The sequence below is a fragment of the Lytechinus pictus genome, chromosome 10, assembly GCF_037042905.1.
Source record: "Lytechinus pictus isolate F3 Inbred chromosome 10, Lp3.0, whole genome shotgun sequence".
NCBI classification, from domain to species: domain Eukaryota; kingdom Metazoa; phylum Echinodermata; class Echinoidea; order Temnopleuroida; family Toxopneustidae; genus Lytechinus; species Lytechinus pictus.
The window spans coordinates 33,088,429-33,160,517 of NC_087254.1; the positions used below are offsets into that span (position 1 = coordinate 33,088,429).

The 72,089-nt window shown below is 36.3% G+C and overlaps 5 protein-coding genes across 7 annotated transcripts in view; all 5 read right to left on the bottom strand.

Moving 5' to 3' along the window:
• The window catches only part of LOC135155748 (uncharacterized), a 7,129-nt gene extending 6,593 nt beyond the window's left edge, over positions 1-536 (bottom strand). The window contains exon 1 of the mRNA XM_064105877.1: positions 1-536. This exon is cut by the window's left edge and continues 119 nt beyond it. The gene's annotated coding sequence lies outside the window, so the exon portion shown is untranslated.
• A 2,775-nt stretch (positions 537-3,311) lies between these two features.
• LOC135155749 (uncharacterized) lies at positions 3,312-9,077 on the bottom strand. The gene is made up of 2 exons (XM_064105878.1): positions 8,008-9,077; positions 3,312-5,881 (listed from the first exon to the last, which is right to left on the bottom strand). The coding sequence occupies exons 1-2, from the start codon at positions 8,330-8,332 to the stop codon at positions 4,704-4,706; spliced, it is 1,503 nt and encodes a 500-aa protein (XP_063961948.1). The 5' UTR covers positions 8,333-9,077; the 3' UTR covers positions 3,312-4,703.
• Positions 9,078-10,979: 1,902 nt separating this feature from the next.
• LOC135155751 (uncharacterized) lies at positions 10,980-18,457 on the bottom strand. Its single transcript, XM_064105881.1, has 2 exons — positions 17,977-18,457; positions 10,980-14,222 (listed from the first exon to the last, which is right to left on the bottom strand). Exon 2 carries the CDS (start codon positions 14,131-14,133, stop codon positions 12,487-12,489), a length of 1,647 nt encoding a protein of 548 aa, XP_063961951.1. The 5' UTR covers positions 14,134-14,222; positions 17,977-18,457; the 3' UTR covers positions 10,980-12,486.
• Positions 18,458-25,952: 7,495 nt separating this feature from the next.
• LOC135155750 (acyl-coenzyme A synthetase ACSM3, mitochondrial-like) lies at positions 25,953-55,345 on the bottom strand. Of its 2 annotated transcripts, none has more exons than XM_064105879.1 (16): positions 54,755-55,345; positions 51,260-52,043; positions 50,603-50,703; positions 50,137-50,249; positions 49,119-49,237; positions 48,033-48,106; positions 39,581-39,635; positions 36,950-37,071; positions 35,902-36,058; positions 35,034-35,162; positions 34,289-34,363; positions 32,795-32,977; positions 30,467-30,594; positions 29,689-29,788; positions 29,162-29,281; positions 25,953-27,877 (listed from the first exon to the last, which is right to left on the bottom strand). In XM_064105879.1, the coding sequence occupies exons 2-16, from the start codon at positions 51,710-51,712 to the stop codon at positions 27,782-27,784; spliced, it is 2,025 nt and encodes a 674-aa protein (XP_063961949.1). In that variant the 5' UTR covers positions 51,713-52,043; positions 54,755-55,345; the 3' UTR covers positions 25,953-27,781. The 2 variants fall into 2 exon arrangements, with proteins under 2 accessions (XP_063961949.1, XP_063961950.1); XM_064105880.1 differs by having other exon boundaries at positions 54,761-54,926.
• Positions 55,346-65,436: 10,091 nt separating this feature from the next.
• The window catches only part of LOC135155752 (large ribosomal subunit protein bL27m-like), a 9,457-nt gene continuing 2,804 nt past the window's right edge, over positions 65,437-72,089 (bottom strand). The window contains exons 2-5 of one of the 2 annotated variants that reach the window (XR_010294925.1): positions 71,770-71,907; positions 71,292-71,362; positions 66,700-68,415; positions 65,437-66,630 (exon numbers count right to left, since the gene is read on the bottom strand). Coding sequence is in view for 1 of the 2 variants with exons in the window: in XM_064105882.1 (XP_063961952.1) it covers positions 68,212-68,415; positions 71,292-71,362; positions 71,770-71,907 (413 nt within the window). In the remaining variant the exon portion in view is untranslated. Of the gene's footprint in view, positions 68,416-71,291; positions 71,363-71,769; positions 71,908-72,089 lie in introns of both variants that reach the window. The other variant, XM_064105882.1, reaches the window with a different exon arrangement.

Below are 72,089 nucleotides of genomic sequence, written 5' to 3' on the forward strand. Positions count from 1 at the left end.
TTTGTAAAGCTTTAAGTGTTACAATTTCATGACAAAGTCGCTGGGATCCCAAGGCAAGACTCGCTGAAATTCACAATCATCTGAATATCGATATGTAATAATCATTCTATGTATTAATAGAATCCAATCCACAACATTTTAAGTCTGTTAGATCATAATCCTGTAATTGCAGTTACCGTTGTACGCGTTGTTAATGCAGTCATTACTAACTACATAAACACCAATCATATTTGATGAACTCAAATCCTTGACACCCGTTGAAATCGATTCAATTCAAGGTGTCGCAAAACCATAATATATGCAAATGGGGAAAGGTTACTTGGAGTTGAAAATGAACAGTTCTTCCGATGTAATTGATTTTGTTGCCCAGTTCGAGTTAGTTAGTTAATGTTGAAGGGAAGATAAAAATGTTTCTATTATCCAGCGACCTTACAACTTCTTAACTCTCGCTCTTGCTCTGCAAACACCATCCTTTGTTGAGATGGAGAAAGATAATGAGAGAGTCGGAGGTGTGTTGGTACAACGATCGAATGGATGTTATTTGCTCATATGCCTTAGTTTTATTCCAGGTGTGTGTGGAGAGGAGATTGCGCACTTCGGTGTGGGTCATAGTGCGGCGTACGAGGAATATAAGAGGAATATATTTCATCTAGGAGATGTCCGATTGTTGATTTCGACGACGGTGTGCATTTAGGGGAGGAGGGGTGAGAGGAGGAATGAGGAGGAGGGTGAGAGGTGAAGGAATGAGGAGGAAGAGAGGGGGTCATGGGTGTCTTGATGATAGAGCGACGATTATTTAGATTTAGGGGTTGAAGATCAGGTTGACGATAATGATGATGATAACGATGACAATGGTGGTGGTGATAATGACGATGCTGTCGAAAATGATGGTGATGATGATGATCATCATCGTGACTATATTGATGGTAGTGATGATGAGGATGGTGACGATGATGGCATTGATGAGGAAGAATAGGATTTTGGTGGTCATGGTGTCCAATAATTATATGTTTTGCAAAAATAAACATGATTACTACAATCATAATTATTGACTATTGCGACTGTGTTTGCCATGATGATTGTAAGTCTGTATAGTAACCATGAATGATTGAAGAAAATAATGCCTAAGGTAATGACACAAGAAGAATAAAAAAAATTATGATAAAGAAAGGGAATAACTAGGCCTACCAATGATTGCGAAGGTGGGGGTCATGGTTACAATAATGTCGATGGTTATGCTGGTGATAGTGATGGTGGTAGTGATAATGAAGATGATGATAATGGTAACGAATTGGGATTGTGATGATAATCACAATCATCATAATATTTCTATGATTTTAGGCAACTATTTCCCCAGCCTTTTAAATTTCTCCATCTTCATCTCGCCATCAATTGTGTATCATCATACGTTGCAAAAAAAAAACCTAGTCTATCTAAAACATGATATCGATTTCATCCAAGTCATGGAATAAAACCACAATTGTATGCACGCTTGCTTGTTAAGATGGTGACCCACACACACTGCGACCTACAATATGTACATAACATTGTATCCCTTACAATAGATCGATTAACTGGCAAACAATACAAGAACAAAGAGATCTTGATCAAACAGATCCTGTGCCGTCAAGTACACTACTTCTCTTTCATCCAAACTAACACACCCGATAGCTCCAGTCACCGATACGGGCGGGCGAGCGTCCCGTCGTCATGGAAACCAAGAACCCGACCCGATCGGCCATTGTCGTTTTGATATAAAGTATACGAAGTTTGTGTTGTGTTCTTTCTTCTCGCGTTGCAGACTCATATTTCTTTGTCGATCCTGGCTGGGGTCTCGGTTTTGATTAATTTTTGAATAATTTGTTCCCGACCAACCATCACCATCGTTTAATTAATGAGGTAAAAGACAAAGAAAAGTAACTGAACGTGACATTTATCGAGAAAGGGAGTGCAAGCAGCGTCTGGTGGTGGCGCCGGAGTTAGGGGAGGGTAGTGATTTTGCTTTATTTTGCTGTTGCTCTAAGTTTTTCCAAGAGCTATCCACAGACTTCTCTTCTATTTTGTGCGCCCCATGGAATATCCATGTAGCCCCTGCCATTTTTTAGTATCCACCTGAGAAAGTCGAATGTGGGTGAAATTTCAGGACCGTAAGATTAGCGTTTGATTATTCCAGAAAAAAAATAATTATCTCGTTAAAACCAAATAAAAGAAGAACATCTTCACATTCGTCATTATCATCACCATAACCACCACCACTACCATCATCATCTTCATCTTCATCACCATCATCATCATCAACAACATCATCATCATCATTCTATCATCATCGTCACAATAATCGCCATGATTAACGCAATAACCACTGCCACTTTCATTATTAATTATCATTATATCATCATCATCGTTTATCATCCTCCTCCTCCTCATTATCATCATTGTCATCAGTTTTATCATCATCGTCGTCGTCATTACTATCATCATCATCTTCATCATCATTATTCTCATCGTCGTCATTATCAAGTTTCAAAGAGTTTATTGGACAGGTCTTTTTCTCAAAAAATGAAAATATCATTTTTGTTTCATTTTTCGTCTTCAAATAAATTAAGACCGATTACAGACCAGAAACAAGCAAATAATTGAAGATAATTGATGCATGATGGCCAAGAATGTTTTTTTTTAATGGAATGGACTGAAAAAATTGTGCATAATTTTCTCCTGTAACTTTTTCTCACTCGCTCGCTCGTCTCCCCTCGATTTCTCCCCCTCCCCAGCCCCCTCTCTCTTTTCATCCTGGCCTTCCCCATGCGACTTCGTTTTATGCCTATCCTAATATCCCCTCTTTTCTCCTTGATCTCTTTTACTCTCTCAATAATTCTACTCCATTTCGTATAGACATTGCAAGAATGCAAATAAATAGCCAAATCCCTTCCCCATTCCTCCCTGAAAGTCCGTATTATCGTGTTTTTTTGGATAGGGGGTGGGATTGGAAATTCTCTGACAAGTTTGTTGATATCAGCCCTATTCCCCCTCCCCCCAAAAAAGTTGTGGTTGTCAAACTGGAATCAAATGCCAACAAAAGGTGACAACTAAAAATAACCACAATATCCTTCACAAAAAAAAAGAAAATAATATCTAGTTTTAAAAAGAGGTTGGGGTGGGGCGGGCGACCCCTTAATTGTACAGGCATATTATAAGCATCCATAATTACCTTTTGTCATTTCACTTCTGTTTTAGACTTGCACGTGTTAGCGAACATTTATGATGCATGCGTATGTCACATAGATAGATTTACAATAATCAAATAAAAAATATAAATTGCAACGTTATTTTATTTTTCACGGTTTGCAAAACTGCATATTTTCTTATTCCAATGTGAGACAGACGAGCAATAAGTCACTCCAAAAGAATCGTGGAAAACGCTCAAAATAAATGCTTGTGAGTGTGTTAATGAATTAATGAATGATGAATTAATTGAAATATAAAATCGCACACCACTTAGGTAACCGAAAACAATTATTGTGCATATTTACAATTCAATTATGAGAGAAACGGGTATACAGAGGGAGATGAATATTAGGAGGATAACAAGGGAGAGAGTGGGTGAAGAAAGGAAGAGGGAGAAAGAGAGAGAGAGGGGAGGGGGAGGGGAGGGAGGAGAGAGAGATAGAGAAAGAAAGATAGGGTGAGGGGTGGGGAGGGAAAACGAGGGGCGAAGCTGATGATATGAAAATATATACATCGAAATACTGAATAAATATCGTTCGTTCACAAAGCATGCCGGTTAATGGATTAGACAAAAAAATATTGAGGATGAATGTTGAATGGCACGGGACTTATAATCATGATAATGGATTAGTTATTTGTTGGTATTGCTCGTGCTTATAATATTCCATTCTTAATTATGAGACGTCAATGAATGTTTGTTTTATTGAGGGAAAAACTCATATTGTCTCCAAACAAGTATATCTCTAGAGCATTCTTTTATTTTCTCTTTTGAAAATGGGCAGTTTTCCATCCACGATGCACGACAGATTCAACAATATAGAAAATGTATAATTAATGTCTTCATGACGATCGACAACCAAGAAGTCTATGTCGAAAATTGGTAAATCAAAACAGCAGTTTCCATTTTTGTCAGCTCCAAAGCTTAGGACGAAACTGCTGTTCCGGTTCACCAATCCAATTATCGACAAAGACCTCTCAGCCATTCATGATCATTAATTTGAAAAGACGACCAGTCAAATACTTAGACATGACATATATTGTTTCTTTATGAGAATCGTTTTATCAATCTATCCCCATTTAAGTGTGTGTGTGTATTTGAGTTTTGTCAGACGTGTATCAATCAGATTAGATTATTTACGTCTGGGACCGATCTTAAACGTCACCATCCAAAATACGTGACCAGGGCTCGAACCTCGAACCCCTGCATCAATTTGTAACTTCCCCACAGCTTGGATTACAGGCGCACGCCAGTAATTGATTGAATATTTATACAGTCTGATGACATAGAAAATTTGGCTTTAATTCATCAATAAATTTATAAATATGATGAAAACTACATTTGTTTACCTATCTAATGCAAACGGGTGAAAAGCGTATTAAGTGGTAATATATATTAAAAAAAAAACTTTGGTGTGCTCTTCCAGCTCTAACCTTGAATAATGAATGTTCTGAGATTCAAAACTTCATAAAGCCAGTTTTTAGCATGAAACACCTGCTACGCAAGCCGCACAACCCGATGGACCTTCCGCAGATCTTTGGCTGTAGCTCAAAATAGGGGGTAATCGAATCGATCGCATATCGATACTAATATTGAGTCGTCTGCCCCGACTCCACACGTAGGATGAGGGACATCCGCTTGTAACATTGTCTTCAACAGTTTTAGGGATTTCAGGACATTTTTTACCATGTTTCAAGCATTTCGCTGGAGACGTCGAGTCTGCGTATATGCATCCCATTGATCGTCGGCGCAGCGAAACTGATTTACTGCGGAGAATGTCTTTCAAGGCTGGGCGCCACGAAAATATCGGAATCTCGGAACTCGTCTTCGGCCGTTCGTCAACATTCGGGTAGTGTTCGATCGTGTCCTGTGCTTTCGCAACTGCTTCGATTTGCTTGTTGAGATAGTCTCCACTTCCGGAAATGACCGAGTCGTTATCATCTTCGACAGCCTTCGTGCTGAGAGAGGAGGTGACCTCGTATCGTATCCTCGGACCAGTGATCGAGCGAGATGATACGACTGGCAAGCTATCTGAGTCAATCTTTAGTGTTGGAGGAGAGTAAACTTGGGCTCTTGCGCTTTTGGACCTCGGGATGGGTCTCTCACTGTTCTTATCCTTGTGGGCTTGAGCTGGCACAACATCTTTGCTATAGCTTCTTCTATTATGTTGAGTATTAGAGCTCGGTCTCTTGACTGGGGAGGTAACACCGAGTGACTTTGATACTACCATTAACATAGACTCGTCACTTTTTAAATGTGTATCATCAAGTTCTTGATCGGGTAGTTCTTGTGTCGCTTTCTTATCGCGGCAATTAGGGCATTCGCAAATATCTTCAGACGGGATACTGCATTCAGAAAGGACGAACTCATCTTTCTGCATCAAATCCATATTAATCTTTATTGGTACTCCTGTGACCTTTAACCCATCGTGGTACTGTGAACCAATCCGAACAACCGTCACGCCGGCGCACTTGCTGGTTTGTAACTTCTTCGATGCTTGGACGATAGAGGGCGATATACCACCACGGAGCGATTCGTGCTCGTAATTATTATGTGTCTTGAGTTTCCTGACTTCCTGGTAGACGTCAGACTCGGTCATGCGATCAGGGTCTTCGTCTTCTATCCTCCGGTAGTCGATTTCCAGTTCATCATCGGTAACTGAAAAAAAAAACGATAATAAAAGTGCAGATCAATACTCAAAGTGGCCATGAGAATAGGTTTGTGGAGAAAAGGCAGAGAAGATGTCACGTATTTTGATATGGGGTGAGGGAAAAGATGACCCCAAAGTTAGTTTAAATAAAGCATTGTTCTCTTTCTAATTTCCATACATTTTGTTCTTCTATTTTCATTCCGTAGTTGCTTTCTTCCTTTAGAGCACTAGCGTACCTAAGGGGCGGCAGGGGGCAGACTGCCCCCCCCTGACGAGTCACAACTGATACAGGGGAAGTGCCCCCCTTTTGAGAAACCAAATTGATAATTTGTAATGTAAAAATGCAATAAAAACAGACGTGAAGACCTTTTTTTTTTGCTTGTCAATTTTTTTTCTGGTAAGGAATCCTTTTTTTTGGTTGAAGACCTTTTTTTTTTGCTTGTCATATATTTTTGTTGTAAGAAATCCTTTTTTGTGGTTGAAGACCTTTTTTTTTTTTTTTTGCTTGTCAAATTTTTTCGCGGACGAAATATCCTCCAAAAAATTTGCCCCCTTCTGGAATATCCTAGGTACGCCAGTGCTTTAGAGCAATAATATTTCTATCTTAGATAAATGTTTGGTATAAAAAAATCGTAAAATAGCCTTAAAAAACGAACATCGGAGTAAAATCGCATGAATGAACAGAACAACATTATGGAACCGTAAGACAATGGACGCTAAACGACAATCTGTGATTGGCTGTCGAGGCGTCTTATTTATGTATCCAGAAATCATCGCACCATGGCTTGTTTTACACAGTGGCGTAATGAGCCAAAACTTTTAAGGGGGCCAAACTCTGGGACAAAATTACGAAAAAGGCGTGAGTGAGCACACTGTTGACCTTTTTTTATATCAAAAGCTAATTTTGTGATAGATTTTGGCAATGGATTTAGAAATATTCTTCCTTCTTTTTCCTTACTCACATCGTTGCATAAACATGTATCCGAAATTCATGACGAAGGAATGGAAGATATAAAGAGATGCCGTGGGTCTTAGCTGTTTTCTATCGACAGTCTATTCATTCTAATTGTTTATTAGTTTATTATATTGTTTGCACTTTATGGGTCTTCATTACAAGTGACAGTCAAAATGAATATATGTTTTACTCAACTATGGCTAAATCATTTATTATAAACCTTTGTAAACAAACCATTTGGCTCAATACCATCATGCTTAATTGATACAGGCCTCAATCTGTCAAGTTTTAAATCTATGAATCCAACAATATTATGAGGTTACACAATTAATGAACTTAAATGTATTTCGTTTTTTGTTTGTTTAATTATTCATATACTTTGATACAACATTAGTATTCATTTTATTAGCGTTAAGAGCCAAACATTTTGAGGGGCCAGACATGGTGTATGGGGCAAAATCTATCAAAGTTTCGAGTGAGCAAAAATGTTACTATTTCTTATACCGAAACCGAATTTTTCGATAGATTTTGACAGAATATCAAAGAAGAGATATCCCACCTCACAATTTTTTCATTTTCTTTCTTATCCTCATATTTTTCTTGGTTGTGAAATGTTAGCCCCCAAGCCCCCCACCCCCTCCATCTGTACGCCAATTATTTTTTTTTTTATCGATTCTAGCATGTTCAGGAGAAAGAGATATTGATTTTACATGACTTGTTATTCTAGAAATGAATCTGATGAAAAATGAGGGAGGTAGATCGACTAATAATGTCTTCCACTTAATAAACCGCTTCTGCATTAATAAAATATTCTACTTTATTACTAGGAAGCAGGGCGACGCCAAAGCTAACATTTTGTTTTCATTATTGAATAATAGTGGAAATATAGAGTTACACAACAAAAAACCCTTTCTTATTGATTTGTCTTTTTTCTTCCCATTTCCATATTTTTCATCTTTCTCTTAACCTTTTGTATTCACTACTCGAAAATATCATGGGGGGGGGGGTCGCCCATCGCTCTTCTGTAGCACTGTCCCTTACAGGAATAAATGCATTGCATGGTCTTGCACAATCTGTGGAGGACTGATTTTACAAAAACTATGCATGTTTTCGTAATAAGAGAATATTTAAAGAAACGGGTACTTAATAATTTTAGTAATTATCAGGGCATATACTTACAGACATTGCTCTTACAGTCGGCACTTCTCACACGGGCCTTCATGTGAGAAACACGAAGTGAAGCTGCCGCAGAAGCTGCACGATAATTTCCCGCCAATGGTCTCATCCCTCCGTTCACCGCGGTCGTTCTTCTAACCGCCGTCCGGCTTCGTGGGATGACCGCGTCGCGATCATGTCTTCGAAGCGACGCTTGAATGTGACTGCTACTGTAAGGGCGTATAAGGTGTTTCTTGGTAGTGAGTAGCATGAAAGGTTGGTCTGAGTCATCAGCATGCGTATGACCTGGGGACGATGTTCCTTGGATACCCCAATCAATGGATGGCATCTTGGAGGAGTTGTCAAGGTGTGCCGAAATGGGTCGGATTCTTCCGAGATTTGCCTCTCTTTTGTTGACAAGAAGCGGGATGAGACGATTCAATCTGCCGTGAAGGAGTTCATCATTTCAATCACAAAGAAGCATCCGCATCAATTAAGGAGAAATGATGTTGAAGATTTAATCAGGAGAAATATAGGCAGGGCGAGTTCAATCTTCATTCCTTAACAAAGTATTTGCCCAATTATATATGGAATCATTCGATGACGTAGGGATGATTCTTGACACAAACCTTTGCTATTTATATAAACGATGAAGTTGAATGTCACAACCTATTTCATTTATGATAGTTCCCTGATTCTCAGCACAGAATCAGTCTAAACTTTTCCCGGTGCTACCGAAGAATCTGAATAGAAATACTCATTCTTGACGAGCAGAGGATTTCTTAAAAGAATTATGTTAAAATGCTGAACGATATCTACTAAAACAATCGTAGGAGTTAAGACCAATTCAATAATATTTGGAATCCACCAACCTAACATATTTCGAAACAGTCGTTCGTAAAGATTTAGCTCATTTAACAAAATGGTGGAAAGAGTCTGGTGAACTCTAAAACCTTTCTTCCATATCGAATGACGTCGAAGATGAAAATGACTTGTCACCTTTCCTTTCACCTTCTCCATAGCCATTCTTTCAATAACAAAAACATTTCGGCCAATCCTGTTGTTCCCTTTGCTACAAAATCCAGGATTCGAAGAAAGGAACACCTCGATTCTCATTTAAATACAAAGTAGTTGTCAAGTTTGGATTATCTCATAAGATTTCACACTTTTATTGTTCTGGTCAATGACTGACAAGGGACGTACAACAGGTTTTGGTTAAACCGAGGTCCTGAAAACAATAGCCCGAATCTTGATGGATCTAATTGTCAGAGTCCTGGAACAAAGCGAACAAGGTCATGATTAAATTGGTTCTTATTCATTTTATAGGACGTTTGACAGATGAAAGAATCGTTCTTGTTCCAAGGAATAAATCGATGAATGATTTTTGAGGCGGACGACATATCGCAAAGTTAATTAAATTCAAGTATGGACTCCCAAAGTCGGCGCGCATATGAAAACCTAAAGACAACAGAACTTGTCATCTGTGTTGTCAACTAATATCACGGATTTTACAACTTAAATTCAAGCATAAAATCATGTAATGGATTTGAAATGGACTATGAGAGCTTCACATTATGGTGAAGAAATTTTAATGGAATGTGACGAGAAAAACAACTTATTTTGAATGAAGGTTACAATGTCTGCACCAGGTTTGAGAGTTTGAATAAAAGGATATAAGAGTGACGTCATTTTTAATCAATTACAAAGAAGCGATACACCGTAAAACCTGATTTAGACATTCTAGGGGCTTTGACGAAGAAGAGAGAACAAAATCAATTTGGTTTCGAAATACGGTTTAGTTTTGAATGAAGGTCAATTTCATAAAACTTGCTGGTCCACGATCAAGTTCTCCCCCTTTTCACTTTCATTCTGAGAAATCTCTTTATTACTCGTTTTCTAATTCTAATTACTCTAATTCTTTTTCTCTTTTTACTCTTTCTCTTTGTCTTTTTCTCTCTTTAAGTCTTTCATATTTTTTTTCTCATTTTGTTGTTGTTCTTTCTTCTCCTTTCATATTAAGTGTTGCTGTCTTTATTTCTTTCTTTCTTTATTTTCTTTCTCTCATTCATTCATTCATTCTTTCTTTTATCGTTCTTTCATTCATTCTTTCTTTTTATTTCTTTCTTTCTTTATTTTTCTTACTATTTCTTTCTTTATTTTCTATATCTTTCTCCATTCCTTTCTATATTCCTTCATTTCCTTTGATATTTTAAACATGTTCTAAGCATGTGATCATTAATTGCTGATTCTTTACACAATCACAGAATCCTCCAAGAGTCCCGTTTCAAAAACAAATTTATCATCGAAGAGCTTCGAAATTCCCACAGGGTGTTCAAACATTATCCCTTCCCAAAGTGATTTCTAATACATCATTCGCATCTATGAAGCCGACTCCAGACCTTTCAAAGCTATTTACGTTATCTGAACGGTGGCATATCATTGGTCGACTTGGAGACGGTTTCACAGATGTTATACTGCATTGAGGCAACTCCATTCGTTTGCTTCTTGAATTCATACCCAATCCAAAGTCTAGATTTCTATTTCATTATATTTGACTTATGCCGTTCGAACGTATCATGTATAATCTTTACAAATATAAAAAAAAAAGTTTTATTCTAGGATAGAATTCAAACACGGAGAGTTGAATTTAATAATATTTGTATCAACACGTCTTTAAATCCATCAAAACATACAGACTATGCAATTGTGATAGATAATGACTTTTGATGAAAAAACAACTTTTGTGTCAGCCCAATTATCCAAATAAAATACATTTTCAGAGACGCACTTTATTAGAATGACTATTGAACTGAAAATGTATGTGTCTAAAAGAATATTTAAACGAATAGAATTTATTCATTTAAAATGAATCTTGATTTGTTTCACTAGAAATTCTATTAACTTACCCCTCGGATAAGGCACACTGTTGAACATTGAATATATTGTTTTAGGATGAGAAATAAAGCTAAATAAAACAATCAAGGAATCAACATTCATAAGTGATAAAATAGTTTCTTTATTACTGCACTTGATAAAATTAACACAATATATATATTATAGGCAATCATGGTCAATTTTTATTTGTTGCGAAGTGTACAGAAGAAAAATACATGTATATATATCAATCTATACCAATATGCACTTTGACTTCAAATATTAGCCCTACTTTTTATAACCCTGATTTATTGTTAAAAAAAAACATCCGCAATTATGATACAGTGCATAAGAATGAAAATTCTCCATGACAAAATTTTCAACAATGATAATACTTCAAAGCTGAAATTTTGCTGGATAAGTCGACCGGAGCCCCGTTTCATGAAGATTTGTTATATTAACAAATGCACAATTTATATTAGAAATTTACTATTAGCCAATCAAATTGAATGATTTCAGTAGCTTTAAACTTTTATTGCAAATTTGTTACAATAACAAGTTTATGAAACGCCCCGCTACATGTGACGCAAATCTAGTCCACAACATGGGCCCAATTATGCGACCAAGGTTCCTCATGTTTAATAATTATTTCTTTCCTTATTTTCCCTTCCTTTCCGACACTTTTCTTTCTCCTTTTGTCCCATTTTCACTAGACTTGACAAATCATATATAGGGGGGGGGGGGGGTGGAGGGCGCCCCACATTCCAGGCCAATTCCACACTTAAACAAATTAATATGAAATAAGGATAGAATTATCAATCAATCTTCGGTAGTTTCGTCGAATTCGGATGTGAACTTTGCAGGTAAAGGAGTAATTTGTGTTTTACTAAATTTTATCATAATTTTCGTGATAAAATGATTATCACTTGTGGTGTTAGTGACGTCGCATTTTTTTTCCTTTAGGAAAATGAAATCCGAAATATAAACTTTTTTAAACATGATTTGACTCCGTATGGAATGATTATTGCGATTTTGTTTTGATATAAGGGAAAGAATCTTCCTCCTCACATACTTTTCATTATATTTTAGAAAGATAAATAGTTTTTATATACCACATACCATGAAATACAAATCATGAAATTAGTTTTGTTTTTTGTTCAAAGCATTAATTTTTGCTATCATATGAATCTAACAGAAAATACACTTTAAAATTATATTCATAATCAGCCCCAAAATCCTTAAGTCTTGAGTCACGTATTCCTATTCTCAAAAAGTCACTCAGAACAAACACAGGCTATATTTATATGAACTGTTTTTCCCTGCTTGTACATTGATTGCATTCCTCTTTTGATATACTTGCTAGTCATGAATTTAGTACATGGCTTTAAAAATTATGCATCAAGTTGATGTGCAGAGTCGATTTTAATTCAAGATTATAGTCGTACATGTCAATGGGATCGATATAAATCGGAAGCTATTATGCAGATATTATTTCTGCTAAATAATTGATCAATAAAATATCAAATTATAAATCATTTACACAAATTTGAATAACATAAACAAATTTAAATAATGGAAAAATATAATAACTTCTGATAGAGTCAAGGATTACTACTATGTGTTAGAGTGTTAGAAGTCTGAATAAAACCGTTCAACCGGATAAAATCCGTAATCCTTTTTCATAAACGATGTGGGGCTGTTAGGAGGGCAGATACCGCCTCCCGGTGTACTTTTGAAGAAATTACAGAGCGGGCAATCGAGACTATGCGACGGTACGATCACGGGGGCGAGTTGAGATGGACTACCGTACACGAAGACAGTATTAGACGTCATGAACCGGTTTTCCGGCCAGATGACGTGGGGGTGAGCGGGTTGCAACTTTTTCATGACGGACTCGGCGATGTCGTCACCATGTGTATGGTCTTTATTGGAAAGATTTCCGTTCATGTCTTTCAGCATGGCGCTGCTGTGTTTCATTGTCTTGCGTCTGTTTTTGGCAGCGCTGACGCATCTGTCTCCCTCATCGTTGCTTAAAGCTCCTTCGGAGAGTTCGGGCGTGGCGATTTCACTTCGCATCGGCATCTTTCTCTCGTCAGTTTCGGAACTCGTCGGCCGCGTCGTGCAAGCGATCGTGTCCGAGTTATAACCACATTCGTTTCCCTCCCAACGAACTCGATGTTCTTTTGAGTTGCAGCTGTCACTGTCTTTGTCACCGCTATAATTGTCATCATCTTCGAGTCGTGCGAGGATGACATCTTCCAAGGTTGCAGTACTTAAATCAACATCGACGTCGATCGGTTTATTTTCGACACGTGGTAATCGAAAAAACGCTGACCTAGTTGGTCGCTCCGTTTCTTCAATTTCCTTCGTTGGTTTTCTTTCATTTGCTGGTGGCAGCTTATCCTGATTTCTTACTTTCTTTCTTTTTGCATTGTCATCACTGTCGTTTGACGACACCGACGATGTCGCTACCTTGACACTGGCCTTACCTCTTATCATTCCCTCGCTATCACCCCAACTGACTGAGTCTACTTTCGATGTCGAACATCGCTGTCTCCGCTCACTTTTCGTCGCTGGTTTGTTCGATTTCGCCCGATCAGCAACTGGTGCCGACAATGACTTCCTATGTTTCTGCAAGTTTTTCACCATATCTACCCTGCTGTAGCTTTTCCCTCTAACTCCTTGAATCCCATCCATTGCATCTTGCTGTTTGGCCGACTCCTCTTCGTTCCCCGAATCTTTCCGACTGCCCGACGGAGATGACCGAGACGATTTCGTCGATGACGTATCACTCTGCTTCGGTTCGGTAATTTTCGGCAGCTGTAGATCCTCCTGATTCCCCGCTGGTGCGGTCGAATGCTTGGGTGGGTTAACTATTCCAGCATCCTTCCACATCTCTTCCATCACTTCATTCGCCGTTTTCGTCAGCATCTCCAGTTGCTTGTCACTCACCCTCCCTAGAGGCCGAAAATCGACCCTCCGCTCAAGCGACGATAAACGCCTGCAATGTTGATACTGATCGGACCGCGTTTGGCTGACATTCCGACTCTGCTGCCGCGACTGTCTCTCCGATGCGTTCGAATGTTTTTGATTGACGGCACTGCGACGTTTAATCGACGTCGACGCTCGCCACTCCTTCTTATATCTGATACTGGTGACCGTTCTTTCGACTGCTGAGAGGGCGATTCGAGCAGGGGGGTGTGAGAACGGGGTGGTAGCGAGCAAGGTCGCTGGCATCACCTCCATCATTGAGTCTAATCTATAATCTTGCTTCATCCAAAGTTTGCTTTCAGTCAAGTCTGAAGACGGTTTTCATTCTGAGTTGATGAGATCTTCCTCCCTAGGGTCAATTCATTTACATCCATCTGCGAAAAAGTGAAAAGAGGAATTTTGTATTTAATACGAATCAAAATCAGAATAAATCAACAAAAAAACCAAATCACCCAAACTTAGGAGCTCGAGTAACTCGAATTTGGTTCATAAATCTTCAAGTCATTGCGATTTTTTAAAAGATACTATTGCAGGCTGTTAAAATGGTGTAATCTGATTTATCAACATAAAATTTGTCATAAAATTTGAGCATTTATTTTTATCCGTAATAATAAGTCAATGGCTTTCACAATGAAATACTATGCATTGCTATAACGTGTATTATTTAGTCTACGTCATAAATTATGTGAAAGAATTCCAAACTAATATTCACAGGAGATAAAAATCCGGAAAAATGAAAAACAATCAATAGCAAAATTGTATGAATTATGGTACCAATTATCGATATCAAGAGAAGTCTGTTCATTTATCATTAGTTTCAACGTCAATGTATGAATGACTTTGAATATAATGTTTCCCCGTAACCCCACCAACAGTGGTTCAATCAATAATGAACGAAATATTTTGAACTCATTGTCTACTGAAATCAATATCTGTTAAGATATCAAAATCATACTAACAGTAATCCATTTTTAAATGCAATTATAATGCGTAAATTCCCGTGCATACAAATATAGCCTGATTCAGATTTTGTCAGCAAACAATTTCTATCACCTCGTATCAATTTGTATCAACAGGTATACTACATGCATGATTGGCACTGAAAGTTTGTATTGATGTATTTATTTATTCCTCCATTCTGAATGAAATCTCTCCTAGGGCGTGGATATAATGACCAACAATATTTACCCCCTTGGAGTGACGAACGATATACTTTGGACAAAAGATTGTTAGGATTAGTTTCAAATTGGCTTGTAAATGAGAAACCGTTGTACGTCGAATAAAAAAAAGCAAAATAAAAAAGTGTATTTTTTCTTGTGTGATCATGGAGTGTCAATGTTTAACTGAATTTTACGTTCGAAGTTACCCATGCACTAACATGAACATCGCTCTAGACTCGGACCAAAATAATAAATTTCTAAAGATGTCATTCTTTTATAGCTATTCCTGGTATTCGTGTCATCATTATCATAAATATTGTGTTAGATATTTTTCAGGTTAAACAGAACAGTACAGGCATTGTCAGTAACTTGCTTTCAGTGCTCATCAGCTTTATGATGATCCATAATTTTATGTAGGAACAGTTTTGCCATTTTTTTTATTTGATTCATTGTTAAGGAAAATATTGTTTAAGGAGATTAAGAACCCCTTTCGGTGTCATATTCGGTGTCATTCAGTGTCAGTATTGCAAATATCGTCATCATCGTCACCACCACCATCATCATCGTCGTCGTCGTCAGTGTTATCATCATTATTACTACCATAATAATTGTAATAATGTTAACTTGATCATCATCATTGTTATCATTAACTTTAACTATATTACAATTATCACCTTCATTGCTATCATCATTACTTGACTATTGTAATTTTCATTATCGTCACTATCGTTATCATGCTAATTAAACTGTGGAAACTATTATATTCTTAATTGGATATCAAAACGCTTAGGTTATTCAGTGGTCCTTTACCGAATCAGAGAATGATTTTCTTTTGCTTTAGACACTATAACAAGTGGAATGCCTCTGGCCGTCTCACCTGCATCACGCGATTCAATATAGCAGCAGTGCTGATTTTGAAAACTACTATAACTCGCACAAGATGTTCAGTGATACTTGGTTACTCTTATTTCCACGTTTTATGAACTAGACCAATACACTTATAGAGATATAATGGCAATTCAACAAATACCCCCAACGTGGCCAAAGTTCTTTGACCTTACATGACCTTTGACCTTGATCATGTGACCTGAAACTCGCACAGGATGTTCAGTGATACTTGATTACTATTATGTCCAAGTTTTATGAACTAGACCAACACACTTTCAAATTTATGGCTGTAATTCAACAAATACCCCAATTTGGCCAAAGTTCATTGACCCTAAATGACCTTTGACCTTGATCATGTGACCTGAAACTTGCACAGGATGTTCAGTAATACTTGATTACTATTATGTCCAAGTTTCATGAATCAGATCCATAAACTTTCAAAGTTATGATGGTAATTCAATAGATACCCCCAATTCGGCCAAAGTTCATTGACCCTAAATGACCTTTGACCTTGGTCATGTGATGTGAAACTCATGCAGGATGTTCAGTGATACTTGATTAACCTTATGTATAAGTTTCATGAACTAGGTCCATATATTTTCTAAGTTATGATGACATTTCAAAAACTTAACCTTCGGTTAAGATTTTGATGTTGATTCCCCCAACATGGTCTAAGTTCATTGACCCTAAATGACCTTTGACCTTGGTCATGTGACATGAAACTCAGGCAGGATGTTCAGTAATACTTGATTAACCTTATGGCCAAGTTTCATGAACTAGGTCAATATACTTTCTAAGTTATGCTGTCATTTCAAAAACTTAACCTCAGGTTAAGATTTGGTGTTGACGCCGCCGCCGCCGCCGTCGCCGTCGGAAAAGCGGCGCCTATAGTCTCACTCTGCTTTGCAGGTGAGACAAAAATGGCGTAAAAGATAACAAATTCCCAATCTAAAAAATTTGAGATTTCAATAACAAACTACAAAAGTACAATAAATGCTGCACTTTATTCAAAATCCATGTCATTTTCACCAAAATTTGCAGAGTTGTAGAGGAAGGTATACCTAAGAGGTACAAACATTAAACTAGACCAATACACTTATAGAGATATGATGGCAATTCAACAAATACCCCCAACGTGGCCAAAGTTCTTTGACCTTACATGACCTTTGACCTTGATCATGTGACCTGAAACTCGCACAGGATGTTCAGTGATACTTGATCACTATTATGTCCAAGTTTTATGAACTAGACCAACACACTTTCAAATTTATGGCTGTAATTCAACAAATACCCCAATTTGGCCAAAGTTCATTGACCCTAAATGACCTTTGACCTTGATCATGTGACCTGAAACTTGCACAGGATGTTCAGTAATACTTGATTACTATTATGTCCAAGTTTCATGAATCAGATCCATAAACTTTCAAAGTTATGATGGTAATTCAACAGATACCCCCAATTCGGCCAAAGTTCATTGACCCTAAATGACCTTTGACCTTGGTCATGTGACGTGAAACTCATGCAGGATGTTCAGTGATACTTGATTAACCTTATGTATAAGTTTCATGAACTAGGTCCATATATTTTCTAAGTTATGATGACATTTCAAAAACTTAACCTTAGGTTAAGATTTTGATGTTGATTCCCCCAACATGGTCTAAGTTCATTGACCCTAAATGACCTTTGACCTTGGTCATGTGACATGAAACTCAGGCAGGATGTTCAGTAATACTTGATTAACCTTATGGCCAAGTTTCATGAACTAGGTCCATATACTTTCTAAGTTATGCTGTCATTTCAAAAACTTAACCTCAGGTTAAGATTTGGTGTTGACGCCGCCGCCGCCGTCGCCGTCGCCGCCGCCGCCGCCGTCGCCGCCGCCGTCGGAAAAGCGGCGCCTATAGTCTCACTCTGCTATGCAGGTGAGACAAAAACGAACCTTAACAAAAATATATATAAATATATATTGCATGCATTTCTAACAAAACAAGCGTTTTCTGGTATAATCTTTCACTTTTTCTGAAGTTGAGTTATAACTTTTGAGTTATCACAATTAAACACAGATTTTCAATTTACTTACCTATTCAAGTATTGAACATGGAGGATATCCTTGCTATGTTTTCAAAAGAGACCGTCATCTCCATCACATTATTGTCGGAAGTAAGACAATGATCATGTCTCTCTCACTTGTAACAGTCGAAACAATGATGTAGCTGCAGAGATACAGCTCGCATTCCTGCACTGACCTCTCCAAACGTTAACTCCTGCAGAATACACAGTCTTCGAATTACACCTGAAACTTAGACTTGTCATCAGCTACCTTTAACTGAGATCACGAGGTCATGTCAATGAGATCAACAAATTAAGAAAATATAACCCTAAACAGATCAAAATAAAGATTCGAGAAGATCATATCGCTGTATATGATTCGAATTGAGGGAAGCATATACACGCGAGTATATAAATCGTCCCGTTACCAAAGCAAGTTTTACAGCACCGCGATGTTGATGAATAAAGCGAATCGTGTTCTGAGCGAACAGGATGAAAGGAAATCAAAATGTAAATCGATTTAACTCGAAGTCTCGTGTACTACAAAACCATTTGGAATATAATTCCTTTGTCATAGAGAATTCAGAAATCAATATTAGGACCTTTCAATACAATGGTGCTTCATGTTTTTCGGGGGAGATAGAGCGAGTAATCCCTAAAGTCTATCAATGCATCGCTACCCCCTAATTTAACTACTCTTTTGCTAATAATGTAATAATTACACAAATTTATTGATTTCTATGATGTAAATGTACAAGGTATAGCAATCACAGTGGAAAGCGAACCCGATTGTTATATAATCAAAACTGCCAACATTTCTTTTATAATCATATAGACGTATGCTATGACTTAATTATGTTTTCCCCTCGAAGTTATTGATTTAATAAAAGGTTATAAGTTTATGTCAGAGCCGATTCAAGTCTATCACTTCCGAAATGATTTTGTGTCACTCATCGTCAGAAAACATCAGGCGGGCTGCTTAATGAATAAATAAAATGATAATAACTAAATAAATGTAAACATCATAAATCAGAGTTTTGAAAACGTGATTCCGATATATATTAATATGTTATGATTATTATTATTGTCACATGTGTATAAGCATGAAAAGAAAATATAATGTCTTGTCTTATCAAGATGTTTACAGGGAACTTATTTGCATAAGGGTGACACTGAATACATCCGTTGGTCCTGGCCGACAGGTGTTTATACCACCAGATGAAACAACAAGGCTAGGTTTACCAACAAGGAGTGCTTGTTGAAAACGGCGACAAACGTTTCTATTTACCTTTAACTTGAAAAACCCATCCTTGTCAAGCGAATATCGACAATCTAACCACTTGAAGAAAAAAAATCGACCGTGTTCCTCAAGCACCTCGCCCAAAGAAAGTCGGTACCAATTAGAGTTCACTCTGTAGAACAAAGGCTTTAAAACAAAGGGTCCGTGAATGAGATCAGTGTCCGAAAAGGCCAAAGATCTATTCAGATCAATGACCCTTATTGACATCACTGAGAACTTCATGGATGAACTCTCGTTTTCAATTTCGAAAATTATAATGCGTGCAATAGATGTCGACTGGTGTCGTTCACCCAGTTATTGAGTCAACTCAGGTCATTTTCGATATTGATAGAATGGAAAACTATAGTTCTTTTCATCTTGGCTTACGATGGTAGCGGATAGCATTTTACATCATATCCGCAACGCGGCGTTATCTCTGTTGGGTTGGTGACAGACTGAAGTCGCGTCCAAAATTGGACGTCAATCGTTCTCCGCTAAAAATGTAAGCTCGCCTCAGTGTAAAAATATCTGCAATTATACCAAATTCTAAAACTCAAACGCAACTGGGCTTTGACGGAGACTTTCAACCAATCGGAAGCACGCCTGATTTTGCGAGTCTCGATTAAAAATAAACTCTTTTTGCAACTGGCTCCAGATGACTAGAATTTGTTCCCTTATCAATTTTACACATCGGTAAAACAATTGCTGATTATCTTTTGGTTGACCTATATTGACATTTTGACGCTCTAGGGCGTTTTATCAACGTTTGTTGATGAAACGCTCAGATCCGGCAACTTCCCTTGATTATGATTGACTGAGAAGCACCGTTACTATGGTAAATGTCGGATAAAACATGACTTGTCGGATAAAACTTCCGACAAGTCCTTTCATGAAACGCTGCCTAGATCTTCTTCAATCACACACTGGGGTGCTTGAATGAAAACCCGGGTTCAATTTTCGCAAGGATCGAGGACGTGTCACTTGCTCGATCAGTTTCTAGTGTCTGAAATAATAAGAGGAAAATATACTTCAGATAATGCGCTTATAGATTGTTAGTCATAAAGGGGCATAATAAAAATTCATGACTATGATACATTGTAATTGATATCTCCCCACTCCCAATATCCTGTAATTTTAAAGGCTATTTTTCATCACTTTATTGGCAAATCTGCACATTCACGGAAATTATTCAATATGCCGAGGGCACTTCTCTTAAATGAGAAAATGCAGGGCAATAAAGTTCGAAAAAAAAAACTTTGAACAAAACTAAACATTTTTGGACACTTTCTAATTCGTAGTTATGTCGATCAAGTTCATTGGCACATTTTTAAAATGTATACAGCGATTATTTTAAGCATGAAGGCAGGCCTATACCTTCATATTTAAAACAAAGCTGATGAAAATACCCCAAGTATGTGAGGCTCTGCTAGGTACAAAAAAAGGGCAATGCACTTTGCAATTCTTCCTTCGGAGGAGGGAGGGGGTATCCAAAGGTTTCATCTTTGCTTTGTCCGTTTGTGATGAGGTCGTATATATATCCTTGTTAGGCAACAGTCAAAACGTTAATAGAGACCGACTGGTTCTGAGAAAGGCATAACAGTTTGAAACACATCTACGCATGGGCATGCGCATGATCAGATGAGTGCCTCTTTTCAGCGTTTGTAGCAGAGTTGTAAAACTTTTGAAGGGGCTTCTACTTGAACATGAATGGAGCCAGATCTGCATGCACGATGCAGTCACACCCCTAGAGTAAAAACAAGTTTTTTCTTATGTTTTTACACATCTCGCTTTACTTATATGAATGACAAAGGGTCAAATCTGTCTACATAATTATGAACTGTTCTTGAAAAAGCATTTTGTCGAAATTTGTTTTACTTTGTGCTTTCATCTATCGTAGCATTTGAATAACTTTGTTCGTTGTTTTTTTCTTCAGATTTTGAATTTTATTATTGTAGTTAGTTTTTACCAAGAATTTATTTGTTTATCGCTGTTTTTTGTAATATGATCAATAGAATCGGGTAAAAAGCAATACAACTGCTGATTTTGTTTTAATCATGGTATTGATTAACATACTATTTATAGGTCCTACATTCTTATATCAAAGATTTTATTAGGAATAATGGACCTTTTACATTTGGTTAACATAATAATAATGATATAATAATAGTAATAAACAACAATAACAGTAATAATGATATCAATATTACTACTACTACTAAGTACTAATACTAATAATAACAATAATAATAATTAGTTCTTGTATTAGGCATATCATGTACCATTTAAAATGAGCGTGACAAAGAGAAATTCAAATGAGGAGAATATGGGAAGAGAAAATGATAGATAAACCGGGAAACAAATTTCATGTTTCAATAAGTGTCGAAAGAATATTTATCTATCTTTGAAGATTTTTCAGCATTTCCTTTTATTTTGTATTATAAATGTCCTATGTTTCTGTACCTCCCTATTTATTTTTCTCCCCTCCTCTCTCTGGGGCCAGTCGTGGCCGGGGACACATGCCTTTGTGTGTCTCGTATACTAATGTCACTCATTACGATGGCTACAAAAAAATGAATGAAAATATAATAATGTTTTCAGTACATCAACAAGATCTGTTGCATCGATTAAAACATTTCAAAGGCTGGAATCGAATAAGAAGAAATTAACAAAGAAAAAAAATCTAATAATCAAGGACGACATTCGAGGAAAACATATCGTTCTGGGTGTCAATTAAGGTTATTACCATTGTTTCCATTATATGACTCAACAATGACATGGACAATGTCTCAATGAGATGAGGAAGGGATAACTTTGAACAAAACAAGATTACAATGATAATTTCTTCCGATGCATGTCAGAAAAGAAAGGAGGGTGTGTGATCGACAAGAGATGACAATAGAAAGTTCACATTCAGCATTGATAAAAGTATCGATAACTATTAGAAGACATACGTCACTCAAGTCTGGGGATAAAGACAATGGTGAGATTACCCGGAAGCGTGAAGGACATACCCGTCAGCGATGGTTTCAATAGATTTAGCCACTCAATTAGGTTAATTGGGAGAAAAGGTGTCATCTATTAGGGTGTGATCCATTTCAGGCCTTTGTAGCATCAAGTGGTCATGTGCTAGGCAAAGAATCGGTCTCATAAAGGATTTCAGGATAACAGGGATAGATCGGGTCATTGAAAAGACGGGAGTGGATTAGAAAGTAGGACACAGTTACGATCAGAAATGATGGACATTTGACGATTTCATAACGGCATTTGCAAGATATCTTAGATTCACTTTCTTGTTCGCAGTCGAAACGAGAGGACATGACCAGCCAATTCGTCCATCATGCAGTGTAAAAAATATTATATTAACTCTGTTAAATGACACTCGCCTTCCGAAGTTTCAACTATTTTGAAGTGACAATTACATTCATTCGAGAAAGACAATTTCCAGATTGGAAATAATCTATTTCGTTGTTCATCGAGAAAGTCTTTCCTGCCCTCATACGAGTATTCCGTCTGTGAATGTGAATGCCCTCAAGATGGTGGTTAAAGAGAGCACAGAACTGCCAACGGGAAAACGACCAAGATCACCTAATGACCACAAATCGATCTGCGAGAAAGAAAACAAGCGACATGACAAACGTGACAAAGACAAAACAAGAATCCATTCCAAAATTCGCTCAATCCTGACAGCCAACGACAAGCATGACATGGGTTCTTCCACGAAAAGCGGTTCGGAGATCGACGTCGACATGCGAACCCCGAGTCCGTCGATGTACGACGTCCCAGGGTCGCCGACGGCATCGGCTCCAAGGCTTCCCAGCAAACTGAAACACGTGCTTTTGTATGAAAACACGATGGAACAGAGGCTTCTCGATCAGCAGATAAGAAGGCTAGACTCACAACAGCACCGCGGATCAATCGCCATGGCTACCGACATCGCCAAAGTTCGTGAATCGTCTTCGAGACTGAAGCGATCGGCGCGGAGTTCGAGAATTAATTCAGCCGACGCTGCTGGAGCATTGCGATCAAGCTTGCCTCCCATTATCAATGACCTCAATCAACATTTTGCAACATATGCAGGAGCACTGACTAATCGCGCACAGAGTCCAACGGAGGTGATACGACAACGGGCTCTACGGCAAAAGTCTCGTTCGGCGGGAACTTTTCTTCCTAAAATTTCGAAAGACGAGACTAAATCCGAGCAGAAGTATAAGACCAAACAGGCCAATGTTTCACTGCCCAATCTGATCGCTTCCAAATACGACATGAGTACTCGAGCGCAGAATGTGCACAACGACGACACGGCGTCGCGTCCGAAACCATTGTCGCATTCGGCGATTACGAGGCGATCTGTCAACGACGAACGATTTAAACAATTACAGGAACGTCTCCTAGATATGTCAAGTGTTTTGGAGTTGGAGAAGCGACTTCGACCGTGGGTGTTGAAGAACGCCAACGGTACAGGTACAAGCGTTGAACAGAACAATGCCAAAAATGGGAAGGGAAATAAGAAGGACACGGAGAGGGTCAACGAAACTGTGGTCGATGATTTCGAAGACGAACATGATGAGAATCTGTTCATAGACTATTTCGACAAACGGCATCCTAATACCCCAGTGAACAATTTCAAGTGTAATGATTTAACTATCAATGAACTATGAGATCAAATCGAATTTAGTAGTTGTTCATGTGCACATTTTTGACAATTGTTTAATTAACATGTTTGGTGTAATTATATGACGTTACATTTTCATAATTATCGTGTCTGAGATTACCATAAAACAATGAAGAATGTTTGCAAATATTTTGAGTACATTATGTCGTACAAAATGTGTTTTTTTATTTTATATAAATAATTTGACAATGTTTACTGGTTAAATTAACATGAACATTCTGATCAAACTACCTCATTATATGACCGTCATTAAAGCTTTTCATCAATTTCATAAAAAAATCTTATTCTGTAATTCAGACATGTACATAATATTTAATCTAACATTGCCAATAGCTGGTGCTTGTATAAAAAGGTGAATACCAAAACGGTATTATGGAATGACGGAAATTTGTCGGCAGATATCTCTTTCAATCTGAAATAATTATAATATACTTTGAAATTACAACACTTGGCACGTTTATCTTTCAGGGAGTATGAAGGAGTGAGAGTGTAATCTGGGAAGTGTTTCAATAACATATTATTTGAATAATTTTCAGATCTTAGTTAGGTTTTGATAGGCCGCCGAGGAGCAAAAGTAGGCCTATTTGTAACTGTTATTATGGTTAACTGTCGGATAAAACCGACTTTGTCGGATTCCATCCAATTCCTTTCATAAAACGCTTCAAGGGGTGGGGCGTGGGGCAGTATAGGGGCATTCCATGAAACGACTTATCAGATCTTTTATCCGGCAAAGTAGGTTTTATCCGACAGTTACTATAGCAACAGTTGGAAACTTTTGCCTTTCAATAAAAAACCAAGGAATCTATTCATATCCGACAATGTGTCTGATTACAAATGTTGATGAAACACTCCCCTTATCCGTCTCAAAAGATGTCAGATGATACTGATATAATGATGGTGGCGGCGACGATGGTAGCCTATGATGATTGTGCTGGCAATGGTAAAGGTTAATGGTGATGATGATAGGCATATATGACAACGACGACGATGATTTTGTGTTGATGTTGTTGCTAATGATGATGATTTTTATGGTGACGATGGCGATGATGGTGATTAGATGATGACGGCGACAATAATGATGAATGTTGATGATGGTGCCGATGACGATGGGTATAATGATAATCTTGTTCTTGTTTGGCGAATGAAATGAGGCAGATGAAAATGATAACGATAGTGTTGTCGATGATGTTGCTAATAATGACATTGCTATGGTGATGATGGTATATCACAACCATTATGTTGCTGCTTATGGTTGATATAAGCGAGCTATAGATTTCATAACCTAGCCCAAGACGCAGAATCTTCTCTCCATTAACGCAGCGCTCTCCTCCTTATTCATGCGTAGTAAGGCTTCTACTTTCTTCCCCCCCCCCCTCCTCTGTCCTTTCACTCTCTCCTTCCATCAGTAATCCCGCTCTTTAGACTTACTCTCATATTCCCTGTTCCCGTCTGTTCACTTCTTTTCTGTCTGTCTTTCTCTCGGTCTTCCCTTTCTCAGTCACACCCCTACCCCATCTGACTTCTACCCTCCCCCTCTCTCTTTCTTCTCCTGTTCTTTCCCTTTCTCCCCTCACTCTCATGTTCTCACTGTCCCCATCACTTTTCTCCACTCATTTACCCCCCCCCTCTCTCTTTCTTTCTCCTGTTCTTTCCCTCTCTCTCTTCACTCTCATTTTCTCACTGTCCCCATCACTTTTCTCCACTCATTTACCTCCTCTCTTTCTTTCTTTCTCCTGTTCTTTCCCTCTCTCTCTTCACTCTCATTTTCTCACTGTCCCCATCACTTTTCTCCACTCATTTACCTCCCCCTCTCTCTTTCTTTCTCCTGTTCTTTCCCTTTCTCTCCTCACTCTCATTTTATCACTGTCCCCATCTCTTTTCTACACTCATTTACCTCCTCTCTTTCTTTGTCTCCTTCTCTCTCTCTCACATTCTCATCCCATCTTTAACGCCCCAGTCACATAAGCGAATCAGACTCCAAACCAACCAAATCTATGACACTATTTCCAGTGACATACCATCAGTCAGTTTGGAGTTATTTTACTCGATGTGACTGTAACTTTAAAATTCAAATCTCTTTATTGCAATTTCATAATGAACAAGATTGGTTAATGGATATATTCAACTTCTAGAATCATTGTGTTTACACTATTTTATAGCTCAAAAATATAATCTTGTAACATAAGAATATAAAGCACCACAAACACTTAGTACTCAGATTAGATAATAAGTAGAAACATATGGGTCAATATGATAGATGATGTCCATGTTAGATATATATGTCAATATGATAGTTATCAACATAAGACACAATAAGTAGGGCCAATGTGAAGGTGAAAAGATTGTACTTTTTGCACCAATTGAGGTAGGTAATTAATCTCACAAAATGATTTCATTAAGTATAATGGTCTTATAATAATTAATAAAATAACAATTTTTTAATTGAACAATTAGTGGAATGAATAGAAAGGATGAAGGATGGAAACATATATAATATTACATATCATGCACATCTATCAAAAGTATTTATTTGAAGTAGATAATATAGACTAGAATTTGTAGTAATAGAATGTCCAATCTAAAAAGAAAAGTATTAATAATGTGTTTGATTTTGTATTGTATGATAATGTGAATAAGAAACCAGAGTTCTCAACAGGGTAGAGAGCATAAGTATCACAACTATTGTATATATTGATATTATAAGGAATTTGCAGACTGAGGAACCCTAACCAAACTTGTTGTGCGTCTTTTGGCTAGAAAGGCGCAAAATGACTTGAACAGCTACCTTAAGGGTCTATATTAAACAATGTAATTGGTTTTCAGATCAACCTCACCCACATATGCACAGATGAGTGAGGTTTGAAATTATGAGAAGAAAAGGGGGACAGATGGATGGAGGCACGATAGCCCGGTTGATAGAGCGGAGGTTTCGGATTTCGGTGACCCGGGTTTGATTCCCATTAGGTGTGCTAGAGCCCTTTGGTAAGGCATTATCCTGCTTACAAGCATTCATGCTTTCTTAGCAATCACATAAAATCACCACCAAATCACATGATTTTAAAAAAATACATAGTAACAGAGGCATGAAACTAATTGAAATAAAATAGTGATAGTAATATTACAGGATATTAACTCTTTATAACATTAACAGTACATAATTACATAGAATTATTAAAATTATGAATATATTGATAGAAAAATATATAATAGTACTGTCATAATAGCCAATGATCAATGCAAATCATTTCTGACAAAACAATCTACATTGACCGTTGGGAAGGAAGCACACAAATTTCTGATAATTTCCAATATCATACATCATTAAAGAAAATAACAATGATAACAAAGAAGGCACTTACACATGAACTATTTGTTTAAATGTCATCATGGTCAATGTATCACAATTACAGGCACTTTAGATAGTCTTGGAATAAAAATAAGTTTGGCAATCTTATATATAGTACCAAATTCAAACAAATTGCTATGCAATATGGGATGAAGAAAGTACAATTTACTATGACAATTTGCATTAAAATTTATACACAATATGGTTTAAATATTTTAGACTAACACACTAATTCTGACAGAGCAACTTCAACAGTATTTGCATCACATACTCAAATAAAATCACAAAGTCATCATCAGTAATACTGTCATATATCTATTTATTCTTTCCTTCCTTTCTACTTCTAGTCTACAAAATATATTCTATCTAAATACTCTTTTAAGAAGTTTGTGCTTGGAAAACAGCAGAATATTATCACTTTTTTCTGACAAAATGACACAAGGAATTTTGATTCATTTGAAAATTTTCAAATTAAAAAATGGCAGATACTATTTGAGGCTTTGGGTAGTAAATTATCTCACCCACCATTTATCACTGCTTCATTTCTCGGGTTGTTGAATCCATTCTCTCTGTCTCAGTTCCACCCTTCGGATCTTCCCGCTGGTCGTCTTAGGAATCAAATCAACAAACTCAATCTGCGGGGTTAAAAACAAGAAGAATTATTCATCAATTGATTCTTATACAGAGTAGCCTGATCAGCTTAAAAACAATCAAATAAATGCAAAATAGACCTAAAAAAAAAGCAAAAGGGCATAATGAAATCGAATGAAGATCATATCTTCAGGGAAGGTCACTGGAAAAAAAAACCTCCCATAGATTTTGTACACATGACTTGGCAGGCCTTGACTACATCTCTATATATGTCTTACAGTATGAAACTAGATAAAATCTTGACTGCACAAAGTCAAAATGGCCCGAATTCACAAAGGTGGTTTTGAAAACCCACGGTTGAGTCCATGGTTTATGCAGATTTCCTGTATAAATTACGCTTATTTTACCGCGTATATTAAAAAATGTCCAATGTTGATGCGCGCTTTTGTCACAGTGCGCCAAATTGACGTCTGTTGCCCTGGTTATCCACGCTATTTTATTCATGAGTCCACTGTTTTGAATAATGAGTCCACTCTTCAAACAGTGGACTCATGAATAAAGTAGCGTATCTAACCATGGTAACAGGCGTCAATTTGGCGCACCGTGACAAAAGCATTGGACATGTTTTATACACGCGCCCGATACGCGCTAAATTAAGCGTTATTTATACAGGAAATCTGCATAAACCGTGGATTCAACCGTAGGTTTTCAAAACTGCCTTCATGAATCCGGCCAATATGCTTCTCTGCTACTGCCCGATAAACAATATATAACAAACCAAATTCCTGAAATTGTTATGCAGGTAACTTTGCAAAAGTCAACTCACTTGGGACCATAGAGTTCTGTTCGACTTGGGAGATATTTGATTTAGATAGGTTTATAACATATTTTCAATATTCCAGTATTAAAAAAATGCTTCACCTTGGGCTCATTAACATTTCAAAGTGCTTAAATTCCACGACATAGACCTCTCACTTAAAAATCATTCCTTCTTTATTTTTCTTCCTCTTCCGCCACCTCTTTTTTCTTCTTCTTTTTTTATCAAATTGAAAAAAATATTTGTAGTGGGAAGGAAGGGGGGAGGCAGGCTCCCCTTGATCACTGCCTAGGAGGTGCTGCCTCTGCTAAACGACCATATGATATAAGAGGATAAGGAGGAAAATTAATAATAATAATAATAATAATAGTAATAATAATAATAATAAAAGAGCATTTATATTGCACAGCTCCTAAAATAATATATTCTAATTATAATTAAGTTACCAAAATGGTAATCAGACCATTTCAATGTTGAATTCAATTTTTTTCCCCATAAATCATGAGCTTACCTTTCTAGGGTATTTGTATGGTGCAGTGAGTTGCTTGGAGTGTTCTTGGAGCTCTGTAATAAGTTCAGCTTGATCTCTAGACTTGTAGTCCTCTGCTAATACAACAAATGCTTTCACGACCTGACAGGGACAAAAACAAGACATTATGTACAAAGAATTATTGAAATATTAATACAAGGCGATTGATAAATAACAATAATATGCAACATTTAAAAAGCCTTTAATACGATCACTGCTAGAGCAGATACCCTGATCAGGTGCTTGGGGATTCCATTGACCTTTAGCACATGACCAGGAATAATGATCAGTGATATTTGATTACCCTTATGGCCAATTTTCATGAACTAGGCCCTTATACTTTCTATTAATGATGATTTTTCAAAAAGTTAACCTTGGTTATGATTTCAATGTTGACGGCAGTAGCTGTTGATGATGCCGCCTCCCCGGCTGTCGGAAAAGCGGCACCTTTATTGTAGTCTCTCTCTGCTACGCAGACGAGACTAACATGGTAGAATTGGAATGCTTACCTCTCCCCTTGTTGTGTCTGGTGAACTAACTGCAGCCACCTCAGCAACAGCCGGATGCTTGATCAGAGCACTCTCTACTTCAAATGGTCCAATCCGATATCTAATACAGAGAAAGAAAATATATATTATTATTTTAATCTCATTGAGAAGCAATTAAATACCTGACAGGAGAATTCATACATGTGCTTAATCTTATCTAATAAACACCTAGCAGAGATAGAACAGAAGTGGTAGCTCAAAAAAGATCTCTTGTTGGAAGTATTCTAATATTATTCTGGATGCATACAAAGGTATGTGTGTGAAATTGAGCAACATTCCTCCCACGAATTTTGGTGAATTTAGTGTTTTTATCCAAAAGGACCAAGATATATGGGTCAAACTCAGCGCTCAGATGCCTCCATGCCTACAGGCGTGGAGGCATCTATTATGCTTTTTTGATAATCGGCTAAAAAGCTGTTTATTTCATTTTAAATACTGTACCTATTTCTGGATCAATTTGCCCAAATAAATGGTGAATATAAATCAGTAGTTTAAGTAAGTTATATGTACTCAATTTCACTACATCTGATAAAGTAGTTAGAAATCCCAGGTGCTATACATGTATCTTTGCACATTGGCATTTAAACATGACTCTTCACTCTCTCTTCAACGTCCCCTGAAATTTATTTGAAGGTATTTCTCACAATAGCCTATCAAAATCAAAGATTCCATGGAATATGTGACTAGAATAGAAACTTTTTAGGGACCAAGATTCAAATTGATAAAAGGCATATCTTACCCTGCAGATGTTATGACATCATCATTACGACCCATTATCCAGAAGTAACCATCTTCGTCTTGAATGGCCTTATCTCCTGTCACATAATAATCTCCTCGAAACACAGACTTTGTCCGTTCAGGATCATCCTATTGGGAAATTTAGTAAAAAAATATATAATAATGGTAGGTAATTCATTTCAAGACTGATTTGCAGCATGAGCTGAATTGTTTGATTCATGTGTAGATAATAAACAAAAGCAGAAATATGGAAATATTTAATAAGAAATACTAATACAAAAATATATACAATGAGTTAAGAAATTTTGAACCAATAATACAATTTTGGGGCAACATGACTGAAATTTGATGACATCATCAGCAGAATATTTCAAATAATAATAATGATTATAGTTAATATGCCTAATAAAACATAAATGATTGGGTTGGATCAATCACAACTTTTTTGTAAGACAGAGTATATTTGTTGATTCTCAAAATTAGTCATACAAATATCACAAAAAATATACCATAAATATACTGATAATCTTCACATAAAATCTCTTTCCCCTAGAATTTTGGCATTTTGACAATTCTATATATAGGCATGTTTTACATGCTCAGGTGCCTGTAGGTTTACAGACAGTATCTTTGTTTAGAGCCATATTCTTTGCAGTGCATGCGATATGGAATACCAGCAAATACATATGAAATATGAGCACAAAAGATAATAATCAAATGATGATCAAGATTGTAAAGGAAGCTTTCTCTTGTCATAATACCTTAACACAAAATGTATACTGTATCTGATCAATTAATTATCTGAGTAAGAAATACAATGACAACAAGTAATACTTTAAACCTTATTAAAGGACAAGTCCACCCCAACAAAAATGTGATTTGAATAAAAAGAGAAAAATTCAACAAGCATAACACTGAAAATTTCATCAAAATCGGATGTAAAATAAGAAAGTTATGACATTTTAAAGTTTAGCTTATTTCTAACAAAATAGTTATGTGAACGAGCCACTTACATCCAAATGAGAGAGTCGATGATGTCGCTCACTCACTATTTCTTTTGTTTTTTATTATATGAAATATGAAATATTTTGATTTTCTTGTCATTGTCATGTGAAATGAAGTTTCATTCCTCCCTGAACACGTGGAATTCCATTATTTTAACATTTTGTGCTTCAGGCAAGGAGGTCCTAATCGTCAAATCCGTAAAAATTGAAATATTGTATAATTCAAACAATAAAAAACAAAAGAAATAGTGAGTGAGTGATGTCATCGACTCTCTCATTTGGATGTAACTGGCTCGTTCATATAACTATTTTGTTAAAAATAAGCGAAACTTTGAAATGTCATAACTTTCTTATTTTACATCCGATTTTGATGAAATTTTCAGCATTGTGCTTGTCTGATTTTTCTCTATTGATTCAAATCAACATTTTTCTGAGGTGGACTTGACCTTTAACTTCAAAATATTCACTCCCTATTCTTAAAGGTCAAGTCCACCCCAGAAAAATGTTGATTTGATAAATAGAGAAAAATCAAACTAGCAAAGCGCTGAAAATTTCATCAAAATCGGATATAAAATAAGAAAGTTATGACATTTTAAAGTTTTGCTTTTTTTTCACAAAACAGTGATATGCACAACTCAAATGAGACAGTTGATGATGTCCCTCACTCACTATTTCTTTTGTTTTTTATTGTTTGAATTATACAATATTTCATTTTTTATAGATTTGACAATAGGGACCAACTTGACTTAATCATATAATGTTAAACAATGCTCATTCCACATGTTCAGGGAGGAATTAATTGTTGTTTCACTTGACAATGAGGAGAAAAATAGAATATTCCCCATTTCATATAATAAAATACAAAAGAAATAGTGAGTGGATGACGTCATCAGTCTCCTCATTTGCATAACCACCAGGATGTGCATATAACTGTTTTGTGAAATTAAGCGAAACTTGAAAATGTCATAACTTTCTTATTTTACATCCGATTTTGATGAAATTTTCAGTGTTATGCTTGCTGGATTTTTCTCTTTTTATTCAAATCAACTTTTTAATGGGTTGGACTTGGCCTTTAATATAACACCCTTTCCTTCAACCAATGCATGCAAATAGATAATAATTGATGCCTATTTGCCATATGTTTGCTATGATCTGAAATTCGTAAAAATGTTTCTAGAGTTACATGTATGCATGAGTTTATGAATGACATGAATATCATTCTAGCTGATATATCGATCGAATATTCAAAGCGTTAACTCTCCAACTATTGAGCGATATCTTAAAAGAACAACTTTATGAAAAATACCCTCAATGGCTGCTCTTACCACATACTGAGAGAAGAGACCCAACGGTCTAACAGGTTTCACCTTCATGCCAATGATACCAACCTCCCCTCTTGGGAGTTCATTACCGTCCTCATCAACGATGGCTATATCATAACCAGGACACGCCTTACCACAGGATCCTGGCTTGGACTGAATACAGCGATATGATGCTATCATTGTTACCTAAGTGAACGAAAAAGGAGAAATCAAACACAAAAAGAATGTTCTATTTTTGCACGATGGAGTTGCACCAAATGAATATAATTCTAATGTTTAATGATTGATGATCTAAGAAGGGTATTATGAAGCTGACCTTAAATAAAATTTTCAGCACTATGCTGTTTTAATTTTTCATTATTGATTCAAAACAACATTTTTCTGGGGTGGACTTAAAGGGGGAGTGAACTGTGTGTCATAAATACATAGTCTTAAAATATACGTTTTCAGATATCTACTAATACTATACAGATTAAATTGACCTATAATTGTACTTGTATAAAGAAACTAAAATTTTTTGAGAGGAAAAGTAATTGTTTTGCTACTTGGTAACATAATTATTGCGGTATAAATGTATTGAGTGGTTAATTAGCATGTTCAGGTGGGTCTATATTCCAAGACTATGGCGTAATTTCCTTCAGCAAGAAATTTATCCACATTGTGCTGCACTCAACCCAGGTGAGGTGAATGGGTACCCGGTAGGATTTTTCCTTGAACGCTTTAGCGCCTATTAATATGGCGGCTCAGCTACAGCCGGGGTAATAATATGATACCAAGTATCAAAGCGCAGTTGAGTATATGCACATAGTAACTGTGCTATATAAATGGACATATTATCATTATTATTATAAGACTACACTAGCATTATGGGTCAGGAAACTGGCTAGGTATGAGTTGTTGAGGACTTGAGATGGTGCTATTGGTTCGTAACTGATTTAACCTTTATTAATATCATGGAAATAATGTAAAATCTCACAAAGACTATTTATGTGGTAAACTCTCAAACTGTAAGAACTGCAGATTTTTCTTTTATTTGGAACCAATTATTAACAGTAGCATCACTCCCTTAAATAGATATGCGAAACCCTTTTTTTGAAATAATTATCACACTCATCTAACCTTTTCTTGGTATAATCAAACCCTGTTCGGAATGGGATTTTAAAATTTCATATTTCTGATCTTTTTAATTTATAGAATATACAGTTGTGCTCAAAAGTTAGTGAACCCCGCCACAAAATGCACTCCGTCATGCTGAACGTTGAATGCAGACTTCAACACTACAATCTTCAGTGAGCCCAGAGAAACAAAACTTTACTGAATGGAATATTTTTCATTTTATTACCTGACTTCACAAATCAATATCTAAAACATGGGCAGAACGTGAACTCTTTAAATAAGTTCATTTTCTAGTGGGGTTCACTAACTTTTGAGCACCACTGTAACCACAGTATGGAAAAATTTAAAAGAATTTCTTAAAGCTAACATAGACCAACTTACAGTTTCTGTTTGTCCATATCCTTCTCTGATAAATTTCCCACTAACTTGTCTCCATGCCTCGTTCACCTCAGGACTCTAGGAAAAAAATGAAGAGCACACCATCATCTCTTGACTCTTAGAAAACATTCACACAGTTTCAGTAGGGAGACCAATATAAATGTCCACTTAAAATTTATGGCAAGGAATATTATCACAAATTCAATTTTCAGAGGAACTTTTTTTCTGGAGCATCTGTAATTGGTAGACTGTTACACATCCCATTGTCAAAGGAGCTGTTTTCACAAGGTCAATTGCGACAATGGTAATTTAGGGGCTATTACCGATACATTGCAACAGGACAATTTTTTTTTATTTCTGGAGCAAACATAACAAAAAACATTCCCCATATGAAATATTGCAATAAAATTGTTATGATTTGATAAGCTATGCTTATACTGTAAAATATTTTTGTCAAATGTTATTGTTTTTTATGAAATTGGGGAAACTAATCATCGAAATCATCTGTCACACACTGTGTAAAATTATCAGTGGCACAATTATTATATCAGCAGAAACAGGAGGAGCTTTTATCAAGCAAACAATGTAACAGGAGCAACATTATAATACCAAGCATTAGGTACATAATGCCATGCTAAAATCTCAATATATGCTCATAACAACCAACCTGGTTTTTAGTTTTACTTTGCCATCGATATTCTTAATACTTCATGAAATAAATTGTACATCAATTATTTCATGGAATTACCAAAAATTCTCCAGCACTGACGCAGTCCCTCAGAGATCTTAGATTATACTTTGTTGTATCTTGCTGGACCATCATATTGTAGGCTAACGGAGGACCACAGAATATTGAGATTGGGTAGTCATTGAACACCTATTAAGAGGAATACAATTTAGAGACAATGGTGATGATAATTTAATCATCATAAGATTGAGGTGAGGAGAAGGATGAAAAGGAGGAGAAGAAGCAAATGAGATGTTTAGGAGCAAAAACGGGACAATAAGGAGATGAAGGAGAAGATGGAGAAGGAGAAGAAAATTATCAAAACTGCAAGGAAGAGTGAAAGAAGAGATTGAAGATGTGAGAAGAAAAGAAAAGAAAGAATACTGTATGTATGAATACATGAATATACAAGACCTACATGTATCTTAGAAAAAAAAAATACTCAGGTGAAAATAAATCTTGCATTTCTTTGAACACAGACCATGTCAATGAAAAATTTAAGTAAAAATTTAATACAAAGAGGTCTTTGCAATCATCTTTTTATAGCAGGAATCTAGTTGCATTTAAATATTAAGTGCAATACAAGCTGTACAAACTGTTTTTGAGGGGGATTCATCAAGCCAAAAATTTGTTTCTCATTGACATAAAACAGTGGACTATGAATGGATTAATGCTTGAATCCTTGGATATGTGACAAGCTAAAAAGATAGGTCCTAATATGGGGATGGAGGAGGTCATGCTTGTCCTGCAAACTCCTAGAATGCAATCAATGCCTTGCAATAAAAAGGACACAATATTCACAATTAGACAGTAAAACAAAGTACAAAGTTGATGATCCTACTTTATCCTACAGCCTTCGTGTCGGGAGAAAAGGAATTTGACATCTTACCTGCAGGGTTTGAAGTGGATCAAATCGAGGTGAATGATGAATAAATACACACGATCCCTGGGTCCATGGAGCGAAGATGTTGCTGTAGGCAGACTTGGCCCAACCAGTATCAGACATGTTCCAGATAATATCATGCTGAGTCAGATCCAACCAATACCTGGTGGAATTTTTAGTGAAATCAATCGTTCATCATTGACATTGACAATAAGTCACTGTAAAAATCAGAGCGGTGGTAAATTTGATGGCATCTACCGAACATGCATTGAACATATGGATTCAAAATACCATTTGTGAAGATGAAAGTCATATTTTAACCTTTGGTTAAGATTAGATGTTGAAGCCGCCGCCGCTGTTGGAAAAGCGGCGCCTATAGTCTCACTCTGCTATGCAGGCGAGACAAAAATCCACACACAAAATGGAACAATCCCCCCCCATGGATTCATGGATCTTCCTTTTAGAATACCAATTAGGATCTACTCATCACATAAGGAAACCTTGCCATGCCTAATAACCCCAAAATAATAAACCATTAAACAAAGTTTAATGATCACAATATCATTTTACACCATTTACTACATTTACTTTTGCTACGTCAAACACAAAGAATAGGGATTTGAAAAGGCTGAAAAGAGAATTAAACAGCAGATATTTGTCTTCTTATATGTAAGGAACCAGATGTTAGCAGATATTCTAAGGCTCTAAAGTAAAGAAGAAAAACTGAACAATAATTTAGAACTATCTTGCAGTCAGAATGGGGCATGCATTATTACTGACACATTTAAACGTTACCTTAAGACGCATCTATTCAATGCTTCCTATTCTCGATTGTGCCTTAATTTATCATTGTATTAGTACCTTTCTCTTTCTTTCTTTCACTGCACCTTTGGCACTCTGCAGAGTGGATTTGGCACGTTACAAATCCCATCTATTATTGTTCTCCAATTATTTTGTCAAAAGTAGTATGATCTAATCATGTTCAGGGTTTTGATCAAGCAATCTAGTTGAGAAACACCCCAAACCTTTGAAAATATTGACGGATAATACTCACTTTGCTGTAATTATATGACCAAGACCGTAACTTGCATGTGTGTGTTCTGCCATCTTCGGCTTGGCTGTAGTCCCACTTGTAAAGAAAACTGTCATGGGGTCACTGCTGCGGCTCTTGACACACTGCAATATGAAAATAAAAATCAAAGAATGATAATAATCTCAAGGCAAATAATAATAATAATGCATTACTTATATAGCAAATAATAAACAGAAAGTTTCTCTATGCGCTTTACAATAGAGGAAACAAAAATACATATCATAAAATAAACAAAGAAATAGACCAATAAATTACAGCATTACTTAACATTTGAACTAACAATTGTTACCAATAAAATATTTACCAATACTATACTATACCTAGTTATGAATTACGGAAAAGATGGGTTTTAAGTAAGGACTTGAAAGTTGAAAAAGTGGATGCCTGTCCGATATATTTAGGGGTAATTTGTTCCAAATAATCAAAATATGAATAGTCAAGACTATTCTGTGAAAGTCAAAAATTATTCAAATTTTTGCATTCATATAAATCCAAGACATAGTGGAGATTACGTAGAAAAATTGTTCTCACATCGTGCACAGAGTAGCAACTTGTACAAGTGGCTTTAGTACTAAGTATCGCTAGAAAAGATGGTCTTCTTCTTTTCTGAAATGGCCTCTGAAGCACGAAACCTTGAGAGGCTGCTGAAGTGATACAAGTACTACTTGAAAGAGATTCTCTCAAGGCAGCAGCATAAAGGACCTAGGATGGGAAATGGCTTGTTTTAGACTAAAACAACTGATACAAAGCTGTCCACAAAGTTTTCACACTGTTTGAGAAAAGTGCTTCAAGAGCCTGAACCAAAAGTCTAAAAGCTCGCAAAAAGTGGATCGCCATGTTTGGACTCAACTCTTTCTTTTGGCATCATTAATGTCAATGCTCACTTACAAAATACTTATTCTTGGTGAAATATATTATTGAACTTTTCCTTCAAATTATCGAGAAATATCTAGAAAAAAGTCAACTCCCCCAATCCTTATCTATTAAACATGATGATGATGATGATGGGTTCTTGTATAGCGCCGGTATCCGCCTCAGCTGGGTGCTCATGGCGCTTGCTCAAAAATAGGAAACATATTTTATCTTCCTGATGATGATGACCAAAAAGCCTTTCTGAAGCAAGCCAAGCAAACATTTTGACCAATGTATAACTGAAAGCCTGGATTTTGAAAAACCTCTTGAAATGATGAAAATTTAGAAAACTATAAAGAACATGATCAACATTTTCGTAAAAATTTGTAACCTCATTCTTTCGCTCACAGCGTCAAGAAATTGTACATATCTTAATGCTAGAAGCTATGGTAACAAAATCAAGGATATTCAAACAATTATTTCTGTTGACAATCCCAATTTTTTATCATGCACGAAAATACATTTGAATGATGAAGTGTAATCATAAGTCATATATCCACAAAATTTTTGTGTTTGTAGGAAAGACAGGAATAGGCATGGTGGATGTCTTTTTATTCCCAAGAAGAGCCGTTTTTTGTTTGTAATACATAGACCTGATCTTGAGACAAGTTGTGAATTTTTTCGTGGGGAGAAGTACAATGTCCTGATCATGTTCCTTCGTGTATTTTATAGACCACCAAACAGTAATTGGAAATTGTAAATGAATTAAATTAATCTATGTCCTTATTGTCCAAAGATGGTAAGAAATATAGATTTTTTTTCTAACTAGTGATTTTTAGTGTCCCTTAATTAAAGCGGTGCGATGGTTATATAAAGAAATTGATTATTCTTACTTAACTTACATTATGCTAACTATTCTTCAAGGATATTTTATATATATATCCATTTTGTATATATCCATATTTTATTGTTCGAAATAGACATCAGAAATGAAATACTCCTAAAATTTGCTTTTGCCCAATAGATCGTGGGCCTAGCAGCCGCTGTGAAGCGCCAGATCAACGAAGCTCTATCCCTTTAATTATTGAATGCCAAACAATGTAGCAGCAACTCCCGTCTTTTAACGTCTTTTGGTCTGACGCGACCGGAATTTGAACCCCCGACCTCCCGGTTGTGAGACATGCTCTACCAACTGAGCCAACACACCAACATGTATTATTCAACAAGACACCATTTATTGTCAGATCCCTCTATAGTTGGTGATGTACATATCAATTCCGGTTATAGCGACAATGATACCATTGTTTTTATGATTGATAGTCTCAAGAAAACTGCATGTTCGATTTGTAATTTGCACTGCTTTATATTTTGTTTTTAAGCTTACATTTTTATCTTGATGTCATTGTATTGTGATTTTTTTTATCAGGGATACAAACTTATACAATTTTTTCAAACTTGTTCGTGTTTAAATAAATCAAAATGCAGGATTTTGCCGCAATTTTGGGGAGTGCTCTTTAACAGCTGACTTCAGAAACATGTCTGGTATCTGACAGCTTGAATGAATTAAGAGGAAGAATATTGTAATGGGGAACTCATGGACAGCAATGGTTACATAAGGGTTCTGTGCGTAAAGAATTAGTATATATTCAATCAGCTTTGTTAATCAATGAACTAGCACAACAGGTAGACACATGCATCTAACTACTGAAGCAGATTTGAAAAGATGACATCACAACTTGCCTCATGATGGTCCGAAGCTGCATCAAAGAGCTCTTGAAAATGTAACCAACCAGCTCTGTAATGGATAAAAAAAAAATCAATGATGAGAATAATGAGGATCATGTTTATTTCATGCATATTATCAATCATTATCAACGCCTGAAATAAATTCACATTTCATGCGATGAAAACAGTGTTGCTGAAAAACAAAATTTATTTGAATTAAATGCTGTTTCTCATATTGAAAGGTAATTTAAATCACTACCATCCTGAATACAAGAAGAGGATTATCATGTAACAATATTTGGAATTCTATTACGTAACATTTGTACAAGTCTTCAGAGGGTTGGCATATTTCCAGGAGCTAGGCAGTGAGACCACACAAAAGAAATTCAAAGTAATTTAAAATTCAAATGAGGTAAGGGACCCTATAAATAGGAGTCGATGTCGCATGTAATCATCTTTTCCTTTGTGCAGTGGCAGTGAAGACACGTTATTTTCTATCATCATGCAGTCGGAAGATGTCTTTCCATAAAACGATAATTTCTTCCCCAAATTTTGCCTCAACATGCAACATACGAAGGGTGTTTCAGAAACAACAATAATTCAAATTTGACAGATGTGTCACTTGCTTCCTTTTTGCCAAAGTTTGGCAGTATGAGTCCACTGTTCAAAACAGTGGACTCCTATAATTCCTAAATTATGCAAATAACATGAAGTATAATTAGAATTCTATTAGTAATAATGTAGTACAAGTCGAAGAGGGTTAGCATATTTCCAGGAGCTAGGCAGTGAGACCACACAAAAGAAATTCAAAGTAATTTAAAATTCAAATGAGGTAAGGGACCCTATAAATAAGAGTCGATGTCGCATGTAATCATCTTTTCCTTTGTGCAGTGGCAGTGAAGACACGTTATTTTCTATCATCATGCAGTCAGAAGAGTCCGGATCCGGGGATATCATCGAGATGACAAGTGCGGACAAAGGGGAAGCTCTGGAGAATAAGCTGGCCGCACAGTCGGCAGAGCTTAAAAAATTATCATCCCAAATTTCTCGGTTCATGGACGTTGTGTCCATGAACAATAATTTGAGGCAATCCCACGTGCGAAGCACGGGGATAACCTCCCAGTTTGTAATACTGGTGATGAGGAAGATCTTTTGAGTATCGTTGCTGACAACAGCGCATCAATCTGTACATCGCCCAGCAGGGCTGAAAGTTACGACCCAGACATTGATTTAAGCACCGTGGATAGGCCTAATGAAGACGCTGTCTTCTTTCCGGCCGATTGTGACCTATACAAAGGCACAAGGGAATTTGGTTTACCGCTCTCCGATACATTAGCAAGTCGAATGACAAAAGCAGTAATGCTACCACCAAAAAAGGAAAGCATTGATAAATTTGCTAAGCAATATCTCACTCCTGAAAATGCTCCTTCAGTTTGCACACCAAGAATACCCCAAGAGCTTTGGGGCTCTATTCTGCCGAGGGTTCGTGCGGCAGATGGTCATGTGCAGAAGCTTCAGTCCAATATCGTTAAAGGACTACTTCCACATGCTGGAATATTATCAGAACTTCAAAAAGCAGATTCTGAAAAAGGTTAGATAAACATCGACCGCATCAAACGTCTTGCCTTAGATGGCATTACCCTGAATGAAATTGCCTCTTACGAGGTAAAATGAAACGTAGAGAAGACTTGAAGTCTTCTTTTAATCCCAAGTACAAGGGCATCTGTAGCCGTTCAATCCCACTATCGGATGGCCTATTTGGGAGTGATTTTCAGAATACTCTCAAAGGAGTTGGAGATACATTTATGGTGAGCCAAAAAGTATCTCATCAGTATGGAAAAGCTGCAAAACGAGAGTCGAACTTTCGACATTCTTCTACCCCGTATTATCGGCGTGATCATAAGCGGGATTCTCGCTTTGGCAAGGATCGTTCATCTTCAGATCAGAGAGATAGGGAGTTTCGAACCCCTTCAACATAGGCCACCTCACTTCAAGTTCAACACTGCACGTGTGAACAACAAATTCGCAAAAAACTAGTAAGTGATCCTTCTACTACTACTAGTATTATTAGCTCAGGAAGGCTCAGGCTTTTCAAAGATGAATGGTCTCGTTTAACGTCTGATTTTGGGGTTTTGGACACAATAATTTTAATGGATACAAAATTGATTTTTGTTCCATTCCCTTTCAATCATATCCACCAAACAATATTATTACTTCTCTCGTAGAGAAAGAGGCAATTAGCAAGGAGATTGACTCTCTTTTAGAGAAAAAGCAATTAAGCAAAAATCTGAACAAGATATTGTTTTCTTATCCTCTATTTTCACAATTCCCAAGAAATCAGGAGAATGTAGACCTATCATAAACTTGAAATATCTGAACTTGTTTATCAAATATGAACATTTCAAGATGGAAACATTTAGGAATGTCCAAGATCTTTTGTTGAAACATGATTTCATAACTTCCTTTGATCTGAAAGATGCTTATTTTTCAATTCCAATCCATGAAGATTATCATGGTTATTTGTGTTTCTCATGGGAAAATGTCTACTATTGTTTTCAATGTCTACCATTCTGCCATTTGGCCAAGCTCAGCCCCTAGAGTATTTAAGAAAGTTATGAAACCAGTAATGGCTGCTATAAGAAGCAGAAGTATCCGTTCTATGATTTATCTAGATGCTGATATCATTATTTTTGCTAGTTCGAGGGAAGAAAGCCTCGAACATACAAATTATGTTTGCCATTTATTATCATCTTTAGGATTTGTGATCAATTTCAAGAAGTCATGTTTATCCCCTGAGAATAGTGCCATTTATTTAGGTTTTTGCATTAATTAGAATGAAATGTCGATAAGTTTACCTCGTGAGAAAGTAGAAAAATTAAGAACGGTAGGGAAATCTATCGTATCTTCACAAAGAATTACTATACGTGACCTTGCAAAGTTCATCGGTCTAATTGTCTCATCTTTTGAAGCCTTTCCAAAGGGAAGAATTCATTATCGTAATTTGGAATCTATCAAATGCGAATACCTTGAATCCTCAGGTGGAAATTATGACACCTTGGTGTCTGTTAATACTGTCGCATTGCAAGAAATAAAATGGTGGCTTTCTATCCCATCTGATGCCTTTTCTACGGCGGCTAAAACTCCACCTATAGTACTATAACTCACACAGATGCAAGTAACAAAGGGTGGGGTGCTTTCTGCGAGAATGATAATTCTTTTTCTCAAGGTGTTTGGTCGTCAAGGTCTGCCGATTTACATATCAATGCTCTTGAGTTGCTTGCAATTCAGCACGCTTTGTTTTCTTTATGCAATACATGCATGGATACTCATATCCACTTAAGTCAGACAATAGTACCGCTGTCTCATACATTAAGAAATTTGGTGGCCGTGTTCCCACGGTAGATAGAATTGCCCGAAATATCTGGTCATGGTGTTTTAAGCGTAATATTTGGCTTTCTGCATCACACTTGGCTGGAATTGCAAATGTTGAAGCAGACACACTTCCTTGTACAGATCTAAACAAAGAACTTCACCTTTGTCCTATTTTATTATTTTGTATTTGTCATCATTTCAACGTTTGTTATTGATTTATTTTCTTCTCGCTTAAAGAATCAATTACCATGTTATGTCTCATGGGCATTTGCGGTGGATGCTTTTTCCATCTCTTGGCATTCGCTCATCTAATTTATTTCCGCCATTTTTTATACTAGGGTCCTACAGAAGTTTCGAGAAGACAAGGTGGACAACGCGTTGTTAATCGCCCCTCTTTGGAGGGCCCAACCATGGTTTCCCATGATCCTTCAGTTTCTGATCGACATACCCCTCCTTCTACCAACCAATCCTCTTGTGTGGCATCCGAATCCATTTCCAAGCCTCCAGCTAACCGCTTGGATCATCTCAACGAATATTGGCGCTCAGCGGGAATTTCTAAACACGCTTCAAGTCTCATCGCCCTCTCTTGGCCAGATAGAACCAACCAACATTATGAGTCGGCATGGAAGCAGTGGCTTTGCTGGTGTGGTGAACAATCGATTGATCCCTTTAAACCATGCTTAGTTAATGTGATTAACTTTCTTAGATCTGAACAAAGTCAGGGAAAATCGTATTCCACTATTAACTCATATCGCTCAGCGCTCTCTTCTGTTCTTCCCCCAATTGAAGGTTATGCTATTGGTAAACACATATTAACATCCCATGGTAGTTAGGTTATTATAGGGCCATTCAATGCTAATCCTCCTAAACCAAGGTATCAAAATACCTGGGAAGTGTCCCAAGTGTTGGATTATTTATGTTCATTGGCAGAGAATAGCCAACTTTCTTTATTTCAATTAAGTCAAAAACTTGTGTCGTTAGTGGCGCTTGTAACAGCGCAACGTATACAGACACTCAACCATCTGGATATTTCTTTCTTGCACATTTCTGATGATCGTGCAGTTTTCAAGTTTTTCAAGATCCCCAAGTTATGGAAATGTTGAAAACCACAACTCCAAAACGGAGTATTGCAAATCAACTAATTGAACTTCCTTCCTTTCCTTTGAATAATAAATTGTTTGTTTTATCAACCCTCAAGGAATATCTACATCGTACTAAACCACTTCGTGAATGTCATGGTGAATCAAAGCTCTTTATTTCTACTAAGAAACCTCACAAATCTGTATGTTCCAGTACTTTGGCAAGATGGCTGAAAACCACTTTGTGTGCTTCGGGCATTGATACCTCAGTGTTTTCAGCTTATAGTTTTAGAAGTGCAGCTACTTCTTCTGCATACACACATGGTGTCACATTGAAAGAAATAATGAAGAAAGCTAACTGGTCAAATGCCCAAACTTTCAAACAATTTTACCACAAACCCATCGTAGTTACAGATTCTTTTGCATCTTCTGTTTTTCGGACAAACTTCATAAATAAATGGTTTTATCCCATGACATATCACTACAACGTAGAGTTCAAGCTGTAATCGAATAGATTTTGTTAGCTTAAGAAGGATGAAGTCATTTAGTCTGTGCGTTATCCGATCACTCATGACAATTCTACATGGGTGTGAAATGTTGTTTTTCTTTTTTGTAAGGTGTTAACTTCCTCCGAGTGTTTTTTCCTCTTAGCGTTTGAATACATTACAATAATTTCATTATAGAGAAAATGAATATCCTACCAAAATAAAGAAGATGAAGGATAAGAAATTAAAGAAAAAAAAGGAAAAAAAAGAAGATGAGGAAGAATGAAATAAAGAATGTTACACATTCAGGATGATATAAAAGGAATTAAGTATAATAATAAAAAAAAAAGAACCTGTTATGTTTGTTACCAAGGTTCTTGACATGAGTAAACGTGATTATAAACTCAGATTACAGTGTTGTGTTATTCATTTATGTATGCCTTATCCTATATCCGTTTCATCTCAGTTTCTGTGATTTTAGCTTTGAACATGCTAACCCTCTGAAGACTTGTACAAATGTTACGTAATAGAATTCCTAAATTATGCAAATAACATGAAGTATAATTAGAATTCTATTAGTAATAATGTAGTACAAGTCGAAGAGGGTCCCACTCTATAAAGGATCTTTTTAAAGATCCCCTCCCTTCCTCTGGTTTTTTATCGTTCAAATCACAGAATCTGCCATGTTTGCCTTGCATGGAGTGTTCTATTATGATTACCATACGTATTTTGTGAATGATTGAGTATGAGTCCATTGTGATAACAACCTTTTGTGATTATCTGGATGAATTTCTTTTAGGTTTGGCAACATTTCACTCTATTTTGTCGCGTGTCATTTATTAGAGCCTCTCTTTACTTTGAAAAGATGATTACATGTGACATCGACTCCTATTTATAGGGTCCCTTACCTCATTTGAATTTCAAATTACTTTGAATTTCTTTTGTGTGGTCTCACTGCCTAGCTCCTGGAAATATGCTAACCCTCTTCGACTTGTACTACATTATTACTAATAGAATTCTAATTATACTTCATGTTATTTGCATAATTTAAGAATTATAGGAGTCCACTGTTTTTGAACAGTGGACTCATACTGCCAAACTTTGGCAAAAAGGAAGCAAGTGACGCATCCGTCAAATTTGAATTATTGTTGTTTCTGAAACACCCTTCGTATGTTGCATGTTGAGGCAAAATTTGGGGAAGAAATGATCGTTTTATGGAAAGACATTGAAGAAAATATGCTGTTAAATTGCACTGACGAACACACATTGCTCATTTACAACAAATTATACTTTTATAACATGCTTCCTTTTCTGTGATTTGAACGATAAAAAACCAGAGGAAGGGAGGGGATCTTTAAAAAGATCCTTTATAGAGTGGGACCCTCTTCGACTTGTACTACATTATTACTAATAGAATTCTAATTATACTTCATGTTATTTGCATAATTTTTTTTGCTAAAGTACAAGCATCAATTTATTGCATGTAAAAAAAAACGCACATCAGCATTGGACATTTTCTTAAAGTCTAATTTATAGAGGAAATCTGCATAAAACATGGGTTCAACCACCGGTATTCAAAACCACCTCAGTGAATTGAGGCCAATAGATATACCTTTTCATCACCAATAAACATTCAGGGTTGTTTTTTTTTCTTCTTTTGGGGGGTGGTGGGGAAAATGCTTATCATTCACCATTGAGCAAAATGGATGAAAATGGCAAAATACATAATGCAGAAAAATATGCCATCTACAAGATCCACACAAAGTACACATATTCAAGACTACTGGTCATCATATTTTTCATGCATTGCCAATTTATCAAGTAAAATTAATCAACTCTTACTAAAATTAACGGGAATAAATGAGTCAATGAAATAAAATATATATTCTCTTTCAACTCATTATAATTTAAGTGATTATATATTGCAAATACTTGAAAGTTACTTAATAAATCCATATTTACCCTAATACCACCCATTTCCTGTATCAAATAGATTCCAATCTTAAAACTTGGGTCACGTGCAATAGGATCACAAGTACAAACACATGTGAATCAACTTAGCAACCATACAGCCACTAAAGGTTAAAATTCATTTCCGGGATAGGGGAAATGTAATTTGCAAGATTTTTCTAAATCCTTTTCACACCACTCAAGGAAGAAAAGTCATGATCAAATGTCTATTGCATAGTAGTATTTAAAGGTCAAGTCCACCCAAGAAAAATGTTGATTTGAATAAATAGAGAAAATTCAAACTGGCATAACGCTGAAAATTAAATCAAAATCGGATGTAAAATGAGAAAGTTATGCTATTTTAAAATTTCGCTTATTTAAAAAAAACAGTGATATGCACAACTCAGTGACATACAAATGAGACAGTCAATGATGTCCCTCACTCACTTTTCTTTTGTTTTTTATTGTTTGAATTATGCAATATTTCATTTTTAACAGATTTGACAATAAGGACCAACTTGACTGAATCATATAGTATTAAACAATGCTAATTCCACATGTTCATGGAGGAATTAATCATTGTTTCACTTGACAATGAGGAGAAAATAAGAATATTTCATAATTCTCACAATAAAATACAAAAGAAATAGTGAGTGGATGACATCAGTCTCCTCATTTGCATACCGACCAGGATGTGCATATAACTGTTTTGTGAATTTAAGCAAAACTTTAAAATGCCATAACTTTCTTATTTTACATCCGATTTTGATGAAATTTTCAGTGTTACGCTTGTTGGATTTTTCTATTTTTATTTAAATCATCTTTTTGTTGGGGTGGACTTGTCCTTTAAACAGTATCATGAAGAAGACATGGCATGAATATCTGTATTCAATTGTATTTGTTGTATTCATTGTATCACTACTTGACTTGTCCTTTATTTGTTATGGGTCCCACTACTTTAAGCCGCCGGCTTTTCTAGGGTGTTTAATTTAATCCTCACATTTTACAATTCATATATTTACTCAGGTAATTTTGCTTATTTGAAAAATAAATTGAACTTAATTCAAAATATTTGGGGTCCTGATTAAAAGCTGTAAGAGTTCTGTGTGGTCCAACATACTTGTTTTTGTGTTCAGCACAATACTCAATTATCCCCAAATATCATGCTAGACACCCTTGGTTAATATGTTACACTAATTTGATACTCCAAATTGCTTGAAATTATTATTCTTTTATTTTTACATGATCAGACTTTATCTTTACCATTAAGTACATAATAATAATAATAGCTGGATTTATAAAGCGCTTTTTGCCTGAGGATACAAAGCGCTGCTACTATTACCACGCTTTTAGCTTGAGCTACCATCACCGGCGCTCAGTGCATACAAGGAATTAATCCTGCCGGATACCCATTCACCTCACCTGGGTTGAGTGCAGCAGTGTGGATAAATTTCTTGCTGAAGCAAAACATGTCATGGCTAGGATTCGAACCCAAGACCCTCTGTTTCAAAGGCGAGAGTCAAAACCACTAGACCATGACGCACCCACCAAACCACCAACTTCAGCATAGATAACACTTACCTATCCTTCTTCTTTATATCATCCTCATCTCCAATAAGAATTTTGTGTTGAAACCCATCCGTATCCTTTTCAACCTAGAAAAAAGATAATCATTTAAGAGAAATTCACTAAAAGTTACTCTATACATCAATATCAATAATCAGTATTTTATCAGATGATTAATGCATAATGATTTTAAATCATCTTTCCAACATCTAGGTTATAGTTCACATATACACTTTCCATTTTTTTATTTATTCAATTTGTAGTTGCTAGTGCTATCAACCTAATTGTCGGCTGGGCATGATCGAAGCAGATGAAAACATTGATGTAGTTTTAAGAGTGACAAAGTAGGGCCTGATCAGGAGGAATCCCAGGGAGTGGGGAATGTCAACATAGAATAAGCAGACATGACCGTATGACCTACAAATTACACAAATATTACAAAATAGGTAAGGGAATTATTATGTATTATAGCAGAACAGGGTACTTGCTGGAATACTGGTAGTTAATACATGTTAAATAAATTAAGGACAAGAGTCTTGAGACATTATGACACTTTGAGTGTTAGTAAATACCAATGTCTAAGCAAAATGATTGGTATTATTTTTACAGTAAGCATATGGATTTTTGATATTTGATAAGTCAAACTCATATTGAAATTATAAATGTCTGGCCATGTGTAAGAACCAATTATTTGATTAGGATCCATTTCATCCATCTTACAGTTGCTCATCACCATTAACATCAATTATCATCGTTGTCATCATCAATTATCATAATCATCATCATCATCTTCGTCATTGTCATCATCGTCATCAATTATCATCATATTCATCATCATAATCATCATCAACATCATCATCATCATCATCGTCATCATCATCATCATCATCACCAACATCAATTATTATCACTATCATCATCATTATCGTGATAATCATCACTACCACCATCACCATCATCATCATCACCATTGTCATCTTTATCAATCGCCATTATAGTCATCATCATCATCATCATCATCACCGTATTTATCATTGTCTATCATCATCACTGTCATTATCATCATCATCATAATGACCACCATAATAACTAGGTATTTACATTATCAACTAGATGTGATAGTTCTTCATCAGTAATGATGCAGACAGCTTTAGAGCTTTCCAGTCTATCTCTGATATCCATCTCTCTGAGCTGGGTGGATCCTGGTACAAGGACAGCCCCTGAAAACAAAACACAAATATTGTGTGCCCTAACTTGTAAAGAATTGTGATTGATTCAAGTCTCAGTATGAAAAGCAAGCAATACAAGGGTTAACACACTGCCCCTGCTCCCCTCCATCCACTTACATGTTGGTGGTTAAACTTACACATTCACTTGTTCCACATTCCTGGACTTGTACCCCTTTAGGGATGGAAATTCTGAATTTTGACTCTCTATCATAGGTTTTTGGGAGGGAAGCTAACAAATCATTAAAACCCCCCTAAATGCAAGATATCAAGATGAAGAGTGGTGTTGACGATTGTTCAAAAAGATATATAATCTAAACTATTTTAGGGGGAAAATGCTCAGAGACCCCCTACTTCAACCAATTTTTAAGGGATATCGTTTGCAAGCTGAGCCCCTAATATCAAGTACCCCTTTTCCAGATAAAAAGGGAAGGTGCATGTGGTACAGGAGACTACCTAAGAGGGGGCTGGGATTCTGCCCCTTTGTAAGCACAAGGGTGCGTATTGTTTGGTCAAGATAATAACACATACATGAGCATGACCAAACATTATAGATCTCACAAGACTCTTTCTTGTCTTTGGATTACATACGTAGTCTATTGATACAGTGAGACAAACCCTTTGAATTTCAAGAAATAAAATGTTTAGAATAGAATACATGGCTGCCAAAATACCATATTTACTTATACCTCGGTCACATTTGCTCTACGGCGGCCGTACGGCGAGTCAAAAACAGCCGTTTTATTCATTTTTATTCAAACCACCTATATGTAGCTGATACAAAAAATGTTAAAACGGCTGTTTCCGACTCGTCGTACGGCAGCCGTAGAGCAAATGTGATCGAGGTATAAGGAGTAATCATTTTCAGCAGAGTACCCCTTTGAATTACTTACCTATTCTCAGACAAGCCAAATTGAGGAGCCACCATTCTGGAAGGCGTGGTAGGATGACCATTACTCTGTCATGTTGCTTGATGTTACAGTTTTTCTCAAGCAAATTGGCAACCCTTGAATAGAAAAATAAAGAAAAAATAGAAGTGTAGTGATATATACAAGGGGTTAAATCTGACCAACCATGGTGGATGATTGAAGCCCGTGCTAGATTGGCATGTATATATGCAGACCATATGGTTCTTTTTTTTCTTTCTTGGTAATTATTTTTTTGTTGGGGGGGAGTCCATGGCCCCTAGCTACGCCCCCCCCCCCCATCCGTATTTCAGTGCTGACCTCAATATCTGTGAAATCTGATGACCTCCCTCCATGGGGTTACATCCTTACAGCAGGTCTACTAGACAGAACTCTCTATCACATTGCTCTTGTTATTACATTCCTGACAAAAAACTGAAGATTGTTTACTTACTTCTTTGACTTAGTTGATAGATCCCTGAATGACCACTTGATTTCATTTCCTTTGGTATCAATCCACCAGAATGCTGGGATATTTGACGATCTCTCTCCTGTCTGTCAAAGAAATGGTATAAACATAAAAAAAACAATCAAACATGGTACTTTGAAATGCAAAAGATGTATATAATTAAGTCTTCAAATTGTGAACTGCCATGGGCCAGCAGTGATACAGACATCTCCAAAACTAAGCACATTATTTTTCTACTGCCTGCTGCAGCTGAAGGGTGTATCCCATCGAAATTACAATGTACATGTATGTGGCATTAATTTTCAGTGTGACTTTGGATTTCTTATTTCAAGATGTCATCTTTTGAACTCAGACTGGTCAATGAATAATAGCTTTCATGACAAACAAGTAGAAAAATCAAAACTTGACCAGGCATGATCCAGACCATAAGTATTAAAAGTTTTGGGACTGGTTATGATTTGAAGATGACAAGAATCCAAATCACCCCATGGTAAAACAAATATTAACATTTGCACCAAAATGTTTGAGCAATATTACCCACACTCTGTCGGGTTTGTAAATGCAACTCCAAGGTACATGTGCCATTTGTGGGAAACTGTTAATGATACCCTCACTAACAATTTGTTTAACATTACCACGTACCTCTTCCTTCCGGGCCCATTCATCCATTACATCACTTGCAAAGTTGAAATACTCTGGAACATCAATTTTGAACTCTTTGCGGCCCAACTCATAATCGTTGAACCCGGTCATAGAGACTGCCGAACGAGATGACAGTTGCCATGTCGATGGGATCAAGTTTGCTGTATCTACTACATTCTTCCATAATGGCTTTCCAATGTCCGTTCTGGATGTACGTGGAGATGGGTAATGCTTGGCAAAGATTAAAGGCGATGTACAAGAAGCCATTGAACTCCTTTGGGGGACATCGTCGGTAGGCAACAGGGGAGTTCTAACTTCATCTTGACAGAGGATGGAGCTTGGACTAGAGCCCTCATAAGATGGAAATATTCTCAAGTTATAAAGTTTGGATTTCCTGCTGGCAGATCTAAAAGTTGGTAGGTTTCGACTCACAAACCCAATTTGACTCCACATTTTGTATGCGGCGTTTGTTATTCAGTACTAAATAGAGGAATCTAGCTGTTGAGATATTGAAATTATCTTTCTTTGTAATGGGAAAGGAAGTCTAGTTTGTATACTCAGTCTACTTTTAAACTCTGTCTACAACACTGAACATTCAGTCCTCAACGGCCTCTGGAATGGTTAATTTACCATGTATCTTATCAGAGTTATTTGACATTCAAATCCAAAAATGTTCTTTGTATATTTTAGGATTCCTATTTTATACTGTCCACTTTCTTCAAGCTTCCTTGGGGTGTTCCGACATCAACTATTTCCTCTAAAGTAACCTCCATTCAAACGTGACCTGGAGACACAAAAAAAAGAGGGCAATTAACTAGATGGATTCTCCATTATGTAAAGAAAAAAAATTATGCCTCTGACTCTGTCATTTGGACACTTAAAGGGGAATCCAACCCAAATGAAAACTTGTCTTTAGAGGTAAAAGAAAAATCAGACAAGCTGATAGGTGAAAGTTTGAACAATATCGGACAAACAATAAGTTATGATTGTAAATATTGGTAATCACTATGCCCATGGAGACTTCAAATTGGCTGCATATATGATGTCATAGTGATGTAAGGCAAGGACTACTCTTCCATGTATTCCAATACATAAAATGGCTAAAATGTCATTATTTTCAAAGGTTTTACTTCAAATTGTAATTTTCTTTCATGAGGACATAAAACAATATGCTGCATGTGTCATACTTAGATTACTGCCCGAGGGGAAAGTGAAGTTTAGGAGAAAACCACAAATCCCTGATAATTAAGTACATGGCCTATGAGAAAGTTGTCCTTGCCCCTTGTCATGATTTTCTTACTCAGTTGCCAATTTGAAATCTACATAGTATTAGGGATCTCGATTTTAAAACAGCCATAACTTTCTTATTGCTTATCCAATTTCTTTCAAACTTTCAACATTCTTCTTTATTTATTTTTCTTCTTTTCAACACAACATTTTATGACCATGGCTGGATTTTCTATAATGTAGGATGGGGGGTCAGGTGTCCAGACACTTTATATTTTTGGAGCCTTCTTTTTTGTCTTTGGATTACACTAAAAATATGAATTAAATAGTTGTAATCATCTTCTATTTTGTTCTCTATAATTTTTCCTAACATTTTGTACTAGAAATTGATGAAACTTCGCTTGTAAATTTTCCAAATGACTTTCTAAAATTGATCGTCTGGACTCACAACCTGTCCGGACACACAACCGGTGGCGGACCGTGACCCGGAGGAGACAAAGCATTGGAGGGGCACTATATTGTTTGTGAACAATGCTGTGCCCCTCCAATGCTTTGTCTCCTCCGGGTCACGGTCCGCCACTGCACGCAACAACTGGGTATACATTCATTACAATCGATTCATTCTATTCAGAATGATCACTTGGCATAACTTCACTACACATTATGCATAAATTGAGGTCTAGATCTAAACTAATTTTGATTTTCTATCATGTCTATTGGATCTGTAGGACTTTTATTTTGACATAATTTGGTTTCCTTTAATAGTTTAGTTATTTACAGATCAAGTTTGGTATTTAGTTCAGCTTTGTTTACATTCTTGATGCTTCTGTTGTCATCCATTTACATTTGACTTTCAACCTGCTTCTCCTGTCATTCGATCCTTTCCTTTTCAGATGTGTTCATTCATTACATTCCCACATCTGATTTTTTTTGTTCAACATTCCTATGAATTAGACTTATCAATTAGACTTTTCCACTTTCAGTTGGCTTCTCCATTCTCTTTACTTTCATTGGTTAATTTTGTGTAATTTGAATATATATGCTAATTTTGTATGAGTTTTACTGAGGCAAGGAAGCACAGCAAATAAAGCACTAGGCTCCACTACCAGACTTCGAGATAAGTTCAATTTTGTTCCTGTGTCTTCAGAGTTAAGTTCCATCTTCTCCTCTCCGTTTGCTTCTGTTTAATGTGTGATTGAGCTTCTGTTCCTTCTTCAGTTGAATATTTTAAAAGTTTAATATTCTCTAGATCTATCTATGGCCGATATTTGATATACAAATTAGATCGGATTACAACACTTCTTCATTTAGTCTATCCAAACACAAAAAATATTACCTCCAAGTCTGACCCTTTTTTTATCTTTGAAATCGTGACCCTAACTGCTAAGGTTAAATCCAATCAGATTTATGAATGCGTGCATTCTTAATCTTATTGGGCCAGGCCCAAGACAAAGCTCGAACTGAACTATGATTTAACTTAATAATAATCTTATGAGATTCAACAAAACAATCAATGTAGATCTAGTACTCTAGTACAGAGTGAGAAAGTTTGAAGGAGATTAGACATAACTCTGGCCCAGTCTTTGTTTGACTTTGACTTTTTTTACTTTACTCTTTAGCCTTAGCCTCCTTACTCTTTAGGCTTAGCCACTCATTCAATGAACAAGGTTATGATATAACCTTGTTCTCAGTTATATCTCCATGTGTGGCAAAATAAGGGTGGCAATGTTTGGCTTATTTTCTCTTTTTCTTTGGGACAAATGCTTGAATTTTTTTACACTGACAGTTTCCATTACACCTATTCGTAATACAACTTAGCTCTTAAGTAAATTTGATTCTTTAAATTATTTTTTCTTAATTAAAAATAGAGATCAAAAAATGAAAATTTTCTTGCCATATTACTTTCCACCAATAGAGGGCGTACACAAAAATATGCCCAAAAATCAAGTTTTTGAGCGCTCTGGTGAATACAAAAATTATTTCCAAGTTACTAGTGAAAAATAAATTGCAACAGTACGGAAATTAGTAATTTTGGTCACAAAAGTGACATTTTAATCATTTTTTAAAGTGTGTGCTCTGTACAGCATTGGCATGCCATAGTCCAACCTGTAGATTCCCCACAGGCAGGGTGGTTGCAGTGAACAAGTGGGCTTAGCCTTAGTTAGGCTAAGCGCTAATTAAGCCTAATTTGGCATTATTCTCTCTCATTCTGAATTAACATTGAACAATGAAATTACACGTACGTTGGTCATTTGCAACAATACTCACGTTTACCTTCACTGCATCCATATGTCTTCATAATCATAGGCGAATAAAATCAGTTTATGAGATAATATTAATACACTCCTCGCCCCGCACGCCCAGCTCAGCACAGCCTGTCCGTCCGGCGTCGGCCGAGTCCCAGGCCCGTTCGAGGCGCAGTGGTGCCTGGATTGTTGTTGTTGTTGTTGTTGTTTTAGCTTATACGGCGCGTGTCATTCAGTAGTGAATATTTGCGCCAGCATAATTTGCGGTAATTTTATTTATAACTTTTCTGTACTTGAATCAATTCAGTAAAAAGGAAGGTAGAGCGCTGCATTATTCGCGCAATTTTGGAGAATCACAACAGACTGTCATCACAAATCACTTAACCTCTTTAGATGTATTATCTGGCCAAGCCCGGATCGGTACATTGACCACATTGATCAGGGGCCTGTTGCATGAAAGGGTCTTTCGTAGAACCATTCTACGTAAGAACGAGATATCGCTCAACTGTTTCACAAAGCCAATTTGGGCGATACGAAGAATGGTCCTTGGAAAGACACCTCCAGACATGTCCTACGTAGGCATGATCTTCTTTGCACACCGCCCGCCACCGTCGGTATTGAGAGAAAATGCATTTACGGCAAGCCACACTGACATATCACCTCTAAACATTTTTTTGGTTGCACTCTGATGCATTTGATCTGGGATGGCGCCAAGTTATTTTTTTATGGGGGCTAGTTGTCATCAATTTCAGGTCGTCTTTTTGCACGGCAGGACGACCAAAAACGGATGTCATTTTAACTTCTCCGGGGTACATGTATTATTCCCGGGGGTAATGTATAGGGCCAAATATTTTTTTAAATATGTTTTCTTCTATTCTCCCTCCGTCTTATCCCCACCCCTTTTCTATTAAAAAAATAAACATGAAATACTTAAAATGGGCGGCACTATATCTATTTAGCCGACCCCTCATGCTTTCTCATTAAAGATAAACAACAAATTTCTTTAAAAGAAATTAAGTAAGGTAAAAAACGTGTTAAAAAACATTCAGCAAAAAAAAAACAAGACAAACAAAACTAAGATGTTAAACATGCTAAATCATTTATTTATTTTAATTTTATTTTCATTATAATTATTTTTTTTGCTGAGATTTATTTTAAGGACGTTCCACAGTTAAAGTGAAATCCATGTCATTTTCACCAAACTTTGCACATAGATTCTTTAGAACCTTAATATTCGAAATATGCAAAAATTAACATAGGTCCATGTGCTTGATTTTTTGCTATAGAGCTTCAAAGTTCACCCAAATTGATGTTCTTAAGAATTGCGCATTCAAAAGAATTTGGCATTTTTAGACCTCCCAAGATTACTACAATGAGTTTAAACCTCTATTACTCAGTCAAAATACATGAAAAAGTCATCAGATTTCGCAAGAGAGTTAGTAATTATATCGTTAGAATGGAGAATCTATTTATAGTGCTATTTGTTTGCAATTTTAAGTTTAACAGCACTGTCAGTTCTTTAAAAAGGCGTAAACGATAACAAAATCCCAATCTAAAAAATGTAAAATTTCAGTAACAAACTACAAACGTACAATAAATGCTGCACTTTATTCAAAATCCATGTCATTTTCACAAAAATTTGCAGAGTTGTAGAGGAAGGTATACCTAAGAGGTACAAACATTAAAAAATAGGGGTTCATGTGCTTGTTTTTAAACTATCAGCATTTTTATTAATGCAAATGTGCTTTTTAAAACACCAAAAATGCGCCGAATGCTTTGTATCTATGTGAAGAAAAAATCAAAACCAATCTACCATGTATTCAAACTTGGGGTAATATTCGTGATTCTTGGCAGCAATGCAGAGTAAAGTATTTTGAAATTGTAGAATTTTTTTTTGAATGGTCCATGGAATAATTCAATTTTTTAGCTTCATGAAATGACGCATCGGATCTGCAGTTAAAGTGCAGAAGATGAGAAAAATCAGCTCATACCCGCAGCTAATTAATCTCCTGTTCATTCATTGTGACGTCAGCGCGCACAGTGTAAATTATGCGCAGATCATAATGCGCATAAACATAACTGTGGAACGTCCTTAATCAATGAAAATTAATTGTTGGATTTGAAACAGTGAAACAAAACAAAAAACCTGCAGCTAATATTGAATTTAAGATACAGATTAAGCCTATAGCTTACGAATACATCACAATCATTACAAATGAAGATAAGTTCATTAAAGAAAAGATTATGGAAAGTCCATCGAAGAGGCGCACTTTAAATCTTAGGGTAGGCCCCTTTCGGCCCTTATGTCATAGCATATAATCTCTATACTCCTTAACTTTGAAATGTTGAACATATATATTTTTTATGTTATTTCTTAAACCTTATATTCTTATATAAACTTCCATAAATTAAGTGATCATCTTTAAATATGACCAGCGTTTATGATCGTTGTCATATTTAGCATTATTTCTGTAAAAGTATTTTTTCCATTGCGGATTGATTCACACCTTTTTCTATGTTTTAATTATTATTGCAAAGTACTACTTTATCCACTTGGACATGTTTGCAGCCATTTTCATATTTTCATTTTCTTCTGTTACTCATCATGCAACTGAGGTATGTTTATACTCTAAACACTCACATTTGTATTTCTTGCGTTATATCTGATAAATAAAATAAATAAATTAGATTTTTCACACGCAGCCTCTCATATTTTCCTTTTTAGTCTCATACAATCAGACACTGTTGATTTTGTTTACTCCATTCAAACCCTATATTTACCTCAACAAATAACATATTAACGCATAATTTGCAAAATTATCATTATATCCCATTATATACAAGTATTCTATAAAAATGCAGAATATTGAACTAATAAATGTCGAAATTACTTAGTTAAAATCAATTTTTATGTCGGACAAGGGTCTCTTTCGTTGAAATATCAATAAAAGGTGTCTCTAAAAAGACACCGTGTTCTAAATAAGGGAAATAATGAAAATTTCGATTTTATTTAGTTATGTTTGTGAATCTTTAAAGTTTTTTCTCTTTTAACCTCATAAAGTAAGCTCCATACATCAATTCTACTATCAGGAATAAACAAAACATTCTTTGATCTCCTACTATTGAAATATCGGATTTTATGTAAAGTCGTCATTCAGAAATAAAAGGTTCAGGTGACGATGAAGACTAAATATTTTTCCGATACTATCGATATCAAACGATGTCGCGGACTTGGAAGACAAGATTGCCTTCGTGAAACGGAAAGCGCTGATTTGTCGCCAATCTTCCTATCTCGGAAGAATGGTCCTAGGACGTTCCTACGTATCGCTCATCTCGTCATGCAACAGGCCCCAGGTTTCTCAGCTACTGCATGATGCGCATGCGTAGCCTTAGGCCCCCCAATACCAGTCAAGGCTGTGTGATGTCTGTTGACGAAATGATCTCCTTCATCCGATTTTCGAAAATCAAAGTTAGTACAAATGGTTAGGTTCGAGACAAAACAAACGTTCTGAGTCTTGTGCAATTATCGTGCATTGGGTTAATTTGATTGCGGTAGGCAGGTAGGTTGATTTCAATGTTCGCTTGACGTTCTTGCAGTCTTTACTCTTTACTAAACGAGTTGCTATCTTTGTGACATCATTTGATTTAGATGGTTATTTTTTTTCTCATAGATTAATTTTTCGAATATTCTTAACGTATTTTATGGAATAAAAAAATCAAAGTAGAGTAGAATCCCTATAATAATCTACAACATTGATAGGGAAAAACATGAAAAGAGACTATACTAGTTAATAGGGAAGGGAAATTCCCAAATCGACGTGTTATACAACAGAATTCGTTGTGTTATACGCCCATTTACTCGACAATCCCTGGTTCAACGGTGAAGTACTCGATAAAATGTTTTAGGAAGAATGTGAAACTCACCAATGCAATAGGGGCCTATGTCCTGATGAGCACTAGCGTACCTACGGGGGGGGGGGGGGGGGCAGGGTCCCAACCCATATGCAAAGTACGTATCCCTGCCCCCCCTGAGAGCTTGAAAGACCTTTTTTGCCCCCCCCCCCCTGACGAGTTTGAAGACCTTTATTGCCCCCCTGACAAGCCAGAAGACCTTTTTTTTTTTTTTTTTTTTTTTTTTTTTTTTTGCTTGTCAATTTTTTTGGCGGACGGTTTTGCCCCCCCCCCCTGTGGAAAATCCTAGGTACGCCACTGCTGATGAGTGATGTTTCAAATGTTCATTGTTAATTCCTTCTGCTCCTATAAATGTCTTCCTTTTATTGCTCACTAACCACAACTGGGCGTTGTGGTGTGCGCCTGTAATCCAAGCTGTGGGAAAGTTACAAATTGATGCAGAGGTTCGAGCCCCGGTCACGTCTTTCAGATGGTGACGTTAAACTAAAGGTCGGTCCCAGACGTAAATAATCATATCTGATTGATGGTACACGTCTGACAAAAACTCAAATACACACACATCACTAACCACCTGGGCCCCGTCTTACAAAATTGAAGAGTTACAATCATGGGCGGAAATCCCAGGGGGGACAGGGGGACGTGTCCCCCCTACTCAAAATAGTAGGGGGGACACACTATCAAATGTTTCCCCTACTATTTTTGGTCTTTTATGATGGTAAGAAATACATCATTCTAAATCGAAATAAAACATGTATTTTGGGACGATCGAGATGACCTTACTTTGGCGATGATAACCTTTTTTTTTTGCTTGTCAAATTTTCATCCAATCCAACCCAATTAAAAACTTCAAATCAGACAAGTTGATAGGTGAAAGTTTGAACAATATTGGACAAACAACAAGAAAGTTATGAATTTTTTAAAGTTGTAAATATTGGTAATCACTATACCCATGGAGACTTCAAATTGGCCGCATATATGGGATGTCATTGTGATGTAAGGCAAGGACTACCATGTACTAATACATATTATGGCTAAAATGTAATTTTTCCCAAAAGTTTTATTTCAAATTATATTTTTCTTTCATGTGAACATAAAACAATATACTACCTGGGTTATATTTAGATTACTGCCCCAGAGGAATGGGTACTTAGGAGAAAACCACAAATCCCTGATAATAAATTACATGGCCTATGGGAAAATTGTCCATGCCCCTTGTCATAATTTACTTACTCAGTTGCCAATTTGAAATCTACATATTAGTGATCTCAATTTTAAAGCAGCTATAACTTTCTTATTGCTTGTCCGATTTCTTTCAAACTTTCACCATTCTGTTCAATTTATTTTTCTCCTTCCCAACACAACATTTTATGGCCAAGGCTGGATTCCCCTTTAACCAAATCCCCTTTCATTTTGGAGTGAAAACTTTTTTTCTCGGCTTTTTAACAAACCAGCACCCCATATCTCTTTCATTTTTGCCTCTGCCATCTTTACCTTTGCCATTTTCAACTCCGCCATTTTTTACATTTTTACACTGTTAGAAAATTTATATTAAAAAATCAAAAATTCCTGCAACAGAGTCTGGAGAACACTTGTAATCTTACTGCACTGTGTAATCTTACATGCATTTTTGTAAAATTACAGAATATTGGTATTTTGTGCGCGTACCCTTACAAATATATTGTAATAAAACTGTTTTCCCCTTTTTTAAAACATCTGTTCTGTAAAATTGTAGAAAAATTGTGAAAAATCCTCCCGTTATTACAATTTACAATTTTTTTTTTTCTGTAAAACCTGTTTTTTAATTTTTCTTCTGTAGAATATACTGTTTTTTCTAATAGTGTACCTCTGCCACTTTTACCCCTGCCATTATCACATCTTCCCTTTTTACCTCTTGTCATTTATGCCTCTGCTCTCAGTTTACCTCTGCCGTTTTTACCTCTGCCATTTTTACCTCTGCCATTATTACCTCTGCCATTTTTACCTCTGCCATTTTTACCTCTGCCATTATTACCTCTGCCATTTTTACTTCTGCCATTTTTACCTCTGCCATTTTCACCTCTGCCATATTTACCTGGCACCGATTTTTCAACCATATTCAAACATCATGCTAACATTGCATTTATGGAGTGGAATATTATTTAGCAATTTTAGAAACCATTATAAAATAGATTGCTTCTTTATACTATTAGAGATGAATTTGATTAAATTAATTAACAATCGATTATTATTATAATCGGTAAAAAAAAATTCTCCCAATTCTTGATCGCTAATGACAAATTAACATAATTCTAACATATGCATTACCCAAAAATAGGCCAATCAGCGCATAGCATGTAAATAATGGTTATTTTCAAATTGTAATTATTGTCGGGTATGCCCAACTGTTAATTACAGTGGTTTTTTCTTCATATTCCAGCCATTTCTGAACAGATTTCTTCAAACCAAAGGCATATTTCTTCATAGATGATAATTCTGCTTCAATACTCATGGTAGTTTTCATCCTCCCTCCCGAAGTAGTTATCAACCTGAAGCACCCTCTACCCCATATAGTGAACTTCCCCTTTAAGGGCAGTGTTATACTAATTTCAATTTCAATTCAGGAATAGAGAGGAATGTATCTATGACGCAATTAAGTCACACAAATTGTCGTGATTAGTGCAGTTGAACTTTATCTCAGTACTAAAGTGACTCGATCCAATCACTCTCAACTCCCTGGTCCATCCCAATAACGTGTACGTAGGTATGGGTACCTATATCTACAAAGTGGGTATTGTCTTAAGGTCAGCCCCCCCCCCCCCCAATCTATATGCATGATGATCACCTCTTATGATCTGTATCAAAGTAATATCACAATAAGCCACCCCTTAAGAAAACTCAGATTCTGCTTACTTACATGTACTAGCTATTCGCGATAACATTAACATTGAATGTTTCCTAAAATATCCCATCATAGCTGTGGTTTCCCTGATGTTGCATGGGGATTTCTGACAGCAAAAAAATGTTAATTGTACTTGCATAATGGTGAGTTGACATTGTATAAAAAAAGCAATATGATATCGTCAACAGGTTGCCAGTTTATTATTTTATTCATGTTACCTGACTGATGATTGACAAATGTCATCCCTATACTCTCAGTGGAAGTTTGTTTAAGGGATGGGGTTATTTAAAAAATATTCTAAAATTTATGACACAAATTTATCACAATGTCACAAGATATGTCATGTGTATATACATATTAATAAAAATCAACATGTATTTAAATTTCTAGGGACGTTTAAATTTATTTTAATTCAGTCATTATTACACCACCAGTACATGTTGCTATACTTCCATCTTACCCAGTGGCGTAACAGGCGGGGGGGGGGGGGCAGGGGGGGGCAAGCTGCCCCCCCCCCCCTGGCGGAGCTCACCGGGAAAATAAAAAAAACGGGGAAAAGATAAAAAAGGGGGGAAGAAAGGGAAAGGGAAAGGAAAGAAAAAAGGGGGAAGGGAAAGGAAAAGGGAAAAGAAAACTAAGAAAAAACATGAAAAAGGGAAAATGGAAAGATAACGGGAAAAGGAAGGAAAAAGAACAAGTGACAAAGAACAATTCGCCCCGATATACAAATACATTAGCATGATTAGTAAGACAGGGAAATAAATTAAAGATGACAAAAAGGCAAACAAAAGCGGGAAATAAAGGCAGAATGGAATTAGCCAAAATCTAAATTGGAAAATAAAGAATAGGGACAAGATAACGTACACTACCGGGCTGCCGAGGATTGAGATAACGAGCGGGAAGAAAAATGGATGGTATATAGCATAATGTCGTCTGAAAGTCTATCATAAACTTGCTAAATCTCCAAAGGCTCTGTCCAAGAGTCAAGACCCCTTGCAGTGCAGGGGGGCTCTTCATCTGTAATCTTCAATGAGTTCTATAACGGGCCCCTATATGGACCCTTCCTGCATTAAGCTTTACGGTGAAGCACTGGCGTACCGGGGGGTGGTTCCACAGCCAAGGGGAAATAAAAGAAAATAAAGGAGGCAGCGAAATGAGAAGAATGGGAAAAAAATGGCACGATATTTGCTATAATGATGTACAAATCTATCACATAATTAGAATTTCATTTTAACAGGCCTTTTTTTTCTGGCTCGCTTCGCTCGCTGGCGACCTTTTACAAATTTCCCCACATTTGCTATGGTGTGCCCCTCACAATATTTGGATGATTACGATACACAAATGCATTGAATTTATGTGTTGTGTTAAAGCTATATAAATATACACGCAATTTGATTAAAATAAGTGGCCATCTGTAAGGTTTAAAATGGCTTTGATATTAAGAGGTTCCGGGGCTCTGCCCTGGACCCCACCCATAAAGCACTGTTATATGGATGAGTTTGGACCATGGCCCCCAAAAGTTCTACAACCAAACAAACAAAATGAGGAAAGAAAGGAAAGTGTATTATATTTTTCTGAATATCACGTTAAAATCTATCTTCTATGTTAGATTCTCATGAAAAGGTGATTTTTATCTCGCTCGCTTCGCTCGCTCGGGACCTATATCAAGCCACTTCTTGCCAAAAGCGCCATACTCGGCCCCCTCAAGCATATAGAGCTTCGCCCTGATGCTCACAATCATAAGTTCACAACAAAAATCCTGTTCACCGTGGCGTACAAAAAAAGAGGAAAGAGAGGAGGGTGAATATGATATCATCTTTTTAACATTATGTTAAAATCTATCACAAAATTTGATTTTTTGCAATAAAGATGTCAAAAAATTTTGCTCGCTCACTTCGCTCGCTCGCTTATATATATATATATATACATTTGCCCGATACGCCATATCGCCCCATCAAAATTTTTGCCTTATGACGCCATTGCCTGTTCATTGATATGACCGGGAAATTTTTGGCTCTTATAAAAGAAAATCATTCTAACAATTAGAGGGGATAGAGTTTTAACAAGTTTTTCGGTACTTTGAATTCTTAGTGTACCAAGCACCATTTGTGATATATTCAGCTTTTTTTGTTTTTTTTTGTTGATTAGTTACAATTCCAATATTCTCAGTGGCCTAAGATATATTTTCTGGGGTTATATTGACCCATAAAGTAGACAGATAACGGCCTCTTCTCGAGTCGCTCTTTGGCATTAAATTAGAGAATATGACGCGTTAGCGGTACGGAAAAAACACGCGACCGGGACATCCTTAGGACATGTCATCATATGAAAACGATGACTATCTTCCTATTCCTCTTGCTAAGCACGAGATGAAACAAAATGGGCAATTTAATTATCAAATTATTTATTAATCTAATATGCCTAATGAGGGCGCGAAATCGGATGATATTATGGCCTGAAAACTGGACATTTCAAGCACTTTTGTAATTGTGAATAGGATATGCATTAGTATTTTTAACAAATAGGCAAGCGCAAATTGGGAGCCGAATTTTTTGATAAACTGTCATTCAATCAAAATAATGAAAGTTCGTTTTCCGAGGTGGAATATGTTTTGTATATTAATTTCCAAACTTGATTTTAAAGCTCCATATTGAAGAAAATATGTAAATCACCTAACAGAAAATGCGAGCGCGAAGCGCGAGCGAAAAATTTATAAAGTGACATGAACGATTGTTTTTCCCTCATCTTATTTTATTCACTCGTCTTTCTCCTCTTCTTTTTTCCATCATTTTTTTTTCTTTCTCTCCTTTTTTTTTTGCTCCGCCAATAGGGGGGGGGGGGCCTGGGCCCCTCCCTGGATACGCCTATGCTCTCTCTACCCTTCCCTTGACTTGTAGGATTTGAGGAGGCAAAACATAGCATATTGGATTAAAATAGATTAAAACTCACGAGCAATAAAAACTTCTGACCTAAGCTTCTTATAGAGAGAAAAAAAAATCAAATATTGTGAATTGTGATAGATTTGGCACAATGATCATAAAAGAATAACAGTATTTCACCCTTTTAATTTCTTTTATTTCTGTTTCTCCTGTCCCCCCCCCCTTTGGTTGTGGAAATTTTGGTGTGTTTATGGATCCCAAGCCAACTACATGTACCACTTATATACACTATACGGTATACATGCACATATCAGTGATAGGTCTTTATACCCTCCCCCCTCTCTCTTATTTGAATACAATTCCCTTTTTATTTATCCATGCCATTGTTGACTGTCCTCTATTTTCTTTGTATTACCCCTCCCATACACGCTTAAAAATGAAGTGTTAGATCCATCCTTTTGCATGGTGAATTCACCATTTTGAATAGGGGCGAGGAGTGACAGTGACTTAAATGTTGGTTTACCCTTTTTGAAAGTGTTAAAAATACAGCACTTTATAGTGATGTATTATACCCTATTCGAGAAGGGGTAAATTACCATGTTTAAATGTGATTTTGAGTGTAATAAATGCCAGAATTACAGCTTTTTAAAACTGCTAGATAGAAATTGTTGAATTGGCATATTTTGTACCCATTTTAGTGGGGTAAAATGGCATAATTGCAAGTGGTTTCTACAGTATAAAATTTCTAAACCCCTTTTCAAAAGGGTAAAATGGTGATCACATTCGACGCCCATCACGCATGCACACACACAACCTCATACACCCTGTACACACAAACAAAATTTTACACTTTTTTTTTTCCATCACGTTTTCTTTTTCTAGATTTTTTATTATTCTAAATTCCTAACACTTGAGCAAAGATTTATTATAATAATCTTTTAATTGCTTTCTTGCTCAGCTCATAAAGGATTTTATGTCCTGACATTTTTATTTGCTGCAGATTTAGATGAATTGAACAAAAATATAGCAATTGCATTAATGTACTAAGAACTTTATTTTTCATACACACTTCAAATAGTGTAAAATGATCGGCATCACAATACAAATGGAATATTCCACCCAAGCCCTTCTTTTTATAGAATCATAACTACAACTAAATTCCATGAGTTTGTTTACCTTGATATATCACATGAACAATCCTGCTCTTGCTATTTACATGCTCAGCATAATTACCAAAATAGGGTTCAGTTGAAGTAAAGCTAGGGCAAAATTTGATGTAAATGTTTTATTTCAAAATAGAATACTATGGTTCATGTTTGTTTACCACCAATAAATCACTCATACATGTAGTTGTTCCATTCATCTGACAGTCACAACAGAAATAAAATATCCAACAACATAAAATGTTTCAGTTATAGATTTTATGAAAACTTTATGTAGAAATGAAAGTGGAAATCATATCCTTTAACCTACAAAAATTCTACAAAACAGGGGAAAGAGCATTATTGATTGGTTCTTTTGTTTGATACCCAATTCGTTTTAATTCCTTTGAAGATGCCTTCATGTAGGTTTACATATTCACTTTTAACAATGGTTTATACAGGCAAGTCTTGTAAGCCTAAGGTCAATTCTCTAAGAAACAATGGTATCTGGTCTACCTCAGAAGAAATTCCACTTTTAAAAAGTATAAATAAATTAATTAATTATAAAAATAAGATTACACTTCAAATATTATGTGTGCATAACTGTTCAAGCATGTGGAGCGTTTTGGCCCAGTGGATTAGTCTTCTGACTTTGAAACAGGAGGTCTTAGGTTCGAATCCCAGCCACGGCGTAATTTCCTTCAGCAAGAAATTTATCCACATTGTGCTGCACTCAACCCAGGTGAGGTGAATGGGTACCCGGCAGGATTAATTTCTGGGCTATTTCTTGAATGCATGAGCGTTGAAAGGCAGCTCAAGCTAGAGCCGGGGTAATAATAATAATAACGTGCCTTGGAATAGAATATTTCTAGATAGATGGCGCTATATAAATGCCTATTATCATTATTTAAAGAAAATTCTTAAAATTGTGTAACAAAAAACAGACTACCAAATTATGATAAAAAATTGACTGAAGACTACATGGTTCAGAGAGGTGAAAGTAAGTTATCAATGTAACAGTATACAAATAGCGAATAGGCATGAGTGCGATGGTGCGAGATTTCGCCTGAGGTGAAAGAAAGATGCTCTATTCAACGAGGCGTGAGCCGAGTTGAATAGAGCGTTTCTTTCTTTCACCGAATGCGAAATCTCGCACCATTGCACGAATAAGAATATTCGCTATTTGTGTTGTACATCGCCTCGGAATTTAGCGAAAATATGAAAAAACAAAGAGTTTATCCCTATAGTAATCTATGAAAAGGGAGCAAAAATACCGAAAGCAGATCAGAAAGCAAAATCCCACAAGCGCACATGACCTTGGGCAGCCTTGCGCATTTAGCCAGCTGGTTTATACGCGTATTGTTCATTTTTACAATGAATTAAATCGTATTGTGACGTCACCTCCTAAAGCCGTGCAACGGTACATTTTGGATGGTACGTCTTTTGTGCGACGGTACGAATGTTTGACATTCAGCCTCCCATTTGCTCGCGTACAACAAGCTAAGCAGGCGTTGTACAATAATAACTGTTGGTGAAGGTGATGGGCAATCTTATCACTTTCAAGGCAAGATGGATATAGCAGGCTAATCTTTCCGAAGTGAAGCTGAGGAAAGATATAGAGTACATTCTTCTCACCAAGTGACTTGCCTCGTCACCTGAAATCAAGAGGTTATTAGACATCTTAGCTTAATATTCCTTGCTTAAACAAGATAATTATGACCTCACAGAGGAATTTTACAGTAAAAAAAAAAAGAGGGCCAATGCACTTTTTTGCATAATTTTTCAAGACTTGCACGTACATGTATGTACACTGCTCACGCAAATCTAGTTCTCACACGATCACTACTACATGTACATGTGATAGAGAAAGATGGAATAAAAAATTGAGTCACAATGACCTCTTTATTTTGTACTAAGAATAATCAACGCATTATGACCCTAGGGCTGAAGTGATCAGCGAAACATAAAAGTTCTTTCACTTTTTTTAATCACAGGATTGACTTTTGACCAATCCTATAAAGCATGATTCTTATGTGGTACGTAAAACTCACTTCACAAGCACATGAGAAAAGATGAAATTCGCACTTCAGAACTGCAATTATTATTTCTTTAGATGTTATAATTATTGCCAGTCTTAAAAGTAGGAAAAGCAGACAGATTTGGAAATTGGTGATCTTCAATCATTCCCCATCATGCAACAAATCATATTTTTTCTACATACAGATCCTTCACTGCTCATTCTCACAGTATCCTTTGAAAGGTCTCATCTTCGAATCCAGCCTGAAATTGCAGAATCCTATTATCATTTCAAAACTGAACAATGGTAAACTAGTACCATTTGTTAGGCATCACCAGTTTGGAACCTCTGGCTTACCCTCATCCAGACTCGGCCCTCTACGTAATGATCTCATTCTTGACAGTCGTTTTCTTCACACACAAGCTTGATATGAGAGGGGCAATCTTGAAACCTGTCAGATGGTTAAACTTCAACCGTTGTAGTTGTACTAATGGAACATGCAGATGCTCTCAATTTCCCAGCTGTACCACTTGAAGGCACCTCCCCATCGCCATCCACCTCCCGTATCGTATAGAAGCAAAATAGATATCATCCAAATTTTCATTCTTGACAATCGCTATGTCCAATTAATATCCCTCAAGTAAAGGAATCTTAAACCTGCCCTACCAGTTTAAAATTGCCAACCTCCTCCTCTGGAATCACATGCACAAATGTTCTCTCCATCTCTTCATCTGTCATCTGTGGAGCAATCTCTCGTCCAAACTGTGTGTTATGGGTTGGATGCCATCTCTGTTTTGAGAAGCAAACTGTCCCAGCCACTTGGGCCACTAGTGTTTTGTCTCGCCCGGTCTTTACCTGTTGAAGGTAAGAGGAATGAAAAAAGTGTTATGGTCTGTGAAAGGTCAGTTGAGCATGTGTACACAAAATCAAAATCTCCCAGTTGTCAGTTGATTAAAATGTCTTTATTGGCAAACAAGAATGAAAAAGAGGGTAAATGTCACTCAATTTATGGTTTTATGTCCCCTTAGAAACATATTTAGAATTCATCATTTTGCAGTAACAATTGGAAAAATGGGGCAAAGTTATGAGAAATAAATGAAACTTGCTAAAAAAAAATCAGCATTGGAGTATAGACGGCTGATGACCTCTATAAATGACTTTCATATACTTTTAAATATGAAAGTCTGTATGATCAATCTCACATCATGTTTGATTGCAACTAGCAATTCTAACGGTTATTCAAGTTTTTGTGAGAATAACTGACAGACAATAGACAGAGTGAGGCCACACACTCATCAACTTTGGGCATATTTCATGAAACAAATACTGGTATTACTATTTTGATATGCTACTGCAAATCCTTGTATCTAATCGGAAGAGAGAAAATCAGTGAAAATTTCTGTCAAAACTTGTTAAAAACAATTCCCTTTTAGTCACCCTCCACCTTTCAGGGGCTCATTTCTTTCTTGACTGAGGTGTCCTATTAAAAGAGCGTGATATGAACTTTTATACTCCTTTCTTAACCCTATCTTTACTGGGCTATTTCGAACCAGTATATACTGGGTCAATTTGACCCCCCCCCTCAGATCTCGGCTGCTGATTGCGCGATCGCCGCGAAAATTTGCACACGCGTAGAGCCGGATGTAAACTACAAGACTGTATAGAAAAATTTTCAACATATTAATTGTTTATATTTTTTAATTAATTTAATGCAAATAAGCATATGAAATTTGCCCTAAATTTGTTTTTTGTGTATGTTTTTGCCTTTAACTCAATTTATACAGTGCGTATCAAAAAAAAGTTTACACTTTGAAAAAGCCCTGGGAATTAAAAAATATACAACATGTGGGTAATTTTTTCACATATAATCTTGGGTTTGGGTCTCATCTATCCAATGAAAGTAAAAGTTTTGACAGAATGTTACACTTGAGTGAGCACTGTCTATTTTTGAAAAGCTCGCAGAAATCTGTTTGCGTAGAAATGCTCGTTTTCACGCTGTGTGTCAAGGGGGAAGTGCGAAATCAAACTTACCCTGCAAAACATTTCTCATACATCTCCCTTGCACTTTTAGTCAATTGTAATAAAAACGGATACGTTCAAGCATTTTGTAACACTTTTGCCACCCAAATTGAAATTTCAACACTTAGTAGGCAAAACCTTTACCCTTGTTGTGCCAACTGGATCTGAGGATATAACTAAATCTGAACAAAAACTTATATCAGACATCTCCAGCATATTTTCACGAAGTTTTTATTATTTAAAGTGGGTTTACATTTCATTTTTCATTTAATACTTGTTTTTCCACACTTTTTCCAAGCTTGACAATGATTAACAAAATGAAAATCAAGCCTAAGCCATTTCATGTGAATCACAGCTCAGTGTAAAGCAAATATCGTCACGATGGCCTCTGTGTGTGGGGAGTGGGGTGGGGCGCAATGCACTCTTTGAAGTGTTTTGGGCAAGGAAACAAGTTTTAAAAGGTAAAAGATATCTTCAAATCAATTTTACTAGCTAAATTCCACGTGTTCTTCACGACTAAGGTCTACTTTGATTCGTATATTATAACTATTTCAAAGTTCTGCGCAAATTATTTTTCACTAACTTTTCAAAAGTAAGTGGTGCTCACTCAAGCGGAAATATTTTTCGACAGTTATATCGTCATTTGCTTAAATGGACCTGTACCAATGTTAAAATGTGGAAAAATCTTCAGGATCTTACAAATTAATAATTTTACAGGATTTTTTCTAAGTGTAAACTTTTTTTTTGATACGCACTGTATAGCTAGAAGAATGCTAATTTTTGGTGGGAGTATCAATTATTACATTTCTAACAAATATCAACAAAAAAATTGCTAAAATGTGATTAATTTCTTATGTATTTTATTGTTTTTTTAAATTCTTATGTATTTCTCTGTTTTTTCAAACCTTTGTTTTTTATTGTTTTTTCCAATGAACTTTGCCAGGGACCCTTTTGCGATCATAAATAGCATAAAATAAATCCATTAAAACCAACAAAAGTGAAAATAATCATACCTCAATGATTTTTGGTTGAAAAACACTATTTGCATTGACTTTGTACGCGGAATCACGTTTTTGAGCAATTTCAGGTCTGACATGCACAAAATGTTGCGTAATTTTGGAACCACGTACCCAGGCATCGCAAATTTGGTCTCAAAAGATTCGCAAGACTTAAAAGTAAAAAGTCAGCGAGCGGTGCGGTAAAAAAAATTGGCGCGACGGCGTAGTGACAAAATTTGTCCAGGGGGGACAAAGTTTTTTTTTAATAAGGGTATAGCTATGAATATTATGTTTCTTCTTGTAAACTAAATATAAAACACTGGGTGCACCTGGCTGAGATATACATGTATATAGGCCAAAGTGGTTAATAGCAGATAGTCATTTGGTTAGCTTTGTCAAATACCGAGCAGGCAGCAGCCCAGCAAAGTGCATTTCGTGTTCAAGTTTTTTGTGTAATTACTACTAAAGAGTGTAATTTTATCATCTACTTTTTATTTGTATATTTTCTGCCAAGAAATATCATTTTCACCTTGAACCTTGGTTACAAGCTGTCATGTAACATTTGCACATGAAATTGGAATCAGCCGAGTTGCAACAAATGTTTTCTAACATAAAATTTTGATAAATATTTGTCTGTTATTTGTCATAATGATAAATGCAGTAACAATTCTCAGTCTTTTTTTTTTAGCACTAATCGATTCCTAGGGTACTTACAAATTGTCCAGGGTAGTACCTAAAGTGCATCTTCTGCCTGACGAGTATCTGGTTCTCATATACTTGCTGACCTGATAAATACACATCAAGAAGATTGATTCCAATTAAATTCAGAAATCATCCTCCTTCTGGTGCCCTTTATGAAAACCGTTCTTGTATAATACTAATGCAAAATGGGCATCATTTAAGTTGTATCAAATGAAAAAGTATGATAAAATAATATTTTTTATATAAACTTATGTTCAAAACAGAATATCATTGAAAAAAAAATTCACTATGATTTTACTTTCAACCTTAATTCAAGTCAATGATTCGTCTACCCAATTCAACTGTCTAGTAGAAAGAAAGAGAGAAAAAAGGTTCTATTTTTTTCTTCAATTGATCAAAACTGAATAAGATAATGGTTTGATCCAAAGGTGCAGACACTGTAAATAAAAAGTGAAATTCAAATAAATGAGTAGAAAAAAAAAATTATTACCATGAGTCTTCTTGGTACCCAATCGTTTTCCTGAACTTTTGCCACCAGTATTCCTCTTTGAACTACCTGCTTTTTTTGAAGCCCATCGTATGCAGCTGGTTGTCATAGGCAAGTATGGCTGTAATATCTGTGAAGAATCTATATAAAAAAAGAAATTGATTAATACAATCTCTGGAACTGCCACCCTCTACCACAGGAAGAAATGAGCGACTGTGCTAGCCATCTAAATAGATGCCAAGTTCAAAGGGTCTCTCAGGAAATGAAGGAAGGTTACTTGCATCTTCTTGCGTAAATATTGATGCAAAAGTCATTTAACATCT

Bases quoted from the DNA above. Each gene is read 5' to 3' on its own strand.
- LOC135155749 (XM_064105878.1), bottom strand. From the start codon at position 8,332: ATGCCATCCATTGATTGGGGTATCCAAGGAACATCGTCCCCAGGTCAT. The intron at 5,882-8,007 runs GTAAGTATATGC...TTTTTTTTTCAG, and splicing joins CGACTGTAAGAGCAATGTCT to TTACCGATGATGAACTGGAA.
- LOC135155750 (XM_064105879.1), bottom strand. From the start codon at position 51,712: ATGTGGAGTCAAATTGGGTTTGTGAGTCGAAACCTACCAACTTTTAGA. The intron at 50,250-50,602 runs GTAAGTAAACAA...TTTCTATTCAAG, and splicing joins CTATCAACTAAGTCAAAGAA to GGTTGCCAATTTGCTTGAGA. The intron at 37,072-39,580 runs GCAAGTTGTGAT...TTCATATTGCAG, and splicing joins CAGCTTCGGACCATCATGAG to TGTGTCAAGAGCCGCAGCAG.
- LOC135155751 (XM_064105881.1), bottom strand. From the start codon at position 14,133: ATGAAGCAAGATTATAGATTAGACTCAATGATGGAGGTGATGCCAGCG.